Below are 72,089 nucleotides of genomic sequence, written 5' to 3' on the forward strand. Positions count from 1 at the left end.
GAGGTGGGTGTATGTCCACTGTCCCGGATCAAATTGCCAGCACCGCCCAAACAGTCACAATGTGCATTGTCATACAGTCTGCATGTCAACAAGAACAATGCGCCAACATACATGTCAACACAATGTCAACACGCATCTCCCCTTCACAATGCAGAGGGACAAACAACACCTCCAGCAGAGCAGACCAGACAACTCATCAGTGATGCTGGAGACGACGACCACACCTTCGACACCGATGTACTACAACAGCTCATGGACTTCTTAGGCAACCCACCCCCAGGAGCAGGGCAGCCAAGCTACATAGAGTAGACCCCAGCCCCTGCACAGACCATGCAGCAGGAAGCACCAGCCACCATGGCTGGCTCCAAACACTCCACCGAGGCACACATCTCATTCAGAAGCCAGGTGTCAGAATGCCAATAGGAGGTGTCTGAACAGGTGCGGGTGGGGTCAGAGCTCATGGAAACCAAACTACATCACATACATGGGTCTAAGTCCCATCAGGGACCCCCTACACCCTGCAAAGGAGACCCACACTGCGACAGAGACACATGCATTTGCACATTTCCCGTACTGAACCATGCCCAGAGCCCCAGAATGACCATTCACACACTCACGCTGGACCTCTGTATGATGGCCCTGTACACTCCTCTTACATAATGAGTGGCTGATGACAAAGCTACATGTCCAAGGTCGTACCCACAGCCAGCGGGGGGCAGTTGCCTCCGCTGTACCCGGCACAATGTAATGTTGTAAGGCTTGGGCCTTCATGCATACATTATGACCACACAGACTCACTCAGATAGTAGGTGGGACTGGCTACAGGCATGTGCGCCCGGCCCGTTTATTGGCAGGGTCATATGTACAGTGACTCCTGTGCTGGATGTGTGTGGGGGGAGTGTAAGCAAGCCTTCACAGAGTTGTTGGTGCTGGCAACAAATTCAGCAGTGAACACTATAAAAAAGGTAACAGAAAACACCAGCATTACAGAGACGACAGCCGAGCATCATTGTGGTAGCTGGAGCAAGTACAGAGGTCACCCAATGAGCAAACAGAAGTGTCTGTGAGTTGCGGTGCACTGGGATTGGGGCACTAGAGCTGAGCGCGCTCATCTGAAGAAAATGTCTAGTATTGGGTCCCTTTGGGATATTCCTGATGAAGCTGCAGTGGGGGGTGTCACACCTGCATCATCTACCTCATAATTGTAGCAGGTCTCCCACACTGCCTGTGGTGACATTGCTGTGTGAGCTCTCCACAGCACATAACCAAAACAGAAATGGACGATGCCTCATGGTGCACTGAGTTATTGGCACCTGGAGTGCTAAGCAGGGTATCAGGCAGATGATGGCATCCACGACAGGTGTGAGCAAATCCGTATGCCAGTATGACTGTTTCGACTCTGGCAGTTGGCGGTTGGAGCTGGACCTGGCGCTGGCGGTGGTGGCGTGTGCCTCCTGTGCTGATGCGACACCAGTGGCGGTCTGGACTCACTTTGTAGTGTGAGCCCTGGTGGGCAGCAGTTGAGGCCGGAGGCAGTGCCCAGCGCAGGGCCACATACACATGGTGTCGATGACCCCAAGGCTATCGTCACAGAGGCCATCCAATATTCTATGAGACAGGGTCCATGACTTCAGCTGCACAGCGTTAGTGGCCCCAGATGCACTGCGGCCAGCACAGGCACACTGCCACAGGACGGTGACTTGTGGTGCACTGAGGTAGGTCCATGCGGACTGAGTGGGTCCTCATTGATGTCCGAGGTGAATGTGGCGGAGGTTTGCAGGGGACAGCGGAGGGCGTCCTCCAGGGCATGATGCAGAGTGCAGACGACATTCGAAAGCAGCAAATTGAGGAGATGAATGCTACAGCATCTTCATTACCAGCACATCTGTATCAGCTACATGAGGATGAAGACAAAGCCTAGTCCATAGACTCAGACACCACCAAAGTTCAACCAGAGAGTGTCCATGAACGTCAGGGAACAGACTTAGTGGCACTGGGGCTGAGAGGGGATGCAGTCTGTGATGATGCCGGTACAATGATATGAACTCGGCCATTGCATAATCAAGACTCAGTTCTAAATGTGTGTCCTACTCGACCTCAGTGTAGGCCGGAGGCAGCGGTCAGCAGTGGCCCACAGCCACATGTTGTTGGCTTGCGATGCACAGAGATAGTGACACCAGGGCAGCTGTAGGTAGTGTTTGATCACCTCAGTAACGATGATCCTTTTTTTCCCCGTGACTGAAACGTGTCTTCCTCTTACACCTCACTATGTATGCAATGATATGTACTCTGCCATTGAAAAATCAAGACTTATTTCCAAATGTGTGACCTACTTGAGCTTAGTGTTGCCCGAGGGCAGTAGTCCGTGTGGGCCCACAGACATGTGTGGTTGTAATGCTATGCACAGACATGGTGGCAACACATCAAAGGGAGTATAGTGACATAAAATCTGCCATAAATAATGTTCTCTGCCATAGTGTAATCAAGACTCAGTTCCAAATGTGTGACCTACTAGTCCGCTGTGTATGCAAGTAGAGTACGTCAACGAGAAAGGAGTACTGCGGGCCTTGCTCGTAGAGGCCGTGATGGTCATAGCAGGTTGCCAGGGTCGCGGGCCTCAGGTTTGGAGCTTGCACCCGCTAGTGGTGGGCCCTCTTCGACACACGCCGGTGTTGGCAGGTGAGCATTGAGGCCTATGTGCGCTGGGGCAGGCAAGACTTGTTCAGGGACCAGTGGCCTGGGGTGCATCAGGCGCACAGGATAGCTGGCAACACCGCTCATGGCGACGTCATCGGCCTCGTGGCGGGGTGAGAGGCGCCGCCCTGGCAGACACGTTAGGCATTTCGGAAGAGGACCATACCCAGAATTATGTGCCTTTTATTCACACCCCTACGCTGGCCTAGGTGTAGGCTGGGCCAGCCCACTCCGCTCACGCTTACGGGGGTGATATAACAAGCTATATATTCGTGAGCTTCCCCACTGGCTGGGGTGACATGGTTGCGTCCACTGTCCACTACACTCCAAAAACCAGCAGTAGGTGTCAACATGGATATGTCTGTGGTCTGCATACTGCAGTCTGGCCAGCAAATCCATGCCACACTTGGCATTGTGCACATTCTCATTCATGGGTCACTTGCCTCCTTCACACATGCCTGGCTCCCACCTCTCCCCACAATCTGCTATTGTGTGGCTGAGGTGCCATGCCGTTGATGGCTTATGTGCATGACTGGCCCAGGTTCCCACAGTAAGTTGTGCTGTTATGTCTGGTGGGTGGGCATGTTGTTTGGCATATTGTATGTAAGTTTGTAAAGTGTGCATTTCCAGTGGTGTGCTTTGTATGGTTGTGGAGTTGAGGTGTGTGGTATGTTCATTTGGTACTTGCCAACGAGCAGTGCTTTTCTGTAGGTGCCATCCTGGTAGCGCTGGTTGATGATGGACTGTCAGAAAATGTAAGAATCATGCACACTGTCTGGGTGGTTGGCATCAACATTGGTGGAGATTCTCCGGTGTTCCACTATTGCCTGCACATTGATGAAATATGTGTGCTTTCTGTTGCGGTTATTGTGTGCAGTGTTGCGAGGGGGCACAAGTAGGACATGTGTGCAGTCAATTGGCCCCTCACACGTGCGGGAAGCCAGCTATGAATTTGATGCCATGCTTGGTCTCCAGCTGTTCCTGCGCAATGTGTGGGAAGTATAGATAGTGGGGTACCAGGCTGATGATGTCATCCACGACTGTTGTGTGGAACTTGTATTGGGCTAGCTGTGAAACTCCTCTGACTCTGGCGGTTGTTGCTTGGAGGGTACCAGTGGCCCACACATGAAGCACGGCCAGCAGCTTTGTCTGGGGTGGTATGTTGGTTGTCCGCTGTGTTGGTACCATCAGACTTTAGGCAATGGTGGTCAGGATGTTAAAATATAATCAACAGACGTGAACATCGCTGGCGCCATCTTGCCTAACAAGAGCCATTGTATGCACGTAAACGGCACCCATTTTAGATACCGCGGCCATTTCGTGCGTTGCCGATCACCAGCGCGTCACCTTGACCTCGCAGTCATCCCCCCTGCTCTGCCAACCCCCAAGCACACATGCTAGAGTCATAAAGCATCCTCAGCCCGACCCAGCCCCGGAGCCACTTCCCGTGCCTAACGCCCATGTCCTTTCATCCCCCTCGCACGAAAAGGCCCATCGATAACCTCCTCCCCTGCACCTGGATGTTCGATCCGGTCCCAGGCAATAACTAACTTCTGCGGATACAGTTTATTACCACCGTAAAGTAAAAACTTGCTCCCCATCAAAGGGGTCGGAATTAATCAATGACACAACCCTCTTAGATCTGACCGATTCCGCATACTTCAGACCCTGCCGGAATGCCCAGCTGCGCGATAACAATCACCTGCTGAGGCCGGGTGGGAGACATTTGTTGTTGGGTATGTGTGGGAACAAGTTGGAAGCGGGGTTTCCGGGGATGTAATAAACCACTGTCAGGAATGTGTTACCCTGCAATAAACAGTCAAGATTGTGTATAAAAGGCTATGCCACAGAGGTACAGTTAGAGCATCTCGAGTAGACATTTAGTTTGTCTGAACTGACGTGATCTCCTCCGGAGAAATAAACTTGTTCATTGCTTTCCAGTTTTTCCAGAGCCTGCCTCTTTATTTGATTAGCTAATAATCGAGTGGCTCAGAGGCGATTAACGCCAAAGCAGTGATTGATGATAACTAGAGAAAATCTGCTTTTCTACAAGGATGCAGAGGATGGTTGTCCCTTTGAGCCTGTAGTGGGCAATGGCATTCTCTGTTGTTGGGTCTGTGACGTTAGTGCGTTTTCTGAGGGTCGCTGTCTTTGTCTGCGCTGCCTCAATGTTGGGATGGTGGCGGTGGGTGTTGTAGCCCTCTTGGGTGTCTGGCCGGCATGATCAGTGGCTCCATCGCATCTGTTGCCCTTCAGGTGTGGCAGTGGGCTGGGCTCCCTTTTCTGGTGCAGGCTTTAGTCCGACTTTACACCAGGTCAGAGCAGGTGTTAATTTCATGCAGCTAACGCACTTTATCGCATGTTTTGTGATCTTATCGCCAATCAGGCTGGTCATTGAGAATGTTGCGGAGTGGTATTGTCTCGGCCTTTCGCACGGGAACACCTACTCTGCATCTCATTAGCAATAGTTGCGTGGGTATCTGTGGCAATGTTTTTTGCGGCTGCTATCGCAGGTAAACTGGTGATGTGGGTTGTTAGCACCAGCTTGTGAATGGGGCGTTAGTTTTATCGCAACTTTGGCTGCGATAAAGTGCTGATAACACGGCAATAGTTCCTATATGCCTTAAAATTGCAGGCAGCAAGGAACACGACAGCAGGTACTTTTAAAACCATAATATACTTGCAAATGGCAACACTCCAGCAACAAACCTCACCCCCCACCCCCACCGAAGTCTGCAGACACACTGGTCACACCACCAAAGAGCCATCCCTAAAATGTGTAACATCGACTAAGAAATATTATCACATGCTTACACGACTAGATACTGTTTCCATTTTAGAGGACCAATGCATGAGGTTCCCCATAGAGCCCTTTCTCATCTTTAGCATCACCAACGCAGGATTGCAAAAGTATATTTCTCTGAATTAGGTTGTGATGTATTTTTTGCTCAGAGGAAGACGAGCCTGAACTACGTGAACGCCAGAACAGAGCTGGTACTAAACTCATTATAAACGGCTAGGCCATTATTGGGATATTAAAAACGCAGCGCTAGACAGTCTATATAATTGACAATATAATCTCTACATGGTACACCGCCGGTGCGGTTGATTAGGCATGAAATCATGAGAAATGTAAATGAAGATGTGCTAAACACTTTCGGCATTATGAAATGTGTGCTAGGAAGATTATTTCTAGTAACTGGGTTTGTGTGGCTTATGCTTTTGATGTATGTATTAATTTGTGATCACTTATATAAAGTTTGTATTAAGTTTGGATGTCATTCTGCATTGTTAAGTCTGTAAAAAAATGTAATAAGCTCATGAAAATCAAACTTCTCCGGTAAATCTTGGGGCGGAGTGTGGTAGGTGGGTCTCACTATAGATCACCCTCGGTGTGGAGCACTGATTATGTTGAACTTTGCATATCGCATAAGAAAAAGATAGGCTATATATGCTAGGAAATGAATGAGGTGCCTTAAAATACTTAAATTATTTATTTCACAGTATATGACTACTGCAGGCTGAAATAAATACCTGTAATAAAAGTAAGACAGTGTAAGTGAAAGGTGTCAGTCATAACCACAGACTAAATGCACGTCAGTGCTTCTCCATCTTGGGACAGAAGCCATTCTTTCCAGACCACAACTGCAGCAGACAAAATGTTTATTAGATTATAATTCTGTACGAGGAAAGAAATTCTGTCATAAAAAGAAGACTGTTTACATTGTTGCTTATATCCTGTAAACTCCAGACGTGAACTCCTGCTCCATATGTATGGATCATATATCCAAATATGAATCTGCAAGCAGGTCTTTGCGGCAGCTGAAGACCACCCTTTAGTCCTTTTACTATCACAGCCATGGACCCCACCCGTGATTACTACATGGTATAGTCCCATATTGGAGGACTAATTACAAGGATGGTGCCCAATTTTCTCTTTGCAATTTCCATGCGTTTAGACAATCACAAACTGCTTGTTAAAATAATAATTCCTATTTGTAAAGAGTGAACATATCCCCCTCTTAAGGGTTTCAAGGCTCTGGGGGGCGTCGGGAGATTAAGTGAGCTATTGCCCAGAGTTACATGGTGCTGAGCTAAGCTGCCGCCAGCGATCAAACCGTGAGCCCCGCGCTCCGGAGTCAGCCGCTTTTGCTGCTGCGCCACACCAAACCTTGTTCAGCTGGGAACTGGTATATAGTATATTGGTTTAGGTATTTCCCCAAAGAGTAGGAGTACTGAGAAGAAGATCTGAGAGCTGGATCTTAACAGAGGATTTGAGCAGAGAATGCAGCATGACTCCATGTGGTGAAGCTTGAAGTGTTGGACCTTTGCAAGGACCTGAAAAGCTGAACATGTGCGACAAGTGACGGTAGAGTGTATAAGAAACCACACTAGACGCATATTTGGTCTAAGCATCAGGCTGCCGGCAGAGCGGCTGAACATCATTTTAGACCAAGTCATCAGGAATAGAATGGGATCCACAGTGGGGCTGGGGTGCATTCATGAAACAGAACATAAAATAAAATGAAAGCATACAGTGTAAACATGAGTATTGTAACAGAGACCATGTGCAAAGCATTGCGATTATTTTCAGTTGGACTGCCTTTAATATTTTTGCTTCTCGTTCCAGAGTATAAAAAATGGAGGATTGGACTTTATATCACACAGTAAGGCTAAAACTACCAGCCAAAAGACGTTTCAATAAACACATTTCTCAAGCTAACATTAGGACAGAACAGTACAGGAGTGTCTGTTATGCCATGGAAACTATTTCACAAATAAGTGATCACCCACAGGGTCATCAGTAGAAGAAACAGCAATCGACTGATAACCTTTTGTTAAAGAATGCAATGCTTTCACTGTGTTATCTCTTACATCGCGGCCAAGACCTGGAACACACTCCCCCTCAGCATCAGACGAAGCCCTACACTGCAAATACTCTTAAAGGTTCTTAAGACCTGGCTCTTCGGTTGAACTCGGAGCTGCCAGAACCCTGCCCCTAGGCCCTTGAGACCCTTACGGGTGAGTAGTACGCTCTATAAATCCTTGATTGATTAATTGATCTCCTCTCCCACGAATGACCAGTCACTTGCATTTTGGAAATCCCCCATAAAGACTTTTCAAAAGGCAGTCAAAACTTGCTACTTGGGTGGAGGTCCTTGACAAAGATCTTCTCCTTTAATTTTAGTTCAGGTACTCACTCCTCTTTCAGCTGATGTTATCAATGTTTGGGGCAGGGAAGTGTTGCCTCTTCAGTCATAGTCTTCCAGGCAGGATAGCATGGAGTGATATCACCAACTAACTACCCCATGCTCATTAAAGCAGAAGAGCCCCCAGTAATAACATGCAGCACACCATGTGTCATAGACAGCATTGCACCAGAGCATCACCAATTCAAGCAGTCTTAATAGCAGTTCAAATACATGGCTTATACTCACTGCTGGCCTGGAACTAGCAAGGCCTCACTTATCTGTACAATTGGAACTGAATCAAGAGGCTTCACCAACCCTTGCAAACAGAACACAGATGTACCTAAATTTACTACTTTAGGTATTCACAGAAGGCACTTACAATTTTTGGTATTCGCAGAAATCACTTACGACTCCTAACTTTACATTTGAACTAAGGACCGAATTTCCGCACTGGGGATGATATTTCTGCACCCGGAGTGGAATTCCTGCCTCCGGAGCGAAAATCCAGCAGTTCTGTCGGAATTTCTGCACCCAGGCCGGAATCTCCGTATCCGGAATATCCGCATTTGAATCTGATGATCATTTCAAGTGCCTACCATCCCCCACCATGCTCCACCTGAAGTCAATTACCACAAACTGGAAGACCAGCACCACAAACCACATAAAGAGAGCACACATTCAAGGAACAGGTTTGGCCACAGAGAGTTCCTGTTTTCATTTGCTGTTCATCGCTACTGGAAAGTGTACCAAATGAGGAGGAAGAAGAACTTCATAACTGAGGAGACCACCATAGTTGTGGAGCGCATTGTGAGGCACCACAAACACCTAGATGGTCTCCCACCTTACTGGAGCAGTGGCACACAGAAGGCAGCTCTATGGCAGCATTTAGCCACTGCTTTCACAGCACTGGGGGAGGATGTGCACACAGTGAGGGACATCAAGAAAAAGTGGCAGGACAAAAAGGCGGGGGTGAAGGAGAAGTACTCCATGATCGAGTTGAACTGGATTATCCCTGCCCCACAATCTTGAACCCACCAAAGTCGTACCCCACTTGAGGAGGATATCCTCACTACAATCCACCCCCACATGTTCCATGGGCTGCCGGTGACTGATGTCCGCACTGTGGTACCAGGTAAATGGGATGACAAGAACAAATATAGAAAATGACTGTCTGTGTTGTACTGCCATTGTGAGTAAGGAAGTTGCCCAAAGTTTATATAAAAATATAGTCAGTCAGAGGTTCATGTGTTTCCCTCTATATTTTGCACCACAAGTCCCAGGATCCTTTGTATTAGAAATGGCAACTCCCTTTTCCCAATATTTTAAACATGGGCCCAGTACTGCCGCCGTACATACCTAACACTGTTAAATAGTAGTTGTCAAAGGGCCCCTTCCACTTATCCAGACGCTGCTGGGTCAGTCAAGAAAGTAAGGGGGTGGGGGGTGCGGTGCAGAGGAAAACCAACAGACAACGGAATAGGGACAATAAATACAAATTATATTAAAAGTAACTCACCTCGAGCCTGCCAAAATCACAAAGCAGATGGTGAGGGAATCCTTATTATAAAACATTTACAGCCTGATTCATCATTCATATTTGCGCTCGCAAAGGGCCAGATTCTGAGAATCTGGCCCTTTGCGAGTGCAATTTTTGCATTTGGGATACATCATCCCAAATGCAAAATTAGCTATTTAGAAACTCGCAAATTTGCGAGGAATAGCATTTAAGGAATTTCTATTAGCGATTCCTTAAATGCTATTCTTGAAACATTTTAAAATTGCGAATTCGCAAATTTCGGCCGCTATTTACTGCGAGGTCAAACCTCGTGGTAAATAGCAAAAACTTAGAAAAATGCTTTTAAAAGCATTTTTCTAAGTTGCATGTTACACACACACATGCCCTTTGGACATGTGTGTGCGCAACACCTGTTGAAATGTGCCTTTAAGGGGTGCTACAGGGTGTCCTTTGGACACCCCTGGAACCCTTCAAATCGCTATCTTATTTGCGATTAGCAAATTGCTATTCGCAAATAAGGAATACTCCCCATTCATTCCTATGGGCCAAAAGGCCCATAGGAATGAATGGGGAGTTATTCCTTATTTGCGATTAGCAATTTGCTAATCGCAAATAAGGAATCTGTAGGAATCGCATTTAATTTTGCGATTCCTACATGAATCCCGTTTTGCGAGTTGGTAATAGCGATTCCTTATGAATCGCTATTTCAGACTCGCAAAACGGGTCTTTCATGAATCTGGCCGTTAATTCCCATATTCAGTTGCCTATTTCTCGCCATGCCATTACATCCCCAATTCCCCACTGCTCAACCTGCACGGGCTGAGGCAGTACTTCATAATACTGTTAGCATGCAGAAGATACGAGGAAATGTCTGACAAGTAACACATGTACATTTTCCATTTGGTGACTTTTCTCTCTTTTCACCTATTGACACATTCAGCCAGAGTACGGACAGCCACAGTAGCAGAGGTCCCTGTATCATCTGGGAGGAAACAATATTATCGAGAGGAAGGCCTACCACCCTCATTAACTGATGAGTCAAAATGGTCAGGAGATGGTCAAAATGCATACATTGTCAGCAGACAACAGAGAGACATATAATGTCTGAATCTCAAAGGTAACAGGAGATGAAAATCTAACTTTACAACTATTGGAATTCTTAAAGGACATTTACCTTTAGCAAATGACATTTGTGAATAGCGAAAGACAAAATATAATATATCTAGGCTGATCATACTTTTGTGATTTCTGAGCATTACATGTATTCCACCAACAGTTCCAGAACTGTGAACTCAATCCTGGAATCGAGTGAAACAACAAGTCAAAATGAGCCTCCACTACATTATGATTGTTTTTGTAGACTAAATCAAGAAATTCAATGTTAACTAATATAACAATGATGAACAAAAAGTGAGATACAATAGTCAGGAGTATTGAGAATGGATACGCTGTCCAACTTAGAACGTTTTTTCTATACATGAAATTATCCAGCCAACCCAGCTGGTTAGATATATTATCATCAGATGGTATGTTTTTAGCCATTAACAAAACAAACAATAGTGGACCTTACTTCAGGAATTGTTGTGTCAATTTGATAGACGTTGCTCCTAGGCAGTGAGGCCATTATCATTTGAGTGTGTGGTCACTCATGATTATTAGTGCTACCCACTTCTGCAACAGAAGTTCCCTCGCAGCTTGTGCTTATCCTTTGTGCCTGAAATTGAGTTTATCATATATGGCAGCAGAAATGTAAAGTTGCAAACACTTGTCATTGTAGGCCCAATGATGTCCTCCCAGATTCCCAGACCCACATTGACTTTTGATACAATTCCTAAAAAGTGGTCATTTAGCAAAATAATTGAGAACGGGACCCCATGGTACTCCCCTAAACTCAGGGAGTTGAAACAGGTGTGTAAGCGCCATGAAAGAATGTGGAGAAAGGATTTTTCAACCTCCAAGAAAATTAAATACAGAGTTGCAGTAAAGGCATATAAGGCTGAAATTAGATCTGCCCAATCTGACTATTATGCTAATAAAATTGTGTCAGCTGCCAACTCCCCGCACAAAATTTTAAAAATGACCAAATCTCTTTTGCAACCTCCTAAGCCTTCCTTACCCCCTGAAAACGCCCTAGAGCGCTGCAATGAATTGGCTCTCTTTTTTCATAAGAGAATTCAAGATATTTATTCATCCTTTCCCCCCCTTTCTGTCTTGGGTGGCATGGTAAATTTACAATCAACCAGAGACCGATCCCTTCTTAACCCCTTCATAGACTCCATTCCACTTATGGACATGGACATTTTAAAACTGCACTTAGATCACCTGAACTCCGGTTCCCCCAGGGATCCAGCACCCCCCATATCCTGAAGCAGGTATTTTACTCAGCCGCCCCTTCAGCCGCCCCTGCTATTCTTGAGCTATTTAATATCTCTTTTGCCTCTGGGACTGTTCTTTCCCTCTGGAAACGGGCTAGGGTTAGAGCCCTTTTGAAGAAACCTACCTTGGACCCCGAAGTTCTTGCTAATTATAGACCAATTTCATTACTTCCTGGGATTGCCAACATATGCGAAAAGCACATTAATTATGTTCTTTCTGCTTTTTTGGAAGAAAATCACTGCCTTCATCCCTCTCAAATGGGCTTTAGGCACCAGCAGGGCACGGAAACTGCCCTGCCAGCAGTTACAGAGGTGGCCAGGAAAATTCTTTATGTCAGAGGCTCCGCCGCTATTATTCTACTCGACCTCAACGTGGCCTTTGGCACGGTCAACCATCAACTTCTGCTAGCTAGACTCAGAGACAGTGGGGTGACTGGTATGTTACTCGACTGGCTTGAGTCTTTCCTCTCAGATCGTTTTTTTCGGTGTCTGAGAACACTGCCATCTCTAATTGGATGCCATTGCAGTGTGGGGTGCCTCAGGGCTCCTCTCTGAGCCCACACTTTTTAACGTCTAGATGCGTCCGTTTGCGGAGATTGTCGAGCTGTTTAAGGTCAAGAGTGTTATGTACGCTGATGACACTCAGCTTATCGTGTCTCTTAACCTGCTAGACAATAATAAGTCAATTTTGATGAATTGTCTGTAAAAAGTTTCAGCATGGATGGACTCTTCCTTCCTAAAGCTGAACACTGCTAAACCAGAGTTGATGTTTCTGGGAAAGACTACTAATCTGGAGATCGGCACTTTCTGGCCTAAATGCATGGGAGACATGCCTGCTCCTAAAGACCAAGTTAATAGTCTTGGTGTATGGCTGGACCATAATCTGAATTTCAAGACGCAGGCCTCCAGGGTAACAGGTACCTGCTACAACATTCTTAAAATGATCAGGAGGATTCTGCCCCTTTTGCCGTTTAATGCCAGGAAGTTGTTGGTACAGGCACTGATCTTATCTAGGCTTGATTATGCCAATGTGCTTTATCTGGGCTCCCCTTGTTCAACGATAAAAAAACTTCAAATGGTTCACAATTGAGCGGCGTGACTTCTTATGCAGGCGCATACCAGGGAATCTATTAAACCTAATATTAAGGCACTTCATTGGCTGCCAGCTGATGAAAAAATTCAATTCAAGGCCTTGTGTATTGCCCATAAATCACTGGCGGCTAGTACCCCTCAGATTCTTCAATCTATCATCTCTCCGTATGTCCCTAGAAGATCCCTACGCTTTGAGGTGAAACATCTTGCCATTGTCCCTAAATTCAATCGAGCCCAGAGCGGGGGCCATCTTTTTTCGGCCGTCACGGCAAAAAGCTGGAATCAGTTCCCTGATTTTACTTGTCTTGAAGTTAATCATCTTCTCTTCTGCAAGCATCTTAAAACCTTTTTGTTTTCTTGATCCCCTCTATTCATGCAGATTTGGGCATTGTCTTTAGTGCTGGGTGGCCTTTGGTAGCCATGCGCTTTATAAATGCGTTATTCATTCATTCATTCATTCATGGATGTATGGGCTGCTAAGGTGAATCTTCAGGAAGTGAAAGTTTCACATTTCTTGGCTGAAAAGCACAACACAAATCCAGTGTAGGCAACAGCCATCAAAGCTTCTCAACTTACCCACAATGTGGGATTCCAATCAAATGTTGCATTCTGCTTGCCTCCTCTTCTACTGTATTCACCTATATAAGTGAGTGCATAATATAGGAGGTTAGAATGTCTCATGTACAAGACATTATACGTTGTCATCTTAGTTCTACCATGAGGTTGGAAATGGAGTATGGGAACAGAGGACACTCAAAGGATGGACATAACAAATGTATGATCTCTCATTCCAAAATGAGCTTTGTGACTTCATAAGTAGAGAAGCACAAATAACACACAAAATGTACCTGACTATTGCACATCTCACATATGAATTCAGCAATCCAATGTTTCAACTGATGTGCAAATGTGAAACTGGTCAACCTGTGGATGTACACTCCTTTCGACTTGTCAACAGACAACATTATGCTCATGAGACATGTTAGTCTTAACGGGCAAGGTGCAATCAATGTAATGCAGTGGTGTCCTGATTATTTCTCCCCTTCCTTCAAATATCAATAACCTTCTCATACGCGTTTGCCTATTGATGTGTCATCTCATTGATGTCAGTGCTGTGTGGAGGTAACAGCTGGCAATTGCTGTATGTGAGCAGAGGCCACATGTAAAGTCCACGAGGTAAACATGCTGCACATTGGCCAGGAAAAACCTATCAATGGACATTGAGAATTATATATATACATGTTAACTCATAGCTACCATCTGTTGTACTGAAATATGGACATGTATGTCTCATCACAGCTGCTGACAGGATGACACCAATGCAGCGTACAACACCATCCCGGGGAATGCAAGATATCCTGGCTGCAGCAGTTAAAACCTCTCGCACCTGTCCATCAGGTAATTGTGGCGTGAAGTGTGTCCCTATCATAGATTACAAAACCATGACAATGATCAAAATCTTCTTCTGCATAGAACCTGCAGTTGGTGTTTACAAAGTTACATATATATCATAAGTGTCACATGTACCTATTTGTAAATTAGTCATGCAGATGATTGAGAATGGTGTCACTTCACCTACAGCTGCTGTATCAGGGGCGGCTTCGTCAACAAAACCTATGAGGAGCATGGTTCAGCAGATGACATCAGGTGGGATCGCAAAGGGACACAAAGCTGTGGCTGGAGCTGATGAGTTTCCTTGTGCAACGTATATCTCCGTTTAACACCTCGGTGCTATGGTGTGAGCAGTCACTTGTAGGGGTACCCAAACCAGGTCATATGTGCGTCATCTGTTGATGCAAAGTACAATAGAATCAACCCTTGTGTTGTACCACATCTTATACTAAGTACATTACTTATCCTGTTGCAACCTCTGTGTTCCAGGTGATGATGACGATGAGGAGGATGGACCTTCCACCAGTGTTGGACGACGGGAAATCAAAGGGGAACATCCACTGCTCCTCCAGGTGGTAGTGTTGGCTGCAAGTACTGAGCAAAAGGAGGAGGAGGAGGAAGTACCTGATGTGGCTGAAGGATTAGACGATGATGGTGACTATCTGTTCATCCTCTCAGAGGATGAAGATTCTGATGCCATAGACAAAAATTTTCCCACATCGCCCACATTTTGCAAGGCCTCACACGCTATGCCCAGAAAAGTGCCTCATCCTCCTCTAACAAAAAAGACTGCCTGTCCCTAACCAGCCACAGCTCACACACACCCCAACAGAGATATCATTCCCTCACAGACCTCACATCCAGGACAGACATGGTGGTTCCCCTACAAACTCCTCCCTATATAGTGTATCCCAGACATTCTCTCCACCATCTGAGGGAAGTAGCAACCCTGTTGTGGTGCAGGTATCCCCTGGGCACCATTCTCCTACCCGCAGGCTTCAACCTGCCACCCCCCCCTGCTGTTGGACCTGCCGGTTTCATCCATGGCTGACCCCTGAATAGAGGGCCTGCACCTGGCCATGGTGGCCAGTGGGAGCAGGACTTCTTCAAACAGCAGGCAGATGTGAGTCTGCACATTCGTGCCATAGGGGCTACCCTGTCAGACATGTCTGATGCCCTGCAGTACATGTGCCAAATCTCTCAGTTGGTGGACTGACCCATGTTTTGGATAGGATGAATAGATCTTGGCAAGACATGTCCAAGAATATCAGAGAAATGTTATCCATCCAAAGGGAAGAGAGTTTAAGACACCATGCCTTGGCCATGAAGATGATGGAGGGCATCATGAAAGTGATCCAACGTCTCTCTTCACGGTCAATGCAGGGAGGGGAGCCATCACATCTGCCTGTAGCACAGCACACCCATACACCTGTACCAAAAACTGCATAGGACCACAGCAAGGGTACACACCCACCACCGTGTCCTGAACAGACACTCATACCACCTGTACATCACCACAACCCCTGAACAGGCACTACCAACACCTGCACAACAAACCCCTGTCCACCCACAAACACCAACTGTACATACACCATCCACTCCTGCACATGAACTTTACCCTGTACAGGCAAATGCACAACACCCACCTGCACCTCTGCGACAACCCAGACATGATCCCTCACAGCGATACTCACCTCTGAAATTGTGAAGTAGCAAGCACGATCCCCATTGATCACATCCCCAAAACTTTTTCACCAGTGTGAATATGTGTAAATAAATAAAATATCTCTTCAAAATTCAAGACTCTGTTGTGTATCATGTACTGATAGGCAAATGTATACCAATTTTGGTGACCTAGAGATGTGAGGATGTATGTGTGAGTGAGACACATGTACAAGTGTAACCCCATCATTGCAATAAGCCATCGTGTGCAGAGCAGATGACTCCCAAAATATATATCCATATTTTGTACGAGACATTCACAGTGAAGTTAAACAAGATAGAGAAATGATGATTCAAAATAAGATTTTATGTAAAATAAAAGGGTGTGATTAGAAAAATAACAAGGGTCCATTTGGAAGGGAAAAAGGAAAACAAATGATGTTCTTACTACCGAAGGAGAAGGGAACTTGGATTGGGGTGGGGCAAGATAAATATAACATGTCTGGGAGCGTCAGGGGAACCAGTCTATTTACAAGGGGAAAAGTAAATAATTGTCCACAAAGAAAATTCTGTCCAACAGGTCAAGTGTCCTTCTGGTCATCCTCTAGTATCACAATGTCCAGATCCTCTGAGTCCGATATGGGCTCCTGGCTGGCCGGTGCCTGACCCGGCACCATTGGGACACACAAGGGGTACAGGGAAAACAGTGTGGCACAACAGACATGGGGAAACATTGAAGGTGGAGCGGGAGGGATGTTGGGATACAGAAAACAACATGACTTCAGTCTGGGAATTGACACTGGCAGTGAGGGTGGCCAGATCTCGGGCAGTTTCCTATCGCATCATGTGCAGCTGTAGACACATCTGCAGCATGATGCGAGAGGACATGTCTGGCTGACCCACACATGCCCACATCCAGTCCTCTGGTACAGCCACAGGAGGAAAAATGCAGTGAGGGGTTCAGATTCAACATGAGGGGTGTGGTGCATCAGATTTGGAGCCAGTGTTGGTGTCGACCTGGCAGCTACGATGAAGGGGACTGGTTGCAGGGGATGCAGCTGGAGGCCCCAATGGAATGGGGAGCTTTAGAGTTAGGGAGGGGCTGATGGCAGGCCCAGGTTGTGTAGACACCTCGCTGGTGAATGGTCCCGGGGAGAGCAATTTTTCCCTGGCCAGAGATGACCAGTTCTTCCCCCCTTCAATGTCCTCAGCCTCCACCCGGTCCGTAGCACCAGAGCTGTCTTCCTGCTCAGTCCGGGTAGGTATAATCCCCCTGCATCCTGATGTCGAAGGTCCAGTCTCATCCTCTTCTTCCTCACTAGTTGAAAGAGGTAGTAGCCGCCGGAACACCACAGATGTCTTGCGCCGAACCGTGTCCGGCTGTTGGTCCTTTTGGCCAGCTGAGCCCATTGAAATGTAAGACAAATCATGATGTAGTGGTTGTACACATCAGGACAAGACACACCTAGATGAGCCAAGGTCAGACTTTGTTCTCCTCTGATCACACTATACAGTTGTCAGTGTTTATGAGCTTAAATAACGTGTATGTTCACTGTCATCTCCTGATATGAGTCGGACACGGACATCTCACAAGATTTTTGATGGCTTACACATCTGTACTGACCAATCCTCAACTTTTGCATTCTTGTGATCTGTGTGTCTTGTCACTGTTACATGGGCATGTTCCAAACCCAGTCTACAAAAGGAGATCAGAGAGAGTCCAGATGGTATGGAAATGGGCCTGTGATATGGAGTCTCTGCACTTTTACGTCTACACAAATGTTATCTTTTGTGTAGCATTGTATGAGACAACAAAAATGCCGATTGGGGGCACACATCCATATAGGGTCTGGGCTATTAGGTTTGCTAAGCTGTGAGTCTAACCTTTTGATATTCCCTCACAAAAGCTGACAATCCTGTGCCACATATTGGTTTCAGGTAGTGCAGTGCACTGGTGAAGAGTAGTGGCTCATTGTTGTAGCTACCTGTACATGGAAAATTGGCATGCGAGCCACTGTGGACACACTTGGCAACATTGGAAACACATAAGAGTGAAGCAAGGATCTCATACTCTGTCTTGACTCCATGGCACATGATGATCTGACTCAATCAGAACCCAAACTTACTGAATGCAATACAAGTCATAGCATCCAATAGGCATTGGTCTCCCAGACACACAGTGGACAGTGTCTGTATCATTCCTCATCCAATGCACACATCAGTTATGATTCCCTTGGTTCACTGTTAGTGGTGCTGGCAGTGCAAATGTCTGTACAAATGCATGTGTGTGGCTCAATCCCCAGTTGTCATAAATGAAACTACAATTCCCAGAATGCACTCTGTCCTGTACAGTCAATGTGCTACAGTGAGCCTTTTGCTTCATGATGACTGCTGCATAGACACAGAATAGGTGAATGGAGGCATGGGACACACAATGGTACAGCTCTGTCTTCACTCACATCATACTTCCAGACACGTATTGCATATAATGCACTTACCAGGACTCTGCTGCTCATGCTTCTCCAGCTGAGCATAGATGGTCGGCCAAGCAGCACGCAGGTCCCTCCTGTACAGTGGCGAGTGGCGGGGACGATGCACATGGTCCGGTAGACTGGCCCAGTAGCTCCTTGGCCTTGTGCCGGGCCCAGAGTTTTAGGTCCTCCCCACACTTGTGGCATGCCTTCACCTTCCTGGTGTACACGCACACTGCACTGCAGCGCTCACCAATGTTGGTCCAGAGTGTGGCCCGCTCTGCATTACTCAGCTGGTCTTCTGGCCCCCCATATAGCTGAGGCTATTTGGTCAGCACCCCTTCAGCTGAAATGTGTAATTCCCTTTCAGTGAAAGGGGGTGCTCTCTCCTCTTAACCCTCAGCCATTTTGGGGGAAATAAGGTTGAAAATAGAAGCAGGATGGCAGAGGGTCTGATAAGTGAAAGAGCATGACTCAGAATTAACACAAAATGGCTGTCAACAACTTCCTGTGATGTATTTCCTGTCTCCCACTTCCTGTATATCATTTATTGTATGAAATAATAGGTTCCGGTTCAATTTCGAAGCTTGCAGCCCAAAAACTGAATTTCAGGTTGCGGAGCGTCGGGTCCGCATGTGAGGTGCACGCACTGCAACCGGAAATTACTTTTTCGGGCCATAATCCCTGAAATTGAACCGGAACCGATTATTTCATACAGGAAATGACATACAGGAAGTGGGAGACAGGAAATACATCACAAGAAGTAGTTGACAGCCATTTTGTATTCATTCTGATTCATCCACAATCACAGATCAAATCCTATTGTTCGTAGCGGAGAAACCTGAAATGACAGTGTAAGAGAAAATCATAGACATGAAACAAAAGGAAGAACAAACCATTTAATGAGATCTGGGCTGGGGCAAGGGGGTGGGGGCCGACAACATCAAACCTCAGTTTAGTTTTCTCCTCCTTTGCATTATGGTACATGTAGTCCATATTTAGTGCTCAACACAAGAGTTGTGTGTTGTGTTACGGAAAAATGGGGGGAAGCAGTGCTGTGTATCCCAGACACATAGTGCCAGACTCACTCATAACATTTCATTCATGTTGTGGGCCCATGATTTGTGGGGAGTCAAATCTGTTATGGGCAGAAACTCTGACAATGCAATAGTTAGGCCCTTTGTGATTCAGAAACCCATCTTTTTAAGATCCAGGAAGGTCTCTCAGAACATGAAAATCTTTTCCTCTGAGCCAATAGATTCCTTAAGAATATCCACTATACTGATTGCTGGCATGGGCACATGACCTGATGCACTGTCAATCTTTTGACTACTGTCAACAGCTGTGGTTTACTTACAGTTAGTGTGGCTTGCAAAGTAGTGTCAGGATGGAATTTTTGGACAGAGTCGTTATTATCCAACAGGTTGCTCATGTGAAAAACGTGGCATACAGCTGATCACAGACTTGCATACCCTGACCTCTGTAATGTGCAATGGGCCGTTTCCCAGATTCAGAGCTATCCGAGGTACAAGACATATTTGTAAGCCATGCGTTAAAGCTATATTGTGCAAAACACAACAGGCTAATATGATCTTGCACACAACTTCAGGGGAGTATATCAGCATATCAGTATATCAGTATATCAGTTGTGGTCAAGACATCTGAATCGCGATTTCAACAGACCAAAAGTGCGCTCGAGTTTCTATGTGTGTCCTATTGTACCTAATCTGAGGTACAGTGGTTGAATGTCTGTAAGGTGTGAGGAGTTGTAGGGCAAGTGCATAGCCAGCATCACCTAAGGAGGAAAGAAAGGGCAATTGGTTACATTTACCTCTTTAATTTACACAAAACATGATCTATACTTTGGTACATGCAATGTCTGTTGAGACCATGTATGTTGCTTGATAATTCTTACTGTACAATGGTTGTTGTTTATGTAAGGTGTAAACCAAGAAGGGAGCGAGGAAATATTAGGGTGCGTCGCTATCCCCAGTTCAATAATTAGCTAAGCAATGTGGACGAACCCACTGAAAGGAAAACTTACAAAACTCACTGTTGTGGTAAGCTATGTCAGGGGACCATTAGGTTTAGGTTTATGGGGTGGCCAATGCGGACGCGGAGGAGGATGACGTCAAATCCAAGTCCACTGGAAGGAAGACCAACATCCAGGAGCCCAAACAAGGAGCAAGATCAGCAACCAGGCCCAGCTCGAGATGAGCCTCGTGACCAACCTTCCATCCAACATACTTACACCACCTGAAAAAACAGTCCTTGAGAAAGGACTACGGTATGCACCTACAGCCAAGCTGGACAAATTCCAACTGCATTGCGAGCTGGCGGAGTTTTTCCGCAAGCCCAAATTAAAAGAATTCTTTGAGAACTCCCCTGATCAACCTGAGATGGAAACAGTGTGACACTCATTTCAGAACCAAGTCTACTTTCATTCCACCACCAAGTGCCATACCACCGGAAATTACAGTGTACGAACAAGTGGTTTTCAAAGAGATAGAATCCCTGAAGGAAGAACACACATTCCAAAACACCAGCAATATGGAGCATCAAGCCTTAAGATCTCTCATAGCAAATGAAACACTAATCATCAAACCAGCGGACAAAGGCGGAGGCACCGTCATCCTGAACAAGCAAGATTACCGCTTGGAATGCAAACGCCTGCTGAATGATACCAAGAACTATCAAAAACTATCCCAGGACCCCAGTGAATCCCTCAAAACCCGAATTCTCAATCTGGTTGAAGAAGCCGAAAACACTGGACAAATCACAAAACAAGAAGCAAAGTTCCTTACAACTATCCCAGGAAAAAATCAGTACTTTTATACAGTCCCGAAAATACACAAGAACAAGACCTAATTTCCAGTCAGTCTTGACGTTAAAAGTCTATACACAAGACTAGAAGACAAGACAAGAGGACACACTCACGGTATCGAAATTGGCATTGGATAACACCACCTTGAATGACAATACGCCCAATAGATTCATACAGGAATGTGCAACGCTGGCACTCAAAGATAACTACTTTGAGGGAGAAATCTAGCTACAAAAGAATGAAGCTTCCATGGGAACCATTTTTGCTCCAAGTGTGGCAGGTATTTATATTTACAACTTTAAGATGAACTACCTGCTAAACAACAGCATGCAACGTGTTCCCCAGATCGAATTTTACAAACGTTACATAGATGATATCCTCCTGATTTGGGAAGGGGACAATCAGACTTTTGCCAATGGATAAACACCTGTGACCCCAACCTTAAATTCACACATAACATCCATAGGCATAACATGATTTTCCTGGACCTGGAAATGCAAGTAATAGGGGGCGGACTAAAACGCAAAACACACTTTAAGCATACAGCCAGTAACTTCTTATTACACTACAGCAGCTTCCACCCCAAAACCCTATGTGAAAACCTCCCCTACGGGCAATTTCTGCGGCTTCGCAGGAATTGCAGTGACGTACATGACTTCAAAGATCAGGCCAATGCCCTGAGCACAAAACTGCAACACCGAGGCTATCTCAAGAGAATAACAGGGAAAGCAAGGAAAAGCGCATCCAACCAAAACCGGGAAGGATTGCTGGAAACTATAATATATTTCAATGGCGGTATCATCATTGTATGTTTAGAACCATTACCTAGCACATATTATCAAGGTTTAGAGTACTAACTGTTTTTGCACTAAAACACTTTAATATAAAAAAATTTTTTAATTCAAAACATATTTTTTTACAGCACTACGATGGTACAGTCCTGAGGAAGACACGGCTAGGTGTCGAAACGCGTAGACAGGAAACCATCAAAGAGTTTTTATATTTAAAAAGTGTTATGTATATGAAAGAATGCATATGATATAATGCTAAATGCTTTACTATCTGTCAACAATCATGTATTGATTTTATCAAAAAATATTTTTTTATGAAGAATTAAATTGTATTCCATGTGTAAAAACAGTGTTTGATTATTATTTATGTGGTGTTCATCACCAGTCATGTGCTAGTAGGTTGTTAGAATTTGCCTGGGTGTTTTATTTACATATATTGTTTACCCTGACCCAGGAAGTCTATTCTTACCAGGGGGTCCTTGTTTCTCTACAGGATGGATGGAAACGACACAACATACTCCCACGCCTATCCCCCTCATGTGCATTGTAACCTTTAACGATGTTTCTAACAAGGTTTCTCACATAATAAAGAAACACTGGAAGATACTGCACACTGGTACACTGAAGTGGGAACAACCCCTACTTTCATACAGGACGAGCAAATCCTTTAAAGACACCCGGGTGTCCACACGTCCTGCTCCACCTTTAAAAGCAACAAATACAGTCCTTAATGCCTGGGGTCTCCCGAACATTGTTGGCCATTTCCCGTGTGGAAATTGCAGTGTTTGCCACATCACGGAAACCACTAAAAGCCTACAATTGGAACCATGCAAGTATTGGCAAATTGTACAACATACAAACTGTAACACTGCACATGCCATCTACCACATTGTCTGCCCATGCAACCTCACATACATTGGCATAACCAGTTGAAAAATAAATACCTGCATCTGTGAGCATCGCAGCACCATCAGATGCAAGAAAAACACCACATGGGTGACCAGCCATTTCCTAGAGGCAGGTCACACCACCAATGACATGCGCTGGGTTGTGATAGAAACACTAGACCCATAAATGCCCAATATACAGAGTCGACCTCTTGGAGAAGGAGCAAGGATGGATTTACCACCTGTCCAGTCATTTGACTGGCTTAAATGATATTCTGTGGAATTGCCTGAGCAAACCATCATGAGTAATTTCTCTACACAACTGTGGGCATATCCTGACTTGGGACCACTGCCACTTATTTCCATTATGAGGCTATCTGGAGCACAACTGCTGACATTTCCCTATACATCAATAAGTGTAGTGATTACCTACTACCACTATGAGCCCCACCATAGGCATAACTCTTGGTTTCACACTGACACCATTCACTCCTTAACAAGTAACTATTTCCCTTAACTTTCCCTGTCACATATGGGTTAACTTATGAGCCCCCTTTTTTGATAACATATTTATATATATATATAGGAGCTCACTTATGTCTGCACAGTAATGCCTTTCTTCCCACACTTCATTCTCCCGATTGCTACTCTGCGGAGTTCCGTTATTTTATTATTTTAATATTCGAGTACTCTCATGAAGCTCCACTCTGTGACACACTCATTACAAAGAGCCAATGTATCCTTGCCTAGTGCTTGTCTCCTCTCCAATATGGCACTGAGGTCACTGTAAGTTAGCCCAATTTCCCCGATAATCGGTAATCCTCACCTAAGATGGCACCCACGCATGCACACTGAGCAAACAAAGGTGCCCAGTCTTTTCTAACTTAACGCATTCTGATGTGCATGCCCTCGTGTCAGGGACCGCGACTTTCTGATTTAAACTGCCTACACACTGGGCAAAATCAGCAGCCAGTACCACAGGAGACCGCAATAGGTTACTGTGGGTTTTCTGCTTGACGAAAGTGTGACTAAAGATGAGACCCCACCGGCGCCCCAAATTTCTGCCTAGCACTACAGTCTAGTGTAATTATGCGCATTTTACCTGTTTATAGTTTCTTTGCACGCAATCTAATTTATACCTGTATCACACCCATAGCGGCCGCACTAAGTTATGCCACGAGTGGCCACCACCTTGTTGAATTATCTGTGTCACATTTCACCAAGGGAACACACAGGGTCATATACAATCCCTGTTCTATTACACATCTTGTTGGCATGCCACACGCCATACCATAATCATATGGTGTTAGAGACACACTCCGATTGGACTCGCTGCATGCCACATTGCAGTGTCAGAAATACATCCACCGTGAGCTATACGTGCACCATGTGAAGCTACAGCATGCATTTTCACCTGGCTATGACTATGTATCACTGTTGTGCCTACCTACCTGAGACTCGGTAAGTGACACCATTGAAAGATTGCATCTTATGTTGCATTGTTATGTGTCTTGTCTTGTCTTTATTTCTTTACAGGTTTTTCAATTGAGAGTCCGTAAGTATACAGACACCATCAAGCACTACCACACACCTTAGCGCGTGTGTTGGATAATCACATTCACGTGGCGTAATTTTTTGTCACTCACACATTATTCACCAGGTCCTGATGAAAGCCCATTTACACGTTTTTTCTGGGCTGAAACACGTACACCAATATGCGACAAATAGAAGCAATACCTCCATTGGTTGCGCCATTTGTTTTAACCATATCCTCGACCGTCACTAATAAATATATCAGGCAAAGATTCCCAGAGATATTTTTAACTTACACTACTTCACACAAGTACACTACACCCGCTCAGCTGTAATCAGGCTTTGTAGCACAACCAGGGGGCATTTGGCCACCCGGTTGGGACCCCAATGATGAAGCATGACACCAATTAGGTTGGTGTGTGATAGGTCTTTTAAGAAAACCTAATGGTCCCCTGACATACCTTGTTAATGTAAGGTAGCATTCATACATTTCATTTACACATATCCCTCATTTTTAGTGCTTGGTACTTACCCAGTAACCACATGTTGCCAAATTCTCTTGCAGCCATCCGCCGGGCAAGAGGTGACATGTGGATAACAAAGCTGTCATGGGTACTGCCTGGAAACTCTGCATGCACATCAATGAATCTTCCACTGGCATCACAGACAGCCTGCACATTGATGGAATACTATTGGTGTCTGTTGCAGAAGATGTGTGCAATGGGGCGGGTGGCTGAATGGCCATATGGGTACAATCAATTGCACCCAGCACACGTGAGAAGCAAGAAATTAGATAGAAATCTCTAGCTGCGCTTTGTCTCATGTCCAGTGTATGGGGCATTCATATGTGGTGGTGGGCTCTTGCATTGATGCAGCTCAGTACCTTAAGGCTGCACTGCGACTGGCTTGCTGAGAGATGCCTACAAGGTCACTGGAGAGCCTTTGAAACAACCCCGCTGCAAAGAAATGGAGAGCAGAAAGTATCTTGAGATATGCTGGAATGGCATGGGAGGTGCAGGTCACAGATCAAGTTCCTGCTCCCACTCACATACCATCTCCAAGATGAATTCTGCAGGGAAACTGTACTTGGACCTGACATCTTGGCTGGACATCCCAAAAAGGTTGATCCTTTGTCTGAAGATCCTCTCTACTCTCCTCCTCCTCAAGTCTTCTTGGCAAGGAGCAGAGCAACAAACACATTCAGCGACATGTTGAAAGAATGTGTGTGTGTGTCTGCTCTGCTTCCATACATGCTGCAGGGCTCAGAGTGGCTGTTGTCTGCAGTGTGTCAGCTGATGCATGGTGGGGGATGGTTGGTACTTGGACAGGTGTTTAACATTGAGGGAAAAAATCAAATGGCCAGAATGCAGTTATTCTGGCCTGGACACAAAGATTCCGGCCCAGGAGCAGAAATTTGAGTGCGGGATTTCCGCTCCTGGTATGGAAATTCCGCTCCGGGTGGAGAAATTTCAGCCCGAGTGTGGAAATTCTGGCCCGAGTGCGAACATAAAGTTAGGAGTCGTAACTGATTTCTGTGAATACCAAAAATCGCAAGTGCCTTCTGTGAATACCAAAAGTAGTAAGTTTACGATTTTGTCTCAGATTAGTTCTGTGAATCGGCCCCTTTGTGTTTTTTCCATTCCACCCCTGCTCTCCCCTGTTGTGTCACCACTCCTTCTTTCCCGCTTTAAAAGAGTGATCTGATCAACTGGGCAGAAATAAAGGTTCACACATACTCACCATAACATTTAGTGCACTATTCTGGTAACTGGATACCACAGAAACTCAAAAAGAAGAAAACCTTATCCTTCTCCTGTCTTGCCCCTACAATATGGAACGCACTTCTGCCTGAAACCAGATCTAACCCTACTACCTCCTCATTCAAAAAAGAAGTAAAATGGTTGATCTTGAATTAACCCGTTCAGCGCTGCGAACGTCCAACGGTCGTCACGCACACTACCTCGCTAGTGCTGCGCACGACCGTTGGACGTCCGGATCCCGTTAGCGCAATCGAACGTCCGCACTGGGGCGGAATTTGCGGCGCGCTTAACGGGTTAAATACCTTCAACAATAGACCTGAATCCACTCGAGTTGACTTTGATTTTGTGTACACAGCTGTTGAAGTCTATTCTTCTACGCAATTTTGTTACTTTATGCCAACTTTGCTTCTTTTTCTTCCTTTTCTCATTTTGTATACCTAACCGTTTGCTATATGTACAGTATTTACTATATGCATGTCCACTTGTTTAACATGTCTGCTTCTCTGTTCAGTGCTCTGATGCCCAGACAAGTCACGTTTATAACTTCTTAAATAAATAAATAAATAAATTAAATGTTGCAATGACGAGCAGCACTGGTTCCATCGAGGTTCGGTAGCCGAGTATGAAAGTATGGCCCAACAGTGGGGTGCACTGCAATCCAGTTGTCATACGACAGACACCAGAGTACTGAGTCTCTAGGATACAGCCAGAAGCTGAGATGGCACATCCATCATGGTAGTGGGTCTAAAGGGCCAACGGATGTGGAGATGATGCAACCCAAGAATAAAACTGCAGACTAGGTTCTCTCGTTTGAGTGAGGTTATATCCCTTAGTTTGACAGTTAGGTTTTGCCTTTGTTGTTTGTTGCCTGTGAGCTAAAATGTTTTACTGATGTGCCCCAACACAAGAAAAAGAGTAACAGAAATAGATTCTGCTTCAGTAAACATGTTTTGACACTTGACTGTTATCCATACTGGGTCAGGCGGCTTCCTCAGGATTACAGGTACCTCACCTCAAATATTTTGAAGCAGTCCCTAGTTCATAGGGCTTTTTATGCAAGTATTTTTAGTATCATTTGTTTTGAATTGAATTGAAGTATCATTTGTTCTTACATAACATGGGGCATCAGCAGTGGAAATATCCCCTCCTCATAGAATAGATAAACCTTTCACACAGTGCAAGTTTTCCCCTTCACAGGATACGTATAAATCTGGGAGCAGCATTTCAAGCTTTGCTTCCTCAAAGAACAGGTACAGCATGACAGTAGCAAAGCATGCGTCCCTCTCACACAAAAGGCATTAAGTGCACTCAACCATTCTCTTTAGAAAAGAACCATCAGGACAGAAATGTAGGGGACAGACACATCTCTGGAGAAGGTGCTTAAGCCACTGATAGTAATTTACAGGTGGATGAGTGGCTAAATATGCAAGTCTTGACACCATGTTCACGTGGTGATGGTCCACACATCCTGCAAGCCACGCTGTTGTCACTCAGAGACTTTGTGCTGATTCCTGAAGTAGCTGGAACCCTGTAGGTCATTGCTTTTTTGGAGTTCAGCCACAGCCTAAGTAGCTATTATAAAGGTGCACAGGTGCAACCTCTTTGGGAAGGTTTTGAATGCATGCACACCGGATGTAGTGCAATCTAATTCTCAGTCCTGCACCTGTTCAAAATGCTGACTCTAGTGTTTTGCGGTTTATCCCACCTTTTGGTAGGCTGTCCAGCTGCCTACCCCATAGCTGGTATTACACACCAAATGTCCTGTTCTTTACTGTTCTCAGGACCAACATCGGAAAGTCTTGTTAGGAGCAATTGAGAGTCCAAGCAGGGGGACCATTCTCAAGTTCTCAACACTCTGTGGGCTATTTAAGAGGTGTGGATACCAGCCAGCTTTTGTTTGGTTTCTGCAAAGCTGGGAAGAAGGTGCTTCAGTATAGGAGGAGTCAAGAACAATGCACCTGCAGGGATGTGGTCTTCTTTAGAGAAACTAAGGGGCATATTTACAATGTCTGGTGCATCTCTGTAAATCAACAGGAATGCACAACAACAGATGCAACACACTATTGTCCTGTTGCGCCACCACGGATGCGTTGCATTTACAATGGGGCTCACTATGGCGCAAAGATGGGCAGATGTGTTACGCTTCTTGTAGCATAAGGGCAGCCCATTGCTGGAGTCGCAAGCGCGACGCAACTCCAGCAATGTACAGGGGCCCCCCCAAACTTAACGTGGTGCGTCACACCTTACGCCTGCTTCAAGCAGGCATGATGGTTTGACGCAGCGGCGTCGTAAAACTGACTCAGTGATATTTTGTACATTTCACTGCGTCAGTTTTATGGGGTTTCCTGCGACGGTACGCCCACCCTGCAACAGAACGCCCACATAAAACCTGACTTAGGTTTCATGTGGCGCAGTGCTTTACAACGTAACGCATCTGCCTAGATGCGTCACGTTGTAAATAAGTCACAACGTGGGGCATGATTTACATCGCCGCTGCGTCAGGAAAGTGACGCAACGGAGGCGCAAATGTGTCGCAAGGGACTTGTAAATCTGCCCCTAAATGTGTGCAACTTCATTTAAAGGCCCCAAAGAAATAAGTTGCTGGGGCTTAACCTGGAAATTAGTCTTTGGTGTGTTTTTCATTAAAACTAATTCAGTATGCACGTGCGTAGTCAGATTAGGATATCGAGCGCAGGGCGAGGATGATTTCCCCAAGATCAAACACCTTGATTAAGTAGGAAATTTAGTATTCTGTACTCCAAAGGCTATAACTTTACCACCCTACTACACTGATGTGAATAGACTCAGTGTGTGGGTGCGGTCCAGCGTTTGGTGTTTCTAACTGTCTATATATTAGCCACACACTTCCGCTATGTGCTTTCTGTTCTATGTTGCAGCACTCGCAGATCACTCACCCTATCTATTCAATGTACTCATCCCCATGCCTGCTGAAAATCAAATGCCTCATGTTTGGGCCTCACAGGCATAAAAAGAGGGTTTCCGAGACCTGCTGTTCAGCTCTTTAGTGAATCTCGGAATGTTATGAGTTTTGAAGAGACCTAGGAATAAGCTTTTCTATCCAGTGTGAGCAAGATAATTAAGGGGCATATTATCAAGCCTGTGCGCTAAAATTATCGCCGCTTTATCGGCCGAAAACGGCCGATAAAGCGGCGATAATGGGCTTGATAATATGCTCTGTGGAATTCCAATCGAAGCTCATGTTAGATGTCTTCACATCTAACATGTGCTTCGATTGGAATTCGATAGAGCATATTATCAAGCCCATTATCGCCGCTTTATCGACCGTTTTCGTCCGATAAACCGGCGATAATTTTAGCGCACAGGCTTGATAATATGCCCCTATATTTCCACATATATTTTACTGATATCCACGCTAGGTAAGTATCTTTTTCTGGTAAAGTTGCTTAAACAATCCCAGAGAATGAATGACCAATTGGTGACACTTCCTGTGACGTCAATTCCTCTTATGTCACATCATTTGTAAATTAGAGGAACCTTGCCTGTTCCTTTCCTGCTCAGGGCCCAACACATACTAGAACCATCAGGTATGCTAGTTTGCAGTAGCATCTGTGTTGATTCCTACTTCTGGAAAACCACTCACATAAAAAGGTGCATAAGGAAGAGAAAAATAAAAACTGATCTTTGGAATTAGAGAAGCAATGATTAATTGTTTGAAAAGAGTTATCTAAACTGGTTGAAATTCATTGTATGTTGTACTTGAATGCCGTTTTGGTTGATCTACATTTTAGTCACCGGTTTGTCCATAAGGAGTGGATCAATTAACATTCAATAAAATGTGTTAATGAAGTATAAAGGAGCAGAATTATTGAGAACACATGACTAGTTCGCTGATTAGCAGTAATTCACTCCCCTCCCCATTCAAGAAGATGACAAAGTTGGCCCAAATAGGTAAAGACGCTACAAAATGATACCCTTGACCTCGCAGCCCAGGCTGGAGGAGCTGAGAGGAGTAGTAGCCAGGATATAATGGGTGGGGGAGAAGCCACCTTGATCCAAACATGGGTCCGGTAAGGCAAAAATCGGGGAGACTTGGGTCAAGTGAGGCCAGTCCTCATTGACCCCCTACTCTGGTAGTCAGGAACTTGTAGAAACGAAAATAATGCTCTAGCAACACGAACACCCATATTCCTGGCAAAATAATCAGGTGGGTTCAGATAAAGAGTTTGGAGCACTCCTCTCACTGAATAACCAACCATTTTGAAGTGCTTAATCCCAGTAAAGGCGCACGACAATCTAAATTAGGTCTGGGAATGTATGCATGATCCTCCATCGGTTTCCATATACCTCGGCCAATCATCCTCCGGCCTTCGACTCACCAACCTCCCCATCTATTTATCAGTGTATGCCTTTCTCAAATCTTCTTCCCTGAACCGGCCTCTATTTTTCAGATTTTCTTCCTCTGTACCAGTATTTGATGAGGGTAATTGGCAAAGACTTGCATTGTATGGTCTTCATATGTGAAGTCATGGAGTATTTTTCACGTACAGTAGTTGTAATCACATTCAAAACCTGAGGTGTACCATTGTTAGGTGACACCCTGTGGCAGCCAGGTTGCACTTCATATGGTAGGGTACATCTCCGTCTCTTCTACTGTGTGTATATCTCTGCGTCCTCTAGACCCTTGGGCACTATGCTCTCCTTAAGTGAGTGGGCTCAAACCAAAGCGTTAAATGTGTTTATATAATTGTGTCTGACAGACAGCATCTGAATGCCCTGTACAGAGAGACAGCAGTAGACAAGCAACATTGGAAAGCAGAGAACGCAAAGGAAAATGACTCCACGGTTTCTGTTTCTGAGGATGCCGAGGATCAAGCACAGCTCCAGGAATTTTCATCTGGGTGTACTTGGCTGGGCCACGATGGGCCCAATGTTTGTCACTTCTGGAGGCAGCCTACAAGCCCTAGATTATGTCATATATACTCCCAAACAGGCACCACCAAAAAACAGTTGATTCTGTGTGTATACATAACATGTAAAGGGTAGGGGAGTGGTAAATTGAGATAAGGTTAATTTTATGATTTAGGGATGCATAGTGGTAAAGGAATGAAAGGGTGAATTTAGGGTTTAGGGATGGGTAGTGGTAAATTGAACTACGGGTAATTTTAGGGTTATGGGGTTGGTAGTGGAGAAGGGATGTATGAGAAATTTAGGGTTATGGGGTGAATATTAGTAAAGGGATGTAAGCATTTTGTGTGTTGTAGTCTTCGTTTCTATCGAATCAATTAGACAAACACTGAATACCAATGATTTGTGAGATTATTGTGTTTGACTGAAAACAATGTGCGTGTTAACGTGGAGGGAAGTTGCAATCCTATACACAGGCCAAAGCTTCTGGCACGTCCAGAAAGTGAGATTGGAATCACCAACTCTCCAGGCTGCTATCCTCCTGTCTTATGCACAGGAGTTAAGGGACACCACATTACTTGAAGTGTTAAAATAGTATTTCTACTATCTCAAACAACTGAGTAAAAGGAGCAAGGAAAATAAACAAGAGTAGGTTAACATAACAGAACTCTACAAGAACTGGTGGCAAAGCAGAGGCTCAAAAAGTGAAGATGTGCAGAAAAAATCCTTGAGATCAAACGTTGAGGGTCCACAAGAAGTGAGGGAACCCAAAGTAATCACAGTCTACCTCCAAAGAGCTCCTATCCCATAAGATTTAGGATGCCATTTAACCATAATTTCAAGATGAGTCCCCTAATTAATATGCCACCTTTCACCCCAGACAGACTGGAAGCTGGTTGAGGGCAACTTAGCAGACAGCCATCAGATTCATGGTAGCTCACTCTGGGTTAATCTATCCTTTAGTCTATAAGTGCAACTACACAGAAAACTTTGCAGTGATGCTGGCTGTGGAGTAGAGCCAACAGCAACTCATCACATCAAGCACCACGCATGCAACTGGCTCACAGAACTGCCTACATCAATTATAGGGTTTTGCCTCTTTCACAAGAGTTGGTTGCCTACTGCAGGAGATTAAACCCTACACCCCTAAGCAGGAGGTACACTCCTTCTTCCAGATTTGAGTGACTTCCCCAAAGTACAATTATATACAAATGGTGACCACTAAAGCAGCATTAAATAATCTGTGCATTTCCACCAATCAGAGTCCAAAAAAACGGATTAAAATTCGTCTGTTAAACTTATGATGGTGTGTCAAACTCTTCGCTGCATATTTTTACAATGGTTATCCCTGAGAATAGAATGCTCAGGGGGTAATCAGGCCTCTGCAGCCTTTCGGTGCAGGGTGCCCCTAACCCTCTAGGGGACCCCTAACCCTTTAGAGGGCCCATTCATCCCAATCCCAATGATTATCTGTGAGTGAGATATGGGTGGCTCAGGAGCCCTCATCACATTCTGTAGAGGGGTCCCATCATTTAATGTTACGCCACTGGGAATATTCTGGCTCCATCAGGGTCCAGGGGACCCCAACACACCAGCCTGCTGACCCAACCGCGGTCCTCGGAAGGTGCACTGTGTTCTCACATCACACAACCTCCAATAGTTGAGGAAGAATTTAAAGCGTTTCGCTATAATGTTAAACTAAAATAAAATGTAGAAAAGCCTCACTTCTAAGAGTCTTCATCTCTGGCGTGGGGTCTAATGTAAGAAGGAAAGTGGGCCCCCTATTTGAACTGTGAAATATCGCAATAATCAGGGGTCAGTGCCCTCCTCTGGCCTCCGCACCCTGGTGCTAATGGACCTGCTGCACCCTGGTATCACTTGTCTTCTGCTTACCAGCGTACCTGTCCTCTCCTCACCCTAACATCCCTAACCTCCACCCAAAGTATCCAGTCTCTCTAAAATAGATCAATGCCTTAGTCTACATTCTACAGTTCTATATTCAAACATTTGTGGGGTTTTACATCCCACACATAGATTCGCCGCATTGCTGGTTTATAGAGGCCTGACCGAAATTGTAATGTCTCGGCCAGCACAAAAATGACAAAATCATCTAAGGCCAGCATTGTTTTGCCTTTCATACTAAAAATAGTAAATATAAGACAAATGCAATTTAAAATGTGTTCACAGTTACACATATGACCAGATTGATAATTAAAGTAAACAAAATCAGAAAGGGAATGTTTAAAATAAACAATGTTGCATTAAGTTCTAATTATAGATCATGTCATAGCCTTTGCTGTATATGAAAAAGTGAATAAATGATCAGCATGTTTGTGTGGGAAAGGGGTCAGCCCGCCCTACACACCCCCACACATCTATGTCCCGCAACCTGTTCTTATCTGTTTTGAACTTTACAATCAAACTTTTCCTCCCAGCACGACCTGATATAGCAGTAGCTGCAGGGCTCAGGAAAGAGTCAAGGCTTTAGCGGGCTTAATTTCTGTCCACAGGATCTGGAGATGAAAGGTGAGGCCCACAGAGTACACACACCTTTTGGTGTGTGTTCTATATACTTGGGGGTTGTGGGGTGGTGGAACTTATTTTGGGACCCTCTCCCCTTTTTTGTGACGGATGAGGCCCACAGAGTAGCAGGCAGGGCCGTCTTTTGGCATAGGCGAGTTGCGCCCAGGCCTAGGGCGTCAATCTTAAGAGGGGCGAAAAGAACTGTTTGCATAAAGGTCCTACAAACAGCAAAGCCATCTACCTTGGCTCCAGTAATTTTTTTTAAAGTGCTTAAAATCATTCTTAACTTGCTGCAAGCAATGTTTTTAGCAACCTATCAGCCCTCAACCTTGTGCTCCTATCTACCTCTCACCCCCTGCCGCCACACATCAACATCCCCCTCCCCAACAAACAAATAGGAATCTGTCTGAGGGAGCAAAGTTGTGGGTGATTAAGGTGCGCTAAGAGAGCTGTAGAAATGTGTGTTCTGAGACAAGTCGCTGCCTTTTAGGCATAGGCGGTGAATTCCGTTCAGCTCACAAAATTTGTGGAATTTGGGTAATTTCTCGTTCTGCAGAGAACGTTGAATTGCCAAAAATTCTGCGATCCGCGGCTTCGTGGAATTTTTTGCTTGTTCGTGATTTCAAAATGCGTGTTTGCAAGATATTTCTCTCCAAGCAGGCAACCAGCGTTCGCGAACAGGAAAAACAGCATCGCGAACGGGCGGAACAAGCAATTCAGTGTGTTTGCAGAACTTTTGCGTGCTCGCGGACATTTTTTTACTGTTTCCTGGAGCTTTGCATAGCGCGACTAGGCACATTCCACTCACCCCTACTGCCTTTATGTATTTAGTCAGGGACTGACCTCTTATAAGCGCCTGCTGCCTTATTTTATTCATCCCAAGTAGTAAAGGTCACACATTTCTTTCTACCCAGGGTGCTATTGGAGCAATGATCTACCCTAGTAGGGGGCAGGGCGGAATGGAGCCCCCAAACAGCAGCAAAAGTTGCTCTGGAGTAGGATAAAAGCAGACTAGCAGGAAATCCAAATTACTGGGCGTGAACAGAGTAAAGGATTTAGTCCCCTTGCCATGCCCCTAATGTACCTACACTAGTAAGTGGAGACAAAGACCACTTCTCTAAAAGGAGATTGTGATTGGGTCTCCTTCAAGACAGAGACCCTGTCCCAGTCATGCATCTCAGGTACCAGTAAACAGGAACTTTAAAAACACCACAACCTTTGGCCGACAATACAGAGAAAGAGGAATTTAACAACCATGTTTTCCCTTGGCTTTTATGCCTTCACTGAGAGGGTCAAGTATCAGTTTGGTTGGCCCTGGCCCATCGGCCCACCCGCTAGAATAAGGCCTGCTGGGAATTAGGCAAAATGATAGGGTGAAGAGGCTAAACCTACAGTATCTGACAGGCTCTTGAAAGGAAGTAGCTTTGTATGAGTACACGAGTGCTTACTTATTTAAAGGAGTGGCAAGTGCTTTATGATTCAGATAAGACAAGAACGTAGATTCACCTCAGACGGGGAGAAGAAAGACACCGGATCGTATCCGTGTTACAAAACTAAGAGGGAAAACTGATAGACGGTGCTGTGGAAGCAAGAATGTAAAGGGGGGGCTCTTGGCCCCCCCGCCCGCATGGCGGCGCGGCGACCGTCCCCCTCCTCAGAGCTCCTCGGTGGAGGGGCGTGCCCTTCCGGGCGCGCCTCGCCACCGATTGGTTTGCGCCCCCTTTGACCCGGATGTCATTTTAGGGCTTCCGGGTCGGGGGGGGGCGGGCTGCAGGAGGGGCTGGGTGGGGGCGTGCCGCCCTCACCTGGCCCCTTGGGGATAAAGAAGCGGGGAGCGCCCAGGAGACCCTCTTGTTCTCTGGACGCTCCCCCACAGTGTGTCGTGCCCCGCGCTCGGGGCTTCTTGTTTTATTAATCTCTCTGTTTATTTTACAGGCAAGCGGGTTCCAGGGCTGCCGAGTTGGACGCATCGCGAGCGGATTTTGAACCGGGGCATCGCGCTCGAGCTGATACCTCCGTGCAAACTGAGTAGCTGGGGGAGCGGGTCGGAGAGCAATTGACGGCAGTTTACACGAGGTATTTTGCGGGAGGGGGGGGCGCCGCATAGCGGACCCGTGGACCAGCCGGCTAATTAATTAAAGGTACCGGCGCTTGGGTAATACACGCGACCGGGGCGTGATTCAGCTGAGCTGCGATTTCCTTGCCGGCGCCTGGGTAACACACGCGACCAGGGCGGTATCGGAGGAGCTGCAGTTTCCTTTGTTGGGTAGCGGGGCAGCATTACGAGTGTTGGGCATTACGAGTGTTTTCCCGCCGCCACAGCGACGCAGGAAGGGTTACCGTCTACTTTCGTGGTTAATTTGCACTCTCTTTCATTCACCGCACTCGTGCTGGGTTGTGCAGTTGATACGGGGAGAAGCGAAGCAGGGTCGACCAGGGCAGGACCTGGATGGGAGACCTTTTACTTTACTTGAGAATTTCATGTACAATCATTCTACAGTCAAAAGAAAGATTGGTATTTGTATTGTAGTGTTTTTAGGTTTAGTGAAGGTGATTGCAAATTTAATATCGATTCAAATTGGCTGTTTTGAGATTGCAAGAAATAGCGATTAATAGGTTATTGTGGGTGTTTATATATCTGCTCAGGCTTTATATTGCACGGTGTTGATACAATTTTCTATTCCAGGCAATTAACTACATTTTTGGTGCAATTCGATTACCGGAAGGGCCGGAAGGCGTCGTTGATCCAATACCGCCTGGGTGCACGCAGGACTTATCGGTAAGAGGAGAGCGGGGGGCTAGCATTTCATAGCTTCTAGTTGCCGCCGGGTGGGTCTACGTTAGAGTTTACTCACCCCTGACAAACCGGATAAGCCGGGGCGTTGCGGTCGCTGTTGCATGGTGCTTACAGCCCCCTGTATATCCTCCAGCTGGTGAAGGTACAAAGCGCACGGTCTGTCAGCATAAGGAGTGTAGGGCAGTGGTGTGGGAATCATGCCAGGGCAAAGGGGAGGTAAAAGGGGGTCTAGCATGCAGGCGATGATGCAGGCCATGATGCGGGAAATGGCGCAAATTAACAAACGATTGGGTAAGGTTGAAGGGGCCCGCATGAAGGATAGATTAGCTGACCCCCCGGGCCCATCAGGGAGGCCTGTGAGGGAGAGAACGGCTCCTTTGCCAAGGGGTGATTTTGTTACCCCTCCTAAGAAACCCAGAGCAAAAAAGCCGAGGTTCGGTTCCCCAACCCCGGTGCCTTTAGACCCAGTCCCCTCTGTACCAGTGCCCACGATACCAGTGCCAGAGGCACCACTGCCAGCGATCCCAGCACCAATGGCACCGGTGCCCCCTGCTGCTCCGGCTGCTCCTGCAGCACCTATCTCCCCTCCACCTGGAGGCCTGGCACCAGTCCCGGGTGGGTCATCACCATCGGCTCCATTGCCTAATATGCCTGGACCCCCAGATGTTCCTCCTGGGGTCCCGGATGTGCCGGCGGGCAGTCCGGCCACAGTCCCTGTTGAGTTGGAGTCTCAGATAGCGGCATTATTGCCTTGGTTACGAAAAGGGGGTGTGTGTCTTCCCTCAGCCGACCATGCGGCTGAAGCAGTTAAATTGGTGGAAAAAATTAGGGCTGCAGCAGCGGGTGATAGTATTGCGTTGCCCGTATCTTCTTCACTTGCAGGTTCCAGTCCAGCCCAGCCAAGTGGAAATAGTGTCCCACCAGCACAGGCGCCCGTGAATGGTAAGGAGGTGGCGCTGCCCTTGTTGGGGGACGGCATTATGCCATCCAGGAGTGAAAACTTAGGGCAACATGTGTCTCAGGCAGTGAAAGAAATGATTTGGGCGGGGAAGTATGTTTACATTTATTCCTTGTTGTTGGACAATAGGGAGATGGAACAGGCTAAGTTAATGAAGGAATGGATGCATCCAAGTGAATGGAGGGCTCAATGCACTAGGTTCAAGGTAGAGGAAACGTTGAAGAATTGGATCAGGGCCTTTGCTGTTCTCTCCGCGATCACGGCTGAACGGCCCCCAAATGTCCAGGCAGCTATGTCTTGTTACATGAGTAGGATTGTGCGGTGGAGCGATCAGTATACCGGCGATGCCTGGAAGGAGTATGATATTAATTTCAGGAAGGCCAAAGAGTTTAATGCATCTTTAGCGTGGGACACGGTGGATTCCATGTCATGGCACCAGCAGTTCTCTGGGGACACGGCCCCTACACAGTCTCCAAGTGCTCCCAGGGTGTTCCCCGCCAGGCCCCAACAGCCCTTTCGGTCACACCAGGGCAATGAGGTCCCCGGGAAGAATAAGGGGGGGGGGTCAGAGAGAAAAGGGGTGTGTTGGGACTTTAATAAGCGCTCCTGCTCTAGGCCCCAGGGTACCTGTAGATTTAGGCATGCGTGTTCAATCTGTGGTCACCCGTCCCATCCCGAAACCGCGTGTAGGAACAAGCAAGGTAACCACGGTCACAGGGGAAAGGGGAAGCCTGAGTAAGTCGGTCCAGCTGGCCCCTCCAACGCCAATAGACGTTTTGGCAATGATCCCCTGGTTGAACAGATACCCTGATCGCACAGCTGCCACTCTATTGCAGGAAGGTTTTTCTCAAGGTTTTAGGATCCCAGCAATGGGTTACACAGGTAGCCCACACTGCAGGAATCAACTTTCAGTAACACAGAACCCCGGGGTGGTGGCCGTTAAGATTTCCAAAGAGTTGTCCCTAGGTAGGATAGCAGGCCCCTTCCAAGAGGTGCCTGTTCCCAATTTTGTGTGCTCTCCCTTGGGAGTAGTACCCAAGAAGGAAAGGGGCCAATTTAGACTGATTCATAACCTATCGGCCCGAAGGGGACATCCTTGAATGATGCAATTGATGAGGGGGTTTGTAGTGTCAGGTATGCCTCATTTGATCAGGCGGTTGATTTACTGCGTGCCCTGGGTACGGGTGCATTAATGGCAAAATCTGATATTGAATCTGCTTTCCGCCTTCTCCCTGTACATCCCCTAGATCACCACCTTTTAGGTTTCACTTTTGATGGTAAGTTTTACATGGACAAATGTATGCCTATGGGCTGTTCCATATCGTGTGCATACTTTGAGACATTTAGCTCATTCTTAGAATGGGCTATGAGACAGGTCACTGGCCACCAACAGGTCATGCATTACTTGGATGACTTCCTTTTCTTGGGGGCAGCGGACTCTCAGGAGTGTGCTTGGGCATTGCAGGAATTTTGCGTGCTCATGCGTGCTTTTGGGGTCCCGCTGGCACCGGGGAAGACGGTTGGACCAGCCACCTGCCTGGAATTCGTTGGCATCGAAATTGACTCTGTGGAGGGGTGCTTCAGGTTACCCAAAGATAAGGTGTCTAAGTTTAAAACAGCTCTGCGCCAGTGCCTAGGAAGAAACAAGGTTTCCTTGCAGCAGCTGCAGGAAGTAGTGGGGCAGTTGAACTTTGCTCTACGGGTCATCCCTATGGCCCGCCCGTTCTCACGCTCCATTGCTCAGGCGATGAAAGGGTTGCGGGAGAAGCATCACCGCACTAGGCTGTCATCTGAGGTGCGCCAGGACATGCATATCTGGATGGCATTCCTGGAGGGCTTTAATGGCAGGGTAGTGTGGTCAGCTCCCCCTGCTACATCTGCAGAGTTAGGCCTGTGGACTGATGCGGCGGGGAGTGTGGGCTTCGGTGCCATCCTTGGGAACAAATGGGTCGCCCAGCGGTGGCCGGAAGAATGGAGAGCACGAGGTCTGACAGCCAACATTGGCTTCTTAGAACTTTTCCCGATATGGGTGGCATTGAAGGTCTGGGCAGAACATCTACGTAACCAATCAGTGGTGTTCTGGTCGGATAACATGACAGTGGTGGAATGTATAAACCAACAAGGGGCTCGCTGTCCGTTTATACTACGCCTGATAAAAGAAATTGTGCTGCAATGCTTGAAGTGGAATGTAGTTTTCAGAGCCAAGCATGTGCCGGGCATCCTCAACAATGCTGCCGATTCCCTTTCTCGTTTTAAAATGCAGGTCTTCAGGGAACATCTTCCTGCAGCAGACCCCTCGCCAACACACTTCCCGGCAGTTCTTTGGCAGATTGGTGCCCCAGATTACAGGACCTCGTGGTTGCTAGCTTAGCTCCCAGGACCAGGACAGCATACGAAGGGGCGTTTGTGTCTTATTGTAATTTCTTGGGTCAGGAATGGGCAGTTAAGTGGACTCAGGAAGCCAGTTTTGAGGCCTATTTAGAATGGATGCACAGTGAACGACGCTCTGTGACAACGGCCAGCAGGCATAGGGCAGCGGTCTCTTTCTTTGCACAGGCTAAGGGCGTGCGAGATCCCACGAATACCTTTTTAGTTCGCAAGGCTTTGAGGGGATGGCGCCGGCTGCAGGGACACTCTGTAGATACGAGAAAGCCCATTGGACTGGCCCGGTTGGCATCCTTGTTGGAGGCGTTGCACCAGGTCTGTAGCTCACAGTGGGAGGTCCTCTTGTTCAAAGCGGCATTTTCCCTGGCCTTTTATGGGGCCTTAAGGATTAGCGAACTGGTGGCAGGATCAAAAGTGGATAAATTGGGTGGCCTCCAGCAGTCTAGTATTACCATCAGAGGGGATACTATGTGGGTGACGATTCAGAGGTCCAAAACAGATCAGGAATCTCGGGGTCACACCATAGTGCTCCAACGGGCTCGGGCCAACCCTTGCTGCCCGGTCTCCCACGTGGAGATTTTCCACGGACAGCGGGGGGGGCACGGCGGGGGGTGCACTGTTGTGTCACGCTGATGGGACACCATTAACTAGATTCCAGTTTAGGAGAGTCCTTGAGTTAACGGTCAGACAGGCAGGGTTAGACCCTAGAGAATTTGGCACCCACTCCTTTAGGATAGGGGCGGCAACAGAAGCGGCATTAAGGGGTCTCTCAGCTGAGGATGTGAAGAGCATCGGGAGATGGACATCTGAGTGTTATAAACGTTATGTACGAATTGACATGTTGTAACAATTTGTTGCTCACGCTTAGTTTCTTTGGGTTTTCAGTTTCTCAAACCTGTGACGCGGGGGAGGAACTCACCATCGGGCATCAGCGGGCAGTATCATCACAGCACGAACAGCAGGATGGACACAAGACAAAGGTTGTCTGGATTGTGGGGCACTCTTATGTGAGACGTGCTGAGCATGTTTTTCTTTCAGGAGACCGTCAGGAAAGGGCGGCGCGTAAAGGGCTGGCTATCTCATTCTTTGGGAGGGGGGGCCTGTGCCTCAGCCAGTTTAGGGGTTTTTTCCAGGGACTGTTAGCTCAACAGCCCTCCACCCCGTCGGTGGTGATACTCCATGTAGGGGAGAATGATTTGGCGAAGTTAGGGAGGCGCATACTGATTGAAGAGATTATCTCCACGGCAGGGTGGGTGGCCAAGACTTGCCCGGGTTGCATTGTAGTGGGGTCTCAACTTATTCCTCGTTGGCAGTGGCGAGGGGGGGACTCGGTCAGGGCTTTGAATCACTCGGTAAAGAGGATCAACACTCAGTTGGACAAATTATTTCGAGCCCCCCGGTTGCAGACAATTCCACATGGGTGTATCTGGGGCGAAAGGTTCTACCTGAAGGATGGGGTTCATTTAACTGAGTCAGGGAATGTCATTTGGTCTAATAATCTCTGGGCCTGGTTGGAGGGTTATGCTGGGTAAAAACACTCCTGGGTGAATTCCTGAATAGGGGGAGGCCAGATCGTCGGTTAACAATGCTGGCCTGTGGCGGTAAGGTCATGACCGGTGAGCAGCTATTTTAAGGTCTGAGGGGGCGGGCATCATCCCATGGAGGTTCCCGCCCAAGGGGAGGTGCCCTTGGCACCTCATAAGAAGTTCAGGGGCAAGGTAATTGCTGTTCAAAGGGGCGCGGGTTGGAGTAGTCACGCTTTCCTTAGGCTGGTAGCCACCCCGCGCGCGCATACTCATGACGTCACCGGATGGCGCAGAGTAAGGGCCCTCCTTTAGTGGGTAAATGGAGTTCACGGCGTGGACCGGGTAATTACCAGGCCCGGCTACGCATGCGCACATCTCTTGGTGAGGCGCAGCTAGTAATTGGATTCACGGCGTGGACCGGGTAATTACTAGGCCAGGCTGCGCATGCGCACATCCCTAGGTGAGGCGCAGCTAATAAGACCTGACACCGGTTAGCGACCTTGCCATATGGCCAGAAATGTAGTATACAAAAATCTAGCTGAGGATGTTAGTTTCGGTTAGGAACAACTTGTATTAGAGTCTCTGTTAAGGTTAGCCTCTCAAGTTTGTTGACAATATTGTATCTAATGTCCTGCTGATTTTTGTATAATGTATTTATCATGCTATTAAAATTCTTTAATTTTATATCTTAATAAATACGGCCGGGGGTCCCGCGACCCCCGCCTTCCAAAGATAACCATGTTTCATGTTCATGTGTCCGGGAGTTGGTGTGGTAAGTTGGGAGGGGGGCGGCAGCCAGTCGCTGACCATGTGAAAAGGGGGGGCTCTTGGCCCCCCCGCCCGCATGGCGGCGCGGCGACCGTCCCCCTCCTCAGAGCTCCACAGTGGAGGGTCGTGCCCTTCCGGGCGCGCCTCGCCACCGATTGGTTTGCGCCCCCTTTGACCCGGATGTCATTTTAGGGCTTCCGGGTCGGGGGGGGCGGGCTGCAGGAGGGGCTGGGTGGGGGCGTGCCGCCCTCACCTGGCCCCTTGGGGATAAAGAAGCGGGGAGCGCCCAGGAGACCCTCTTGTTCTCTGGACGCTCCCCCACAGTGTGTCGTGCCCCGCGCTCGGGGCTTCTTGTTTTCCCACCCACCATCCCTGGAACTACTCGGTCGAAGCTGTATTAGTTCAATGTACATATACTTTGCTGGGTTATTACTAGTACAAGGCCTGGTTTAACGTGCGTTATGTGACTAAAGTATTTGTTGGTAAGTGTATTTTAGGCCTTTTTTCCCCGTTTAGTGAATTATGCTATAATATGCTGTGTGGTGGTGTTTGTGTTAGGACCTTCTCTCCTTTGTAGCGATATGTTGATTTTGATGTGATATTTAGTTAGAGTAGTTGTCCTTTAGCTCTTTTCTTCCATAGGTCGTCGTATTTATTAGGTTTGGGGCATGCGGTAAGGTCATGACCGGTGAGCAGCTATTTTAAGGTCTGAGGGGGCGGGCATCATCCCATGGAGGTTCCCGCCCAAGGGGAGGTGCCCTTGGCACCTCATAAGAACTTCAGGGGCAAGGTAATTGCTGTTCAAAGGGGCCCGGGTTGGAGTAGTCACGCTTTCCTTAGGCTGGTAGCCACCCCGCGCACGCATACTCATGACGTCACCGGATGGCGCAGAGTAAGGGCCCTCCTTTAGTGGGTAAATGGAGTTCACGGCGTGGACCGGGTAATTACCAGGCCCGGCTACGCATGCGCACATCTCTTGGTGAGGCGCAGCTAGTAATTGGATTCACGGCGTGGACCGGGTAATTACTAGGCCCGGCTGCGCATGCGCACATCCCTAGGTGAGGCGCAGCTAATAAGACCTGACACCGGTTAGCGACCTTGCCATATGGCCAGAAATGTAGTATACAAAAATCTAGCTGAGGATGTTAGTTTCGGTTAGGAACAACTTGTATTAGAGTCTCTGTTAAGGTTAGCCTCTCAAGTTTGTTGACAATATTGTATCTAATGTCCTGCTGATTTTTGTATAATGTATTTATCATGCTATTAAAATTCATTAATTTTATATCTTAATAAATACGGCCGGGGGTCCCGCGACCCCCGCCTTCCAAAGATAACCATGTTTCATGTTCATGTGTCCGGGAGTTGGTGTGGTAAGTTGGGAGGGGGGCGGCAGCCAGTCGCTGACCATGTGGGAAGCTGTTCAAGTCCCAAGAAGCTCTGAGGAGAAAAGTGTTACTGAGGTGAGAACCTCCAATCAAATAGAAGCAACTGAAAGCTCTGACAAGCATGAACAAAATACCATGATGCAGGGAATTAAGATTCATTTTTTTTTGTTAAGTGCTTCTCTTGCCAGAATGAAGCAGACTATTGATTTTTATCTAATGATGGAGCGTAGGTATTTACTCCTTAATCTATTAGTAAATTTGTTAAAGATTTTTCCTAATTGGTAGTATGGACCTTTATTGGTTGACTTAAAGTGCTGTAAGAGAGAGGCATCATCACTATACTTCTGACTTGTTTCAAGTTTAAATACTTTATTCGACAACTTTGTCATAAAAGCTTTCTTCCCTAAACTAAACAGAATAAATACTAATCTAATAATAAAAACGTATTAAATACCATACATTTGTACATTGTTGGCGAATAAGGATCTTTAAAATTTACACATTCTTTTTAAAAGGAGTATCATCACAGACCATAGGAAGCTCATGTAGTTCATGGGGGTTTTAAAGTGCGCGTGCGTATTATCCAGGCCCATCCCAGGAATTTAGCCACAGCAATTGCAAATTGAGGTGCACAATTTGATTTCAGGACCCTAAAAGCCTCAATACATCTCCTTGTGCCCAAGTTTCTGCATGCCGGTTTCAGCCACCTATTCCTTGGGGCAACGTATAATGGACATACAAATAAAAAGTGCAAAATATCTTCTACATGGGATTTACAATGGGAGCATGTGTTTACATTATCTGGGGACCACTTAACAGTAAAAGCGTTTAGGGGCAAGGTGCCGACTCTGAACTGGAAATACTATTTCCTATCTAGAGGCTTGGAGATCAAATCCCAATACTGTTCAAACATTGGGGAGGTTTTTAACTCTAGGAACTGGGATGTCAAGGCAGGAGATTGGCTAGAGGTCAGTGCAGCATTGTTTATCATGTCCCAGTATAACTTTTTTAATGTGGTCTTTGAAGGGAAGTCATCTGGGTCTGTTACGGACCACAAGTGTTCAAGGTGCAATTTTTGAAGTAATTTCCTCACTTCTTTTAACCAAACTACTTTATGGAAGATATCAGAGTTATCAACGTCCAATAAGGCAGCAGCATAATGTCTCAACTCCGGGGTGGATTTTATACGCCTCCAATATAGAAGGGGGCGAAGTCTGATCATGTCCTCAATCCTTTTCCTCCCCAGGTCGTAATGGAGAGGAGTGGAGGGGGTGCTCTGTGGAACCCCGATCAAGCCCCGCAGGAATTTATTTTCTGCCCCTGTTAAAACATTCAAATTGGTGAAACCCCAAAGTTCTGAACCATAAAGGCATGCACCGAGCACTTTCATGCCATAGATCTCCAATGTTGGCTGTATTGGCTTTGTAAATGAAAGTTTATACTTTTTGGCTATTGCCCCTGCCAACTGATTAAATTTTAACAATACAAAGTCCATGTGGGATCTCCAATTCATACTAGCGTTCAGGTAGATGCCTAGATAAGTAAAGGCATCCACTTCTTCCAGGAAAGCCCCGTTGTAAACCATTTTCCCCTTGAGTTTCTTGGAGGGATTCAGATTCATGAATTTTGTCTTTGATGTATTTATTTCTAAGCCCCGGATCCGGCAGAATTCGCCAAAAGCATTTATTGTCTTTTGTAGACCACTAGGGGTCCGCGAGACCAGCAAGGTGTCGTCTGCAAACATAAGTACTGGAACTCGCTTCCCATCTAGTAATGGAGCATCCGTCGGAACTTGCTTCAGAAAATCCACAATGCCATTTATGTAGAGGGAAAATAACGTGGGGGCCAGGACACAGCCCTGTCTTACACCTCTTTCAACAGGGAAGGTTTCCGTGACCTCCCCCTGGGCTCCCCACCTAATCCGGGCATAATTGTTCTCGTGGAGTCTTACAAGCAAAGTTAGTAATTCCGGGCTTATTCCTAAATCCCTTAAAACATCCCAAAGTTTTTGCCGGGGAACTAAATTAAACGCGGACTTCAGGTCAACGAAAACAGCGAACAGAGGACCATTTAGCAGGGTAACATTTTTCCAGTATAAAGTTAAAAAGTGGAACACCTGGTCGACAGAGCTGGTTAAAGGGCAAAATCCCGCTTGGTAAGGCGAAAGAATGTCCTTGTCAACTATCCAGGCTTGTAACTTGTTTTGAACCAGCCTTCCCATCAACTTTTGGGCACAGTCGATGAGGCTGATTGGCCTGTAGTTGCTTGCTAGAGCCTTATCTCCTTTTTTGTAAACTGGGATTATTTCAGCTCCTTTCCATGCTGTAGGAATCTTTGACCCTTGAGCGATAGCATTCCCAAGCCATACAAAATATTTACACCAGCTATCTCTGTCTAATAGAAAAACATCAGCCGGTATGCCATCAATGCCTGGTGCCCTGCCTCTGGTCACTCCATCCATTGCCTCATGTACATCTTTTAATGTGAATAATTCATTGACAAAAAATACCCTTTCTAGAGGGGGAACTGTCTGAAGGCCTGTGTTGTCAGCATATTGGGGTTTGAAAAAGTCGACCCAGGACTCCTTAGGGACATGATTTTTTGGGCATTCCGCTACACCCCCTGAGCCCCACTTTAATATGGCCCAAAACTCTTTCTGATGTTTATCAACACATGCCTTCTTCACATCTAACCAAAGATTCTCATCCCATTGCTTTTTTGCCTTTAACTGGGTTTTTCTGTATTCGTCCATGGCTTTTAAAACTCCCGTTTTGGATCTTAAAGCATTACTAAGATTATGTCTTGCTATTCTACATGATTGATCGTACCACCCCTTCTTTATGGGTTGCCCATTACCCTTCTTCTTCTTGCTTGTTTTCAGGAATAGCTTCTGAATACTAGCAAAAAACTTTGGCTGTGACTCTTCAATCATCACTTTAAAATTTTCATCATTCGTTAAAACCTGTAGTCTGGCGACTTCATCAATAACTAGCCCCTCAAGGACCTGCCTATCCTCTGTATTGGCTACTAAAGTTGCCCATCTAACATGACGAAGATTATTTGATGAAACAACATCTGAAGTCATAAAGTTCTTAGCTAGATTTTCTGCCATTATTTTTTGTTCCAGGTTGAATAGTAAAGACAAAGGGTTGTGATCACTCTCCAACCTAGATATGACCTGCATGTCGATCACTTTACACCAGGCTCTAACATCTATCAGAATATAATCAATCCTACTACTTGATCTTAGGTTATCCAAGGTATGCCTACCCTGGATATCAGAAGGAGTGCGGCCATTGGCAGCCCTCAATCCTCTGGATAGGCATAAGCTTTTAACCTGGATAGCTACTTCTGTCCATTTTTTAACCACTGGAATGTCTAACTGAGGAATTCCCCATTTGGTGTCTTCTTCATATGTCAGCTCATTATCCTCGCAACCTAGGGGTTCAAATGTTGTGTTTAGGTCTCCTCCCACCACTTCTGACTTGTAAAACCAATGGGACTCAACAATAAGGGCCAGGATTCACCAATTAAGATTGAACAGATTTTATTTTAAAGAATTCTAATAACTCCAGTATATAAACAGAATAAAAATACATTCAAGAGATACAGCAATACAGCTGGTAAGCCGAAATATCTCAGTAGGTTAAGTCACAATAAAATGAGATGCAACATTTTTTTCTGCCACAACAATAATGAAACAAATTATTATAAATAGGTTAATTAGGTGTTCTAGTAAAAAGCTTCCCTTCTCTGTTCTAAACATATGTTGACTACAGGACCATCTAACTAGTGTTTAGGTCGCAAGCAAATAAGTGGGAAGGCCCTCGTCAGGTGGCCACAGCAGGTTGCAATACCCGTTGCCCCTGCCATCGCTGCTAACTACAGTACCTACACAACTACTAACCATCACACTCCTACAAGTGTGACAGTTCAAACTATTTCAGGCCCCGAAAGCTATATGAAAGGCTTGTATTGCAGGTATTAGTAGTTTTAATGTTTATTGAATTAAGAAACAACTATTGGTCTGCTCTTTTCTAAATTACACAAACAGTGCCATCACTTAAACATGGTTTAATTGAACATATGCGCACTTGTATGTTAATCTATAGTCTCTACTATGATTACATTCCATGAATACATCTAAATACATCACACGAGTTAAAGAGATCATGTCACACAGTGAATGTAATGTCGCCTATGAATATATCATTTCATGATTGTGTGATACAAAGGATGGAGCCTAAATTACACTGCTGCACTAATATGGAGCAAAGTCTGGCATTAAGTGGGCCGGGTCTCTCCATGTCTCAGACCTGACAGCAATTGTAACAGGACTTTGAAACAGACCCTTTTCAGGCCCTATATTCACGTCCTTAACTTTACAGACAGAACGTTGATTGCTTTCTGAACCATTATTGTAAACATTTTAAGGTCGAGCATGTCATTCCTGTTTATATTTTACATGCTTTACTTAATCCTGCATGCTCTAAGAGCGTTTGGATTTTTAGAATGTTTTGTACAGTATTCTTTTTTTTCAGGCAGCATGTTACTCTTGTATTGTGCATGCATACTTTAAAGGTAGTTTATAATGAGCACGACTGAGTTGTGGCTGAAGGCAGTGCAAGTTCCGTTTAGTGCCTGTCAGAGGGTCAGAGTCAAAAAGGTTCTTACAACTCACGGTCATTCAATACTTATCCTCTCGGCAAAGCGCACAGAGCAATGGTCACATATGCCAGTTGCAGTTGAGATTCTATGCACATGTATGGGTAGGGTGGCACTCGGTGGGACTTTTAATTCACATGTGTATGCCACGCCCTCAATCATACCTGCCTGCCCCTTTTACAGAGCCCCCATACAATTTTTTTCATCCCACTTACCCAATGAACAAATTCAAATGAAACGGTTTCATAGCACTGGCAATGCCATCCTGTGGACGCCATTTTGACTCCGATACAACAAGTAATAAGGCAGCATGTCTGAGAGAGACAAAGGCATGACTCATGCCATCTGGCAGCCGTTGCCAATGTGAAGCGGGACAGGATCGGAGCACTGACCTGTGCTCATCCAGAAACCGTCTCCCCACGCACGAGCTCTTTAACACCCTTTGCTGTATGATATAGTCAGGGGTGCTGGGTACAAATGGCTCCTCGCACACACCTCGCAGCCCTAAATGTGCACGCAGTGAATGCTCTCCTTCCTAATTAAACGCCAGAAGGCTCTGCAAAAAATATGTCGAATCCCAGAGGTAGATGCTGAGAGGCAATTAGTGAAGTAAGTTGATTTTCCTGTATTGATATGAAACCATCTCAGCATGGAAGTGTGAGGGGAGGAAATATAATATTTTTCTTTAATCAAGTCCAACTGAAAGCATGGGATGCAATCAAGCAAACTTAGTGGCCAGATGGGCTGGCAATGCAGGTAGTAAGCACTAGCAGCAGCAAATGCTTACTTTGTATACAAGCCTTACTGTAGCACACTGGTGTTAGGTGAATAGGTTAGTGGTTTAAAATATGTTTTATTATGATTAGATACGCTTGAACGTTAGCAAGCTAGAATATACATTTAAGGTACTAGAGCCATACAGGTGAGAACTATGAAAAAAGACAAGAGATCTTTGATCAGTTCTGAACTTACATATTGGGTTTATGACCATCATGCAAATTTTGTGTTTCTTTTTATAGCGGGCTCAAATCTTATCCATGTTATCTTGTGGGAGGAAAAATCAGGTCTGCACCAACTTTCAGGATTGGGCCTCATTTATAAGTCTGTGCGTCACTTTTATGCCGCCGGTGTGTCACTTTTTGTGACGCACCAGTGGCGTAAAAAATGTGCCTTGTTGCGCCATATTTACAAAGTTACGCATCTAGGTAGATGTGTCACTTTGTAAACCCCTGCACCACATTATACCTGCGCCAGGTATAATGTATGCAAGGGGGGGGCGTATTGATGCAAGGAAGGGTCGTAGAAGTGATGCAGTGAAATCTATGAGATTTCACTGCGTCACTTTTAGGACGCTGTTGCGTCAAAATCTTGCGCCTGCCTCGCAGCAGGCGTAAGACTGACACAGGCCCTTTCACATGGGGCTTGCCCCATGTGAAAGGACGCATTGCTGGAGTTGCGTCACTTTTGTGACACACTCCAGCAATGCGTCACTTCTGCACTTACAGATACGTCAGAAATACTGACGTATCTGTAACTCCTTGCGACATGATGCGTCATACATTAAATATGACGCATCAGGAATGTCGCAAGGAGTGCGCACTGAGAAGTGACGCATCGCTGCTTTCACGCAGCGATGCGTCATTTCTCATAAATGAGGCCCTTAGTGTTTAGCTATGGTTCGGATCTTTGCGTGTTCAGATCTTTAACTCCAGACAATAGGCAATACACGGCTAGATTCCTTAGCCACAAGAGCAGAATCCGGCCCTAATGACACACGACATCCTTTCTAGAGATGCGAAAAAGAAACCTCAGAGCCTACCTTGTCATACATCCACTCGTATCGAAATATATATTATTGTATTAAACATTTAATAACTGCCAGAGACTCACGATATTATGCAAGGCGAGTAAATAGATGCACACACCAAGAACGGTTTAATAAATGTACAATGTCAGTATCTAATAGGGCACTGCTTGTAATATTCTATGAATAAAAATGACAAACAAATCACCAGCCGCAATTCGAGATAATAAAATGAACAGGAATGAAGACATTGTATATTTCCTCGATTAGACTTAAAACCATTGAATTGTCGGTTTTACATAGAACACTAACTTCTAATCTAACAAGACTCTGTTCTACTTATGTTAGTAATATTACTAAACTAAGGCAAGAAGTATGAGAGTCACTCACACCTTAGTAATACGCTTTGAAACAGTGGGATGTGGTAAGCCACAAAAGGTTTGATTATTTTATCTGGCTCTAGCTCAGCATTGAGTACTCTTAGGTACTCTAGAACGCTGAGCAAACCAAAATCAATTTTTTGTAGCTTTGACACACACTAAAGCTACTGTCCAAGCTGCCTAGGTGCAACTGATGACTAGTTACCCATGGTGCTTACATTTTGATGATGGGGGCTTTAACTCTTGTGTGCCCTCCTCTGCTGTACCTAGGGGAACCTCCACCCATCCCTCTACCGTCTTGCTTGATTCATTGCTATTAGAGGCATGTCCACCTCCTTCCTGATCTACCAGTAAGAAGAAAACATAAACGTCCCTCCCCCCTACATTCTTCCTGATATTCATGTTTGGCTACCAAGCACCACGTCCTATAATGGAAAGATGTCTTCATACCTGTCAGCAGGGCTCCGGCTGCAGCACGCAGGAAATAAGGGGTGGATACTGGCCATACAGACTGGCACTCAGAGCTTATGTGCCTTGTTAGAGGTGGTAGGGAGTAGTGAGGCTAAGAACCTTTAAGCTTGTCCTTGAAAAGAGGTTTAGATGGCAAAACAAATCTTTCAGGGCAGGTCCTTCTTTAGTCCTAATTTTGTTATATTTAAATCTTGTTTTTGTAAAATGGCTCATTGCCTTTACATTGAGGCAAGGAGTATTCTGAGAGAAAGCATGTCTTTTCTTTCAGGGATGGTGATGATGGATATCACTCTTCGCCTTCCAGAGACTCAACCATGTCTGCTGCTGAGGGGCCCGGGATTATGAGCAGTTCAGAGAGTGACTGAGGAGGTGTTGGCCAAAGGCTTTGCATCAGGAAACCTAATCACAGTCACAAGCACCGCAGCTCTAAGTTCAAGGATGTTCTTCAGTCTTCAGCTGGGAAATACATTAGAAAGGAGAAGGGTGCACAAGTCTTGGACCATATCAGAGTTCCGGCAAAGGGAAAAACTGGGGTTTCTGGATGACCTGTTGCGCTATGTGACAAACCAAGTCATTGGTCCTTCCTCTTCATGCGGAATGAAAAGCCTGTTATGGGAATTGAAAGACGTGGAATACTCTAATTTCCCTATATGTTGTCAAAGAAAGTATGTATTGGAGAACAAGGAAGAGATTTTTCCACATTCAAGTAAAATGGACTTCATTTTGGCAACTTTTTATTGGCCGAGTTACGCTAATCCTGAACACTCCCCCCTTCTGACCATGTGGATAAAAAAGGCTGGAGTGTACTTTAAGGAAGTACTCCAAGCTGGTACTCAATCTGCTTATTCAGCACAATATTTGGTCAAGGACTTTTTAAGTCTGACTGAAGCAATCCAAGAAGAACATTATAGACAAGGAACTGTCACATGGATCCTACTAATTCAGCAAGACTGTGCGCTAATATAAAATAAGAGCACATTAAGGACTATCCTAGTGCACATCTTCTGTCACAACATTTTTTTTAAGTGGGTCATTAACTCCAAAAGCCCTTGCCTTCTGCGAGAATCTCTGAGATTCTAAGAAACCAAATGTCTACTTACAGGCTCCAGTGTAGTGTAAAAATTAACTCTTAAGAGTCTACATCCTTAAATAAGTTTTTGTTGCAGTAAGTCTGGTTAATTTGCCATAGATCGGATCAAACCTGTAGAATCTGACTTACTTTTTTCATTGAAGCAGTAAAGTTTAAAGCGTTTACCATTCGCTTGACACCATGACCAGTTCAAACCTAGTGAAGTGGACGTAAGCTGGAAACCATCATTCATACAGTTAAAAAGATTATACATATGTACAAAATTATGCCATAACAATGTACACTCCATCTTAAAATCCCTAACAAAGATTATCACACATAAAATCGTCTACCCCCAGTGTCTGTCTTCTACCTCAGGTGTTAATTGTGGAAAATTGTGAGATTTAATGTAGCAAAATACCTGTCTACAGACTGTAACACTGTGATAACAATCCACTTCTAAACACCTATTGACTTCAATTAAGGCCTACTTGCAGCTTTAACACATGCTTTTTACATTAAATAAGCTTTTCACAATAAATAACTAACCCCTAACTCTATGTAATAATAATCCACTGCCAAAGACCTATCAGCTTTAACAAATGCTCTTTACATTAATACGTTTGTCATAACTTTTAAGTAATAATCAGATTATATCTATGGCATCAGGCATAACTTTCCATCAGGCATACCGTCATAAAATTGTATATGTATTCAAAATTACATTAGGGCAAAACAAAATATTATACATCCTAAGGGCTCTTTGCAAGAATTATCAAACTAGAAATAATTTATCCCCAAAGTTTCTCAGAGGGGGGAACCAACACTAAACTCTTGTCTACTATGGTAAGCTGTGAGATGCAATGTAGCAAACTGTCCCTCATGGCAGCCTTTAGTACTGAGTAATAACAATCCACACATAAATCTCTATTAAATTTAATGCTTTTCACAAAAACAATTCTTAATAAACAGGTAAGGCCGATAATGTTGGAACTCCATTATCACATGGATAAAATGTTGTGCTTCAAAACCCACTTGGGCAGAATTGTACAATCTAATGGTATATACATATGGGGTACGTTTTCTTATACAAATTTTTTGTTTAATAATTTCGGGCAGTAAGGCTTTAACCAAAGCCTTATTATGTGTTTACATCTCTTTATCAAATGTCTCTCATAAAACATTGAGAATTGCAGATGCATGCTTATCTTTAATTTGCAAGACACTTAAAGATGGCCGCCAATTTGTGGTATAACATACACTTGTGTGAGGACGGGTAGTCCTACGTTTATGTTTTTGATTTATTTTGACTTTAAAAACTTTGAAAGAGAAAACCACTGTTACCCGTGACCAAGGTGCGGCTGCACCGAAACGCGTCGGGTGTTTTTGGCATCCTGTGTGTTGAATAAAAACTTCACGCTAACGAATCTGGGCTCGAGCTGACTTCTTTCGGATGGTAAAGTTGCTGTTTTGAAATATATATATATACATTTTTTTTTTTGCTCCAACAAACACCAGCCTGCTGCACAATCGAGCAGGTGCTCTTTTAGGCGGGGGTGTACCCGCCGCAAAAATGACTGCTCCCAGATTTCCTTCGCGTTCAATAAGAACAAGAAAACAGCACTCTCAGGGGGGGGGGGTTCTCAGTGCCAACAGTTCTTTATTAGCAATCCAGCACAGACAAGACGCGTTTCGGCGCTTAGCCTTTGTCAATTGCAATGTAATGGCGGCATGTTCAAACTTGCAATTGACAAAGGACCGAAGGAATTAGAAATTTCCATGCTGGCTGGGGCAGACATAAACTCGCTAGAACTTTAGGCACTAGACCTTATGTAGTCAAATGTAGATGCCCGATAAACCCAGATATATTCATATCCCTGCATGCACATTGCAACACTTGCGTAGGGCACTATGCAGTTCCATATCAGGATGCCTTGACATTAAATATGATTGACATTTGGAGTGATCTCCCTCTAGAAAATAATGGCAAAATGTCTTTTAAAATGTGCACTTTTTGACTATACAACCGCTTCGATGCTTGGTAATACCGATACATTTCTGATCCTCTACCGTAGAATCAGATAATATCATATCAGTAATGCGTTTTGCTATGTCATATGATTACTCCTTTCTGCAGGGTGTTTCTACATCACAATTGAATAAGAAGTAGATGATCTTTACTTGTTTCAAAAATGCCCCTTTACAAAATGGCAGTACTTTTTGAGTGATGAAATGTTTTGTTTATCATGCTAAGTCACCTTTTTCATGTTTACCTTTGTTTGGAGCATAACAAGCCTCACTGTTCAGGGTGGTTCACGTGTGATCAAGGCACATTGTGTGTCGAAACGTGTAGCGTGGTAACTGAAAATAAACTGCTTATGCTGAAAACGGATTCCTGAGTGCGCAACTTTTTGCTTTGAAGCAATACTTTGGTCCGCCGATACATGTGCGCCACCTGACTCGGGAGGAAGAATCCCAGCAGGACCCTGCTTCTTGGTTTTCGGATATATATATATATATATATATATATATATATATATATATATATATATATATATATATATATATATTACCTACTGGCGGTCGCCAGTAGGTATATATAGTTAGGATTTTTTCTCTATGGGATTTTTGAAAATTCTATGTCTAATAACTTTGGCGTTTGTGGACGGAAATGGCTGACATTTTCAGGAAAATGGAACATTTTGTTTCTGAGCAGCCCCTGACAATTTGGGGGGGTTTCATCTAGGGGGGGCCGAGAAAAAAGGGGGGGCCCAAAACACATTTTTCCCATGTTAATTTCCATAGGGCGGTTGGCCTCACTTTTAGCTCCAACGGCTGGATGGATTTGCAGGAAACTTGGCAAAATTGTAGGGACTGTTAGCCCGATGTGCCTTTGCTAGGTCTCAATATATTTGCTCCAGTGGATTTTGAGTAATTTAGGTTCAAAAAAAGATATATATCTGGGCGGAGCCTAACCACACATCTGATCTGATTGGCTGTCAGCACTTCATCCAAGAAGTGTTGGCAGCCATCTTGGGACCAATATACATGATAGCACCTCATTAAAAAGCATTGTAGTTAATAGAGGGTTTTAGGACTTTAGTTACATTATAAATCATTTGTTGATGGTACCATACTCGTTTTAGGAATTGTGGTGGGTTCTAAGGTGATTTTACCATATGAAAAAACCTTCTGCTGTGATATCATGAATATTGTTTGAAAGAAAACTAATATCTCATGATTTTCCCACAGTGGTTTGGAAGGGGATCTATAAGCTAAACTGAAAGCATATTTTCTGTAAATTCACATTATCTTTCTTAGTCATGTGAAAATGAAGTCTGACATTCTCAGTAAAACATGTACATCCAACAAGGACAGAGACTGTCAGTTGATTCCTTTGTGTTCTACTGCAGCCTCCTAGAGTGTTCTAAAGAACAACTAGAGCGCTAACAGTCCTACTTATTACAAAGGTATGGCACACCTGAAGCCATCTTGATTGGAATAAAGTGGTAACTCTTAAAACATTTAATTTAAAAAGAAACAACATGAGGGGGTATATTTTGCCATAGAAAGTATGATTAGTGCTGCAGAATGAAAAATTAGGGCACATTTTGAGTGACTTCTCAAATCCTTTTCTATTTCATTAAAACATTCTGACATGCAGTCTCCCAAAATGGCCACCAGAGACAAAAGAGCCCAAATGTAGCCCGAATATCACCCAGATGTAGCCCAAGTATAGCCCAATGACAGAATGTCCCAGAGTGTTCTAAAGAACAACTAGAGCGCTAACAGTCCTACTTATTACAAAGGTATGGCACACCTGAAGCCATCTTGATTGGAATAAAGTGGTAACTCTTAAAACATTTAATTTAAAAAGAAACAACATGAGGGGGTATATTTTGCCATAGAAAGTATGATTAGTGCTGCAGAATGAAAAATTAGGGCACATTTTGAGTGACTTCTCAAATCCTTTTCTATTTCATTAAAACATTCTGACATGCAGTCTCCCAAAATGGCCACCAGAGACAAAAGAGCCCAAATGTAGCCCAAATATCACCCAGATGTAGCCCAAGTATAGCCCAATGACAGAATGTCCCAGAGTGTTCTAAAGAACAACTAGAGCGCTAACAGTCCTACTTATTACAAAGGTATAGCACACCTGGAGCCATCGTGATGGGAATAAAGTGGTAACTCTTAAAACATTTAATTTAAAAAGGAACAAAATGAGGGGGTATATTATGCAATAGAAGGTATTATTAGTGCTGCAGAAAGAAAAATTAGGGCACATTTTGAGTGACTTTTCAAATCCTCTTCTATTTCATTAAAAAATTCTGACATGCAGTCTCCCAAAATGGCCACCAGAGACAAAAGAGCCCAAATGTAGCCCAAATATCACCCAGATGTAGCCCAAGTATAGCCCAATGACAGAATGTCCCAGAGTGTTCTAAAGAACAACTAGAGCGCTAACAGTCTTACTTATGACAAAAGTATGGCACAGCAGAAGCCATCTTGATTGGAATGAAGTGGTAAGTCTGAAAACACTCAATTTAAAAAGGAACAACATGAGGGGGTTAATTTTGACATAGAAAGTATGATTAGTGCTTCAGAAAGAAAAATTAGGGATCATTTTGAGTGACTTCTCAAATCCTCTTCTATTTCATTAAAAAAATTCTGACATGCAGACTGAAACATGCACTTTGAATACCAGCAGCAGACGTCCCTGGTGAGCAGTAGCTTTACTACAGTGATCTAATGTGCAACTAGAGTGCTAACATTCAGAATTTATGGCAAATGTGTGACACATCTGAATGCCTTCTTGATGGAACCAAAGTAAACAAGCATTGAAAATGCAATAGATCTCGCCCTCGTTTAAGTTAAAGCCATTCTGTTTGTAATGAGGTGGCTTTTTAGCTTTGCTTTTATTAGTGTTTTTTCAACTTTCATGTAAATAACATGCATCTGTATGCATATAAGTATATGTATGCATGCATTTATGTTTGTATTTATATAGATATACAGATGATATATGTTTATATATGTATGTAAATATATATATTCACTGAAAAAACCATAGGCTATAGACCATATATAGTTAGGAATTAGCATTTACAAAACCTTGAAAATTCACTGAAAAAACCATAGGTTATAGACCATATATAGTTAGGAATTAGCATTTACAAAACCTTGAAAATTCACTGAAAAAACCATAGGTTATAGACCATATATAGTTAGGAATTCGCATTTACAAAACCTTATTTTACTCACACAAAACCATTGAAATTCCATATATAGTTAGTTGCACTAACTATATATCGCGCACCCGCAATCCACTGCTGATGATGTCACATATTACATCATTCATGACATGGTCAGTGACATCACTGATTACATAACTGATGACATCTCAAATGACATCACTGATGACATCACTGATGACAACATCCAGTGACTGTATGTTTCTGTAAAGTTAAAATATGTCTTACATATTGAAGAATGAGTGGATGTATAAGTGTCTGGATGAAGGATTTAGTAGGTGCATGACTGACTGTATGAGTGAGTGATTAAATGTGTCTCACTGAGTGCATGGGTTAGTGACTAAACTGTCTTAATTTGTGCATCATTATGTCTGTTGTTCTGTAAACTGTTGCATGTGTTGATAAGTAGCTATATGAGTAACTATATGGGTTATTGATTGGTTGCCCAAGTATTTGTATGGGAGACTGAGTGTGTGTGTGGGTGGCTGGGAGGTGTATGACTCTGTGCATAGATGTGTGAGCAGTTGATTCACTAGATGTATGGTTTCAAAAGTGCATGTGGAAACAGCTGTATGGGCGGTTGACTGTGTGCATGAGTGTATTGGTGAGTGAATGGATATCTCAGTGCTACATGTCAAAGTAAGTACATATGTAAAACACAGTACATGTGAGAGTTGACATATATAAATAACTGTGCATAAGAGCCAGTGAATGTGTGAGTGGCTGTATGGATCATTGTGAACTTGTATCAGGGATTGTATAAGGGAGTAAATATGTGTTAGTATATGTTTGAATAAGTAAAGTTTCTATAACTGTATAGTTGAGGAAATGGAGGTGTGATTGATTCTTTGCATGACTGACTAGGTGTGTGAGTAACTCCATGGATGAGTGACAGTCTGTGAGTGTCTGTTTACACTGATTGTATCTAAGGTTATATTAGAGTTTGAAGAGGTTCATCGTATTATCACATGAATGATATCATCAGTGATGTGATCAGTAATGTCAAATGAGATGTCATCAGTGATGTCATCAGTGATGTCATTTGAGATGTCATCAGTGATGTCATTTGAGATGTCATCAGTGATGTCATCAGTGATGTCACTGACCATGTCATGAATGATGTAATATGTGACATCATCAGCAGTGGATTGCGGGTGCGCGATATATAGTTAGTGCAACTAACTATATATGGAATTTCAATGGTTTTGTGTGAGTAAAATAAGGTTTTGTAAATGCGAATTCCTAACTATATATGGTCTATAACCTATGGTTTTTTCAGTGAATATATATATATATATATATATATATATATATATATATATATATATATATATATATATATATATATATATATATATATATATATTACCTACTGGCGGTCGCCAGTAGGTATATATAGTTAGGATTTTTTCTCTATGGAACTTTTGAAAATTCTATGTCTAATAACTTTGGCGTTTGTGGACGGAATCGGCTGAAATTTTCAGGAAAATGGCACATTTTGTTTCTGAGCAGCCCCTGAAAATTTGGGGGGGGTTCGTCAAGGGGGGGGCGAGAAAAAAGGGGGGTCCCAAAACGCGTTTTTCCCATGTTAATTTCCATAGGGCGTTTGGCCTCACTTTTAGCTCGAACGGCTGAATGGATTTGCACGAAACTTGGCAAAATTGTAGGGACTGGTAGCCCGATGTGCCTTTGCTGGGTCTCAATATATGTGCTCCAGTGGATTTTGAGAAATTAACGTTTTAAAAAATTTATATATCTGTGACAGCGTCCCAGATAGCGCTCCAGATCGCATACTTTTCGCGTCACGGAGCTTTGCGAAGCGATGCTGATTGGCTCTCCGGTGTCTGTCAACATTCTAAACAGTCCGGAGCGGCCGCCATCTTGTCTCTAGGTAGGATCGAGAGACAAGAAGAGGTGAAAAACGAAGGGGGAATTTAATGAAAGGGGGCAAGGTAGACCCCTCTTGACCCCCTAGGAATGATGTTGGGGTTATTAAAGGGTCCCGTGGGGAAAATTAAAAAAATTAGATTTTTCACGGTAGAAGCGCTTCTCGGTTCGCAAATTAACGGCTGAATGGATTTGCACGAAACTTGGCAAAATTATAGGGACTGTTAGCCCGATGTGCCTTTGCTGGGTCTCAATATATGTGCTCCAGTGGATTTTGAGAAATTAACGTTTAAAAAACAGGTATATCTGTGACAGCGTCCCAGATAGCGCTCCAGATCGCGTACTTTTCGCGTAACGGAGCTTTGCGTAGCGAAGCTGATTGGCTCTCCGGTGTCTGTCAACATTCTAAACAGTCCGGTGCGGCCGCCATCTTGTCTGTCGGTAGGATCGATAGACAAGAGGAGAAAAACGAAGGGGGAATTTAATGAAAGGGGGCTAGGTAGACCTCTCTTGACCCCCTAGGAATGATGTTGGGGTTATTAAAGGGTCCCGTGGGGCAAATAATAAAAATTTGATTTTTCGCGGTAGAAGCGCTTCTCGGTTCGCAAACTGGTAGCGAAACGTGAATTCGCCATTTTGTGTTTCGATTTCATTAAATTACTAGGTTTAAGGGGGTACGGGAGACGTATCCTGACCCCTTTTGTTTTCTGAGGGTGGCTGAGGAGGCTCATATATGTTGATACATGTCTTCCAGCGGCTGTGCGTGAGCGTTTTTTTTTGTTGTTGCGTGACGTCTGTTAACGTTCGATTCGATGGAAATCAGGAACTGGTGACCGCCATGTTGTCACTGCGAGTAAATATTTTGTTTTAAATAATTGTTATAAATTAATCCTTATTGATAAACATTCTCTGCGCCATCTTGTCTTTTTTGTTGAGCACGGCAGCCATTTTAGATGCCTTGACCAGACCCACTGTCTGCACCCTTGCAATCATCTCCCCCACGCACTGGTCACTCCCGCTCTCTTTCTCATGTATGGGCTAGAAACCTCCTCCCATCTGCGCTGTTCTTCTCTGAGAATCACACCCTGTGCCCGCCCGACACCTGCCTTTCACCCTATTCACTACCGCACCCTCTGACACTCCTCTTCCTCTGTGTCCGATTGTCCAGGCCCGTCCCAGGCTATCACCTAGCCCTGCAGATGTAGTTTATGGCCTCAACTGTAAAGAATCACCCCTCTTCAAAGAAGTTACAGTAGATCAAGGCCCCCACCCGATGAGATCCGTCACACTACACGCGTTCCTGCAATCTGATAACCATCCTGTATTGTGATTGGAGAGGGGATTCTCACTGTGAGGGTGTGTGGGACCGAGCCTGAAGCGGAAGATTCCAGGGATGCCTTTTTGTACATCAAAGTCTTCACAATTATGTGTCACATTAAAAATATATAGCACTCACAAAAAAGTAGAAGGAAAATAACACTTTAATAATTTATAAATATATACATCGCAACAAAAACAGTAAACACCTTAAAACATTTTTTATTAAAACAGAAGCAACAATGGTCAGTAGCGGTCTGTTGTGCGAATAGTCCCAAGGCAGCATATTTACCTAGAGTGGTGCTGTGTAGGACATTCTGAATGGAAATTAACCAGAACTATAACCATCTACTTCCAATAATATAACTTTTATGCCCAAATTACGCAAAGATTTAGCTAATCTGCTAAAGGGGGGAGTCGCCATTTCTTTACAATAATCAATAATGAAAAATCAACATCAATAGGGTTGTCCGTATTCCCGATGCAGCACTATAGTGCAACATACGCAGCACCTGGGGTGTCAAGAGTGAACAGGTCCTAGCTGCTTAACCAATGACTGGCAAATGCTATATTAAACACTTACTATGTATAATACTTGCGTTCACAATAGTTTTACTTTACAAAACAGAACAAAAGATGTCCCCTGTAAGTAAACCCATATTAACTGTTTCAGTTATTGAACATCCTAAGGTTTTATGACATGGGGAACAGTAGTGATATCCTGGGCGGGTGATGGAACTGGGTTTGTTAATGGAAAAACTTCTACAGAGAAAACTATTGGTAAATTATACTTCTCCGGAAATTTAAAACTCACAAATGTTTCATTTGTGTAATCGTTTTATGAACATGTACATTAAAAAACTAAAAGAAATGCCAAGAACGTCCCATGTGAAAGTGAATTTTATCTGGCAATTTTTTTCTTTTCCTTCTCATGAAAAGAAAGTTAAAGCCAGGTTCGTTACCTGCCTCGTCTGCAAAAAAAAAACTCTCGAGAGGGACCGAAAAAAAATATTGCTATGGTAATCATACCATGCATCGGCACATGGAGAGGTGGCACCCTTTTAATTATTCTAAAGCACAACTTCGAGATTTGGGGGATAACCCCCGACCGGCAAAAACATCCACCAATGACTTAGCAATAAGTGAGTCAGAGGCAAGGGAAACGGTCCCAAATCTGCAAAAGAACTTTGGGCAGATGAGATTGACTTGTGTAGCATGTGGAAAATTAATTTCATGCGGAGAGATCAGTATTACTTCAATAAATACAGTAATCAATGATGCATTAGAACTTAATATCAATTCATTTTCCGAACGTGTAATCAGTACCTGTCCCATGTCAATTCATTGTTCGAACTTATAATCAATACCCATCCCGGATCAATTCATTGTCCGAATATATAATCAGTAAAAAGTGCGACAAGTGCAACAAAATCATATCGATAATTCATTGTGAGCAAGTACCAAAAGTGTCGACAATTCTAACCTTTAATAAATACAGTAATCAATGATGCATTAGAACTTAATATCAATTCATTGTCCGAATGTGTAATCAGTACAAGTCCCATGTCAATTTATTGTTCGAACGTATAATCAATACCCATCCCGGATCAATTAATTGTCCGAACATATAATCAGTCTTATCCCATATCAATTCATGTGCTAAAAACTGCATACATATCTCATGATATCAAGGCTGAGCAATCGGGGCACAATAGTTTCATTTGTACCGGCGCCATTTTGGGTGAGGTCAGGAAGGTCCAAGTATAGTCAAAATGTCTGCACCAACTCGTGGTTGGACCGGGACCTCTTTCGGCAGTCTAAAAGTTTTCGTTGAAGGGTAGTAGAGGGGACTGGCGACATGAACCATCAGTCAAAGAGGGGTGGGAGGTAAAAATCTCTCCTACCGGGTCATACTGGTGTCCCACCGGAACTGATCAAGTTGGTAGTCTTGCAGGATTTTGGTGATTTCAAGACTGAGGCCGGCGCCGGCATGAGCGCGCCGACGTCCCGCGGCTACGTCGTTCCGTGGGTGATCATGGCAGTCATTCCCCATCGGGGGTCGGGGGCCCCCGTGGCTCTTATAGAATCTTCAAAGTTGAGGAGAACGTTTCTGGATGCAGGACTCATTTTCTAGTTGAACTCAGAAGCGCCGTTGCACCGCAACAGTGGACGAGACCCCCGCTGGGTGAGCGGAGCATCATTGCCTCGCAATAGTGGACGAGACCTTTTGTCGGGTGAGTGCAGCGTCGCTGCATCGTAAGAGTGGAGAAACCCTTTTGTTGGGTGAGTGCAGCGTCGCTGCATCGCAAGAGTGGAGAAACCCTTTTGTTGGGTGAGTGGAGCGTCGCTGCATCGCAAGAGTGGAGGAACCCTTTTGTCGGGTGAATGCAGCGTCGCTGTATCGCAAGAGTGGAGGAACCCTTTTGTTGGGTGAGTGGAGCGTTGGGGGTGCAGCCGAGGGGCCCTCACCTGTGGGGGTGGGAGAGGCTTGTTCGCGCCGCCTCTCCCTCCCAGCGCACCCCACGCCGACACCTGGCGTTGATATCCGTGATGTCTGGACCAGGAGATAAGGGGGGGGGGTCGGAGGCAGAGGCAAGACATCCCCCCCGTGGCCTGCAGGGCGCCGCTTCAGGCCCAAACGGGGAGCTCATATCAAGCCGGGGCCAGACCAGGAGATACGAGGGGGGGGGGGGTCGGTGGCATGTGCAAGACATCCCCCCCGTTGTCGCAGACATTATCTAAGAAAGAAGAAGAATCCCGTCGGCCTCGGCTCCTCTCCTGGCCCACCTTACGGGATGACCTCCCCGGCCGACGGCTGCCAGCAGGACTCGCCCTACACGTGCCGAAGGCCTCGTCTTCCGGATGGGCGTAGCCGCGAACCTGTTGCACTTCGGGAGTTTCCGGAATGGAGGTAGGTATCTGCTGATTTGTATTTATTTCATGTTACCGTTATTGGGCGTGGCGGGCGGTGGGACAGACATGCTTGGAGCAGTGGGGGGGTGGCGGAGCCTAGCTACCTTGTGGCTGCCGTAACGTCAAGCTTGGCTTCTTTCACCACTTTCATGTTTCTTATTTCTAGCGAAGTCAAAAACTCATCAGAGGCCTACTGATTTTGTTCGATTTCTTTCCCTTCCTTTTCAAGTGTGCTTCATGCTAAAGTTTCTGTTTAACAGGATACAGGGATTACTTCGTATTTTACATATGTCTTCTTTATTAGGGGTTCTCTCCGGTTGAGTCAGATGATGTACCTCTAATAAATGGTCCGGGTGGAACTAGTTTCTCAATCAGTGGGGAGTAGATGGGCATGACAGATTACAACGGGGGACAAAGGTCCGCATTGCCCCTCCTTCACTACTTGCAAAGACGAGACAGAATATTTCTATTCCACGTTATTTGCAAACAGAGAGTACCTCGAAAGAACTATTCCTTGAACAATAAATGTCCAGCCAATCAATCAATCAGGCATGACGGATTACAACGGGGGACAAAAGTCTGCATTACCTATCCTTCACTATCTGCAAAGGGAGACAGAATATTTCTATTCTTCTCTGTTTGTAGACAGGGAATATCTCAAACAGCAATAATCGATAAAAAAATTAGTAGGATTATAACACTTTAATAACTTATAAATATATACATCGCAACAAAAACAGTAAACACCTTAAAACATTTTTTATTAAAACAGAAGCAACAATGACAACTAACAGTAGTGATATCCTGGGCGGGTGATGGAACTGGGATTGTTAATGGAAAAAGATCTACAGAGAAAACTATTGGTGAATTATACTTCTCCGGAAATTTAAAACTCACAAATGTTTTATTTGTGTAATCGTTTCAGGTCAAACGGATTGTGGGACAATGTTCACAATGGAAGAGTCACCAAAAGGCATTTGGATCGATGTTGCAGCAGGCTGCCATGTATATAGTTATTTATTAAAACGTTTTACCCTGTTACTTTGCTGGTGTGTTGTATATATTTATAATATTTGCATAGGGTTTGTCGTTATTTTGGGCGGGGTGGGTGGCGGAGCCGAGCTGTCTTGCAGCCATCATGGTGTGGAGCTAAGTTCATCTCACTAGTTTTGTATTTCTCATGAGGGGTTGTTCTTAATGTTTCTATTTTAGCGAGGTCAAAAAGAGATCCCATTAGTGGCCTACTGATTTTGCTCGATTCCTTTTGTTTTTTTAAACGATTTTTCACTATCTGCAAAGACTAAACAGAGTATTGCGACTCTGTGCTTGTTTGTAAATACAGAATGAACCAAAGAGAACCAATTCTAAAACAGTAAATGCTTGGATAGCAATCAATCAAATAGAGAGAGAAGCAGGCACAACGGATTACAACGGGGGCAAAGGCCTGCGTTAACTACCCTTCACTATCTGCAAAGAGAGAGTACTGCTAAAGAGAAAAGAGGGGGGGGGGGGCAGCGTTCAAAGCACATCAGCGTGCATAAACACGAAAATGTTTTTACCTATCATGTACTTGACATTTGACAGCTTTTGATATTTGCTATTAAAAAACCATTGAAATTCAATGAAAAAACCATAGGTTTTAGCCCATATATAGTTAGGGATTAGCATTTACAAAACCTTATTTTACTCGCATAAAACCATTGAAATTCGCATATATAGTTAGATGCGCTAACTATATATCGCGCACCCGCAATCCACTGCTGATGATGTCACATATTACATCATTCATGACATGCTCAGTGACATCACTGATGACATCACTGATGACATCTCAAATGACATCACTGATGACATCACTGATGACATCACTGAAGACATCTCAAATGACATCACTGATGACAACATCCAGTGACTGTATGTTTCTGTAAAGTTAAAATATGTCTTACATATTGAAGAATGAGTGGATGTATAAGTGTCTGGATGAAGGATTTAGTAGGTGCATGACTGACTGTATGAGTGAGTGATTAAATGTGTCTCACTGAGTGAATGGGTTAGTGACTAAACTGTCTTAATTTGTGCATCATTATGTCTGTTGTTCTGTAAACTGCTGCATGTGTTGATCAGTAGCTATATGAGTAACTATATGGGTTATTGATTGGTTGCCCAAGTATTTGTATGGGAGACTGAGTGTGTGTGGTTGGCTGGGAGGTGTATGACTCTGTGTATAGATGTGTGAGCAGTTGATTCACTAGATGTATGGGTTCAAAAGTGCATGTGGAAACAGCTGTATGGGCGGTTAACTGTGTGCATGAGTGTATTGGTGAATGAATGGATATCTCAGTGCTACATGTCAAAGTAAGTACATATGTAAAACACAGTACATGTGAGAGTTGACATATATAAATAACTGTGCATAAGAGCCAGTGAATGTGTGAGTGGCTGTTTGGATCATTGTGAACTTGTATCAGGGATTGTATAAGAGAGTAAATATGTGTTAGTATATTTTTGAATAAGTAAGGTGTGTATAACTGTATAGTAGGTTATATGGCTTTTTCATTGAATATATATATATTTAGGATTTTTTTCCTATGGGATTTTTCAAAATTCTATGTCTAATAACTTTGGCGTTTGTGGAGGGAATTGGCTGAAATTTTCAGGAAAATGGCACATTTTGTTTCCGAGCAGCCCCTGAAAATTTGGGGGGGTTTCGTCAAGGGGGGCCGAGAAAAAAGGGGTGTCCCAAAATGCGTTTTTAACATTGAGTTTTCCATAGGGCGGTTGGCCTCACTTTTAGCTCGAACGGCTGAATGGATTTGCACGAAACTTGGCAAAATTGTAGGGACTGTTAGCCCGATGTGCCTTTGCTAGGTCTCAATATATGTGCTCCAGTGGATTTTGAGAAATTAACGTTTTAAAAAACAGATATATCTGTGACAGCGTCCCGGGTAGCGCTCCGGTTCGCGTACTTTTCGCATAACGGAACTTTGCGAAGCGAAGCTGATTGGCTCTCCGGTGTCTGTCAACATTCTAAACAGTCCGGAGCGGCCGCCATCTTGTCTCTCGGTAGGATCGAGAGACAAGAGGAGGCCAAAACGAAGGGGGAAATGACCATAAGGGGGCATAGTAGATCCTCCCTGACCCCCTAGGTTTGATGTGGAGGCTTTAAAAGGGCCCCGCGGGGCAAAAAAAAAACATTTTTTTGCGTGGGGTGCGCCCGGTACGCGCACCGGAAAGCGGTCCGGGGAGCGTACTATAAGGAAAAAAGAATGATAGTCTTTTTAAATATTGTATGCTTATTGATTGTTCGTTTTGTTGTTTTTTTTTGTTTTTTTTATTTAAGTAGCAAAATGTAGGTACCAATGCAGTAACATAAAAAAGTTGCACAGTATACTATAAGTCTGACTTTACATTATAATCAATTTGGTACTAGTTTATGAATTACATATAAAAATGATTAAAGACTCGAACAATTTTTGATTATTAAATATAAATTTATTCTTCTGATTCTTTTTCAAAATTTAATAGACTGTCTAACATTTGACTGTCCGAAATGTCCTCTTGTTGAGTGAACATAACTTCCAACATTTTATCGTCCTCATAATGAAGTAACAAATCCACAGATTCTACACATTGTAGAAGTTCTTGGTCTCGTGATTCGTCCATGAATTCCAAGTCAATGCTTTCAATTATTTCCTCATTTTTTATCTCTAGGGCAATTTCAAAGGAAACGTTCTGTTCTCCTTCCATTTTTGTGCTGAAATTTGCATAAAAAATAAATATATCAGTAGAGATAGGGCAATGTTGGGTTTAAGTTCAGCAGGTACTTGTGAGTTTATAACAGAGAAGTTATCTATGGGCTCTGTATGGTTTCAGGCGTGAAGTAGTACTATTAAAAAGCCTAAGTAAATTCATAATTATAACACAGAAACGTAAATCAATCCATAATTATAATAAACAAGCCTTTCTCAATGTCTAACTCTTACAGAGGGATAGTATATAACTATCCGAAAATGTTTTCCAAATTAATTTAAATTGTATAACATAGTTCTCCGGTCAAATTTTTAAAATAACATCTTACCTTTTAAAAACAAGTTTAAGTTCTCAGTTAAAATGTTCTTGCAATGTACTTCAGGAAGTAGTAGTCAAAATGGCTGTGTTTTACTCTCTTTCTTTATATATATTCAGGTAATAATCAATCAAATGTTAGGTAAAAAAAGTAGAAAATGAAAGTAACATTTTAATTGGTTGTCAATTCCAACACTTCAGATGTGTTTTGTGAAGTAATTTACCTCAGGGAATTTAGAGAGGTCTACATGCTAAATGGCTAAATGGAATTCCAACCAAATTTGTGAAAATGGTAGGGATTGGTATGTAGTATGAGCTAATGTATATTTGGTGAAAGTGTCTCCAGTGGTTTTTCTGTAAATTACTTCTCCACCTTTTTTAAGCGAGCGCTTCTCAGTGCGTGCCCCGGTACGCGAACCTGCAGCGTTACGGGAGTCCTCCATTTTGTGTTTCGGTAGAATTGAGATACAAGATGGAGGGTAAATAATGTTCAGTAGAAGGGGGCACGGTAGACGTATCCTGACCCCCTAGATTTTCTGAGGGTGGCTGAGGAGTCCCATATGTGCGAGAAAAAAGATTTTTTTTTTAATTTTTCGCGCGGTTAGCTGCCGGTACGCGAACCGGGAAGCGAACATAAGTGAACATTAGTGAAAAAAGGTACATTCGAAATTTTTAAAGAGTAATTAAAGTTAGGGTAGCTCTGAAAAGAGCTTTTGGGTTCTGTGTAAGTTCTAGGTACTTATAAGTAGGTACCAAAACACAGTCTTAAATTTTGTATGAAAACTCTGTTCCCCTCATCTGAGAAGTGCACGCCATCTCCTCTGTAGATATCTTGCATGTAGTAACGCAAGTTATTGTTGTAGATGCAGCCCATTCCTTGGTCTCTCATGTAAGCTGAAACAGATTTATTTACATGCTTCCTCAATTTCTCAATTTGTGGACAAAATTGATTGGACCACCTCCATTTTTGTCTTTGGCATATATTGGAATATACCAAGGCAGTTTGAGGAAAAAGTGCCATCAATTGCTCAAAGGTGTCCTTTAAGAGCATTTCCAGACCTACCCCAGTCAAAGTTCCCAAATCAAACTGAAAAACTGGGATACAAACAATCTCAGGGCGCTCCTCACTTTATATAAGGGATAAGTGTATTTTTCGTACTCAATCTAATTTAGGTGCATCTAGAGAAAGGGCATGTATCCAACAACCCAATTTTTCTGTTACACACAGAAATGAACAGTATTATATACCTCTGAGCACTCAACTAAATACTATAATCAGGTGTATCAAAATATACTTGTGCTCCAAAATATTCAGCAGACCACAAAATTCAAAGTTCCAAATAACGTATAGTAAGCCAATGTCTCTTAGTCGTCTTCAAAGTTTATTCCAAAGTTCCAGGTAAGTTCCAAATTTCGGAAAATTATCTTCAATACATCAATTCAACGTGGATAATAATGTTGCCAAAACGTGTTTCGTCGTGTGTAAATTTCACACATAGACTTCCTCAGGGCTGTAACAAAAATATATACATAGCCCACCATTAAAATCCTACAAATCATAAAATGTTAAGGAGAAATAAGTATAGTCCCCTTCACCTCAAGAAAGTGTTATTAAGTGCAACATATGTGTAGGCATTATACCGGAGAAAAATAAGAGTGTGAATTATCACACCCAGGAAACCAAAGGTAATAGACCTTATAACCCAGTAACAAGAGAGCAGGAGGAAAATATCGATATTCACCTGGAAAAGCTACTTTCAATCCTCTCTTGTATATCTGACCTCCTCTCCAGTATTAGCTTGGCACAATGTCTGAGTAATGAAAACCAGACATTAGAAATATGATTTACATACATATAGTCAACAACTCCCTGTGTTCACACCAGAAGTCGACATAATAATATAAGTTCGTATATTTGAAAAAATACATGTATATGGCTACACCTTATAACAAAGTGTTCACCATAGTCTGTATGACTATGTATGGCTCAACCATTATATTACGTATGCTAATATCATTACCCTAACTCGGGTAAATATAAAAAACTCACCTACATGTGTCGTGAAATATATCTTCACGTATAATATAGCACTCTCTAAATCAAAAGTCGTCCTAGAAACAAAATTTGTAATGATGTTATAAAGTACGCTAAATACCTATTCAACATATCAGTATGTCATGCGACGTAAGGGTTGTGTACACCCAATATAGCTAAAACTAAAAAAGAGAACAGAGCCTCAACTCACCCACTCCAATCCTACGTATCTGTATGTAGGGGCACTGAAAATTAAGAGAGTATGCCATTCACTCTACTATCCAATATCTGTAAATTGCATCTACAGTCTTTAATCTAATTAGTTCTCACCCTCGTATCTGATCAATTCATCCAAGTCCCCAATCCACTCCGTTGCAAGTAAATAGCGTCTCTGTTTACAGCTGTAGTCACAATAATGACATGGGACCTGAATATCCAGAAAATATATACATCCGAAATGAGCAATAGTCAGTACATAGTCTAAAGCGTTACGTTAGGGGGCGTGGCCAAGATGGCGGCAGCGTAGGACGTCTTTCTCGGTCCCTCCGCTGTCGCTCCTACGAAGCTTTGATTTGGCACCGCAGGGGACCTGGCTGCTGTCTCCTCAGCGACACCGGCGGCCTCGGTGACGATCTGGTAGCCGCGGGTGCGGTTCCTGGTGCTCCAGCCCCGGAGAGGCAGACGCGACGCTGGGTGGCGGAGGAGCCAGCGCGGCACCTGGAGATTGTGGTTCGCGCGGCCGGCGCGCTGTCCACTGTGGGCCCCGGCTCAGCGGCCTGCACTGGTGCCGCATCGCGCGGGCCGCCATTGCTGTGGTGCCGCGCCGCAACGGAGGGCCGCCGGAGGCTGCAGAGACACCCGCCGAGGTACTCAGCGCTGCAGCTGGTGGGGCAGACCCGACGAGGAGAGGGCGGGAGTGTGCCTGAGGCCCGGCCAGAGTGAGAAGGCCCACGCGGCTCCGTCCTTCATCCCCTCCCCCCTCCCGCCTGGGTCGGCGGGGCACGGCAACCGACGGAGACGCCCAGCAGGGGGCACAGCGCTGGTCCCGGGGAGACAATAGCGGCACTAAGGGGGCATTGACGTGCCTCGGTCCTGGCCGGTGAAGTGAGGCCCGCGTGGCGCCATCCAGCGTCCCCTCCCCCCTCCCGCCTGGGCCGGCGGTGGAAGGCACCCCACAGAGACACGCACCCAGCAGGGGGCACAGAGCTGGGCCCCGCGAGACAGAGGCGGCACTACAGGGGCATTGACGTGCCTGGGTCCTGGCCGGTGAGGAGAGGCCTGCGTGACACCGTCCAGCATCTCCTCCCCCCTCCCGCCTGGGCCGGCGGTGGTGAGCGACTGGCGGAGACATTCAGCGTGGTGCACCGTGCTGCGCCTGATGACACAGAACCGGCGCTGTGGAAACGCTTGTGTACCTGGGCCCTGACCGGGGAGAGGAGACCCGCGTGGCGCCATTCGACACCCCCTCCCCCCTCCCGTCTGGACCGGCGGTGGAAGAGGCGCAAACTCTGCTTGTGGGGGCGGTAGTCCCTCCCCTCACCCCCGGCTCCATCAGCCTGGCCAGAGCCTCTGGGTGGTGAGCCCCTACTGAGGACGGCGGAATTGACGTTTGCTGGCCCCTGGACTGCACTGTTGCCCGGGCGCACTACGCCTGCGGAACCTACTACACGCCCGGCGACTGCACGGAGGCGCGCTTTTGGCGCCTGGGAGCCCACCGCCGCCATGGCGGCCAACAGAACCAAAAAGGACAAGGAGAAGGAGAAAGCCCTGAAGGAGGCTTCGCTGAAAAGCTCTCCGCCGCGGTCGTCGACGGCGCCTGACAAAGCGGCGGCGCCAGAGGAGGGGGAGGCGCCGGCCACCAAGGCTTTTATGCGTGACCTCTTTGCGGCCATCAAGGAGGACATACAGGAACTCCGGACGCAGCTAGCCTCGGACCTCCGGGAAGTACGCCGAGACGTCGACGCCATCGGGGAGAGGGTGGCGACCCTCGAGGAGCACGACGTGGACACGGCGGGGGACATCCATAGGCTCCAGCAGGAGATCCTTCGCCTTAACACTCAGCACCTCGACCTGCAATTACATACAGAGGATCTGGAGAACAGATCCAGGCGCAATAACATTCGTATTCGTGCGGTCCCTTGGAAAGGCGAGGGGCCGGACCTGCGCGAGTACATCGACCGGTTGTCCTGCCACATCTTACAAGACGAGGAGCTCGGCGAGATCCAGCTGGACAGAGTCCACAGAGTCGGCTTACCCCGAGGCTCCAACGCACCCCCCCGGACATCCTGGTGTGCGTCCACAACTTCCAACTCAAAGAGAGGATCCTGAAGAAAGCCCGTGACCATGACCCCCTCCTGTTCCGTGACCATCGCCCTGTGCTCTACCAGGACTTGGCGGCCACCACCCTGGCCAAGCGACGGGGCTTCCGGGAGGTCACGGCTTTTCTGAAGGAACAGGGTGTCCCCTACTCCTGGGGGCACCCCTTCAGGCTAGTCTTCCGATGGAAAGGGAAGCTGATACAGGTGCGCTCAGTGGAGGTGGCCCGTGACCTGTTGGGAATGGAGCAGGCCGACCCAGCCGCGGAGCACCCATCGCCCTCTTCGAGGTCTCGCCGCCGCTCCGAGGAATGGCACACCGTGGGCAGGTCGTCCAAGCCAGTGGGTCCGGACTTGTCTGTCAGCCTACAGGAGCGTGACGCCGCAGTGGCCTCGGTGTCGAAGGTGACTGTTTCGCCCGAGGGGCCCTGAATGGTTCGGCTGAGCTGCTTCCCCTGGGCATCTTCGCTGGCTGGCAGTGGAGGGACCGAACTA

The 72,089-nt window shown here is 45.0% G+C and overlaps 1 protein-coding gene across 1 annotated transcript; it reads left to right on the forward strand.

The window, feature by feature from the left end:
* Window positions 1-36,629: 36,629 nt before the first annotated feature.
* Window positions 36,630-38,093, forward strand: LOC147683532 (uncharacterized). The gene has a single exon (XM_086942544.1). The coding sequence runs from the start codon at window positions 36,630-36,632 to the stop codon at window positions 38,091-38,093; it is 1,464 nt and encodes a 487-aa protein (XP_086798670.1).
* Window positions 38,094-72,089: the final 33,996 nt, after the last annotated feature.

Source organism: Lissotriton vulgaris, chromosome 11 (assembly GCF_964263255.1).
Source record: "Lissotriton vulgaris chromosome 11, aLisVul1.2, whole genome shotgun sequence".
Classification (NCBI taxonomy): domain Eukaryota; kingdom Metazoa; phylum Chordata; class Amphibia; order Caudata; family Salamandridae; genus Lissotriton; species Lissotriton vulgaris.

What these genes read in the sequence shown, in the direction of transcription:
- LOC147683532 (XM_086942544.1), top strand. Translation starts at nt 36,630, where the DNA reads ATGCAGGCGATGATGCAGGCCATGATGCGGGAAATGGCGCAAATTAAC.